Source organism: Mercenaria mercenaria, unplaced genomic scaffold, assembly GCF_021730395.1.
Source record: "Mercenaria mercenaria strain notata unplaced genomic scaffold, MADL_Memer_1 contig_1260, whole genome shotgun sequence".
Lineage (NCBI taxonomy): Eukaryota > Metazoa > Mollusca > Bivalvia > Venerida > Veneridae > Mercenaria > Mercenaria mercenaria.
The window spans coordinates 1-63,750 of record NW_026459239.1 but is presented as its reverse complement, the minus strand read 5'-3'; the positions used below and the strand labels follow the sequence as shown (position 1 = coordinate 63,750).

The window sequence follows — 63,750 nt, the reverse complement described above, 5'->3', positions numbered from 1 at the left end:
CCCTATCTATGGCTCTACTGTATTTGAAAAATTGAAAATTGATTTGTTAAAAGGGACGTGGGGGATGTTACCCTATCTATGGCTCTATTGTATTTGAATAATGAAAAGTAATTTTCTGAAAAGGGACGTGGGGCGATGTTACCCTATCTATGGCTCTACTGTATTTGAAAAATTGAAAATCGATTTTGTTAAAAGAGATGTGGGGGGATGTTACCCTATCTATGGCTCTATTGTATTTGAATAATGAAAAGTGATTTTGTGAAAAGGGACGTGGGGGGATGTTACCCTATCTATGGCTCTACTGTATTTGAAAAATTGAAAATTCATTTTGATTTTGTTAAAAGGGACGTGGGGGGATGTTACCCTATCTATGGCTCTACTGTATGTGTTATATATCTGTATAATCATTTTTCAATATCACCCCAAAAAAAGGACAAATGGAATTTCCTTTTTTATTCTGGAAAGCCTTTACCTTTATTGCGGACCTTATGTTGTTTTATACTACTTCTGGTATACAGTAGAATCAATGTCTGCTATGAATGTCGAAAAAGGGTATTTTTAGATTTCAAGCAAATACGTTTAAGCGACGTTTAGTATTCTCAACCTTTGTCAAAAAGAATGTCAGTGTGCTGTCTGCCAGACATTTTTTGCAGACTCTTATTATTTATCTTTAAGTACATGTATGTACATGTACATGACAATGCTCAGGTACTATTCCTAACACTTAATAAACATCTTGGTTGAGCTTTTTTACGGTTAGTAGGTATATTGATTTTATTGTTCCTTATTATTAGTGCGATATAAAATTATATGTGTTACTGAGGCAAGTTAAATTGGACAGGCCTCTGCATTTTCCTATATAAAATATTGTTTTATAATTATGTTTTCCATTTGTTAAAAATGGAAAAAATGCAGCTCCCCCGAACAGAAAACCCTACAACGGTTTATGTTTGGATGCTTACGTCATTAATTCATGCACAAAATCACATACACAAAGTAAAACATACAGACAACTTTGACAAATCCAATAGACAAAGGAACACAATTGGGCACCACTTTGGAACGGTCAATAAATACGGTAACCACTGGGTTTTTTAAACCAGTTAATTCTGCACAAAGTGTAAATACCCACTTTATTCCAATGTTATCATATGATTATCCACTGCTTTTCACGTTATGGATGTCACACCCTATATGGTTGCCTTCGAAAAATGAACGTCAGTTGTAGTATTCGGAGATTACTTTGTTGAAAGTGGATCAATATACGAAACACGCAAACCTCTGATTTGAATACAGCTCCTCAATGACGGTGTGCAAACATGCAATAAGCATTTCTACAAGGCGACGTAAGATATAAAGTTGATATAGATATGATAGAGTAATCAATAATGACAGGAAAATGTCAAGTTTATACACATATTAAATGAACACTTGTATCAAACGGACACCCAACGACCTGTATAAAACCTGTGTCAAGCGGACACCCAACAACCTAGAATTGTAGCAGAGGTTCGAACCTTGCACTTCAGCTAGCGGGTATATATTGGCTCGAAAACCTGACGCTCCAAGAACTTACGTTGCTGACTAATGAATAGCACGCTACTTAATAAAGATAAATAATAACCGAAGACTTGATGATATTTATTTGTACCTAGGAATACAGTATGTGGAGTTTATAACTGGCTGCAGAAATGTCTTAAATTAAAATATTTGTTGAAGCTCCGGGGAGACCCAGAATACCGTAACTAATGAAAATGGCAAACTATGTTGAAACATAGTGACGTGACCAAGATGTTCGCACCAATGCGCAACTGTGGACAGCAGCCCGAGTCTGGCCCGTTTACCCAATCCTCAAAAAACCAGTCCCGGGCGTTAACCACGCCCCTGGCCTCTCCTTCATACATGAAGGTGGAGGGGGGTTTCAACGTTACCCAGAAGTGAACCCCGTGATAAAACCATTTGCCACCACAGGTAAAACCATGAACTAAACTGCAGACCATAACTCGAAGCAAAACCATTTTGGCATAAGCATTAACTGCCAAAGCAGTACCTGTGGTAGACAAGCCCTGCATGTATTGAAACTATGTCAGGGTGGAAGAAAGAGCCAGGCCATTTCCCCTCAAGCTGCATTTTAGTCTCCCCTGGCCGCCACAGATAATCCTTGACCTTCTTAAGGATTATTCTTCCATAAACTATTTTTTGCGTTTTATATCTTTTGTATGCACGTTTTTTTTTTTTTAAACAAAGCAGCCAGTCATGCCTAACTTTAGAATAAAGCAGAAACAGTGATCGTAGTACTTGAAAAGCAAGCCATAATTGAGTATGAAAACAGTATAAATCATTACGGGCAGCCATAACCACGAACCATAAAGTTCTACTTAGTTAAACATAACTACATAAAACATATATACATCATATCAGCTCATCCAAGCTTGTCTTAAGGTTGTGATAGCGGAAACATGTTTGTATCCCCGTTAAGAAAACTATCAATGGCCGCTTTCCAGTTATTTAACAATACTTGATTACCTAAATCGGATAAATGTGTCCCATCTTATTTAAAAAGTGACACTGCTTTAGCTTTAATATCACTGTCATTTGATATAAATTTGGCATTGTTCTGCAGTGCGAATGCTTTCATAAGAACATTCACGCGTTTTTTTCCTATTAATGGACCTGCGCCGATAGGGGCAAAATGCCAGTATCTGCGAGGCAACATGGCTGACCATATTACTGTAGTGTCTCTGTACAAAGCCTGATATCTGAGCATAGAACACTGCATTTTTTCCGATAAAGTTTTACCACCAAGACCTTCTTCAGTTAGGTCGTTTGAGCCACAGTGGATGAATAACATATCTGGCTTGGGTGTCCTATGCCGGAGGTCATCAAGGAGTGTGTCCATCTGATCCATTGTAAGGCCCCTTCTACCAAACCAATGAAGTGTGCATCTGTCCGAACCAAAGCCCAGATGAGTGCCAACTGTCTGCCCTGCTGCCATTCCAGCCCAGTGAATGATGGAGGACCCCACCATTCAAATGTGTTTATGGTGACCTACAAAGTCTTTAGACTCATTAGAATTGAAAAAAAACCTTGACATGTAAATGAATGAACAAATACTAAATCTTATCTTAAAAACAATACCCGCCAGGCTTATGTTGACAGGCGGATGTATTTGGTGTAAACCCCAGATTTCCATCTTTCCATGGTCATGATTTTACTGTCGGGAACCCCTTTTTGGGATAAATGAGTTGCCCCTCCGATGCGAAAGCTATGGGACCTGATATGACCTTTTACGCCTACAAAATGCAAGGACTTTTTAAGAAATGAATTGAACTGAAACCGTGTGAGTGGCTTCAAGTTGATATGAATGAAAAGGTGGTTAACCTTGGCCTTAGGCCTTTGTTGAAGGTATCTTTGCATGTTGCGAACTGGGCAGTAACTGGCCGCATGAGCAAGACTGAGGTACCCCTCTGATCGGTTTTTGACCAACGAATCGTCACTTCCATAAATGTTGGTTTAAAAGTGATATATTTAAGCTGTAGGGCTTTGTAGCTGACAAGGTTAGAGCTAGGACTTGTGAACTCTGAAATGCGCAAAAGACCACAAAATGCTAGGATGAAAGCAGCTGTAAATAAAAACTGCTCATAATTGTTAGTGCAGACATACTGCAAGCTACTTATAAGCTGTGTTAGAAGTTGTAACGAAATTGGGGCTCTGACATCAGGTAACTGACCGCCTTGAATGCGGGTTAGCCCTTTTTGGCTTTTATTACTAGAAAGGAGGTTGTGGGGTCGCCCATACCCTTAAGCTTATGAGTATAACCTAGACTGGCATCACAGGTAGAGACAGTAGATGCCTTAAAACCTTGCCAAGATAAGTAGGCAATATATCTTAACAGATCAGCTACTGGCACTGGCCATATATCAGGCAATTTATAGGTCGCCCTGAAATTTAAACACTTATCCAAACCACATTTATAGGTACTCTTAGTGTTTATAGAGGCCGATTTGCTTATCAGGCCTTCTGCCATGTAATTCACATGTGCCAGACTTGGGGAGGGATTTTGGTAGGACACAGATCGGCCTCTGGTGCTGTTGTTCTGAACTTGCTCCACTGCGAACGAGAAAGAGAATCAGCTATTGTGTTAGACTTTGATGGAATGTATTGCGTTTTTATCGACATGTTATGCTTCAGAGCAGTTAAAACCATATGGCGGACTGGATTCATTACTTTTTCAGACCTACAAGTCTGTGTATTGATAACCTGAACAACAGCTTGATTATCAACACTGAACAAAACTCTTCTGTTTTGCAAATGAACAGCCCAAGTCATAATTGCAGCAACAACAGGGAATAACTCAAGAAAAGTCATGTCCCGAGTTAAACCGGAAGTAAAGAAACTTTCTGGCCAGTTGCCTTGGGCCCAGTGTCCAGCGAAATAAATACCAAAACCAGCCTTAGGACCTCCCGCGCTGTCAGTGTATAAGTGTAAGCTTTTGGTCGATACCCATAGACTGTCAGAGATGACTGTTACCCCATTGTACTGGTCTAAGAATTGCAGCCAAAGAGAAAGATCAGCTTTCATGTATTGAGTAACCCGTGTTTTGTGGTATGTTTTTTTTAAACCGATGGTAGAATTGATAAGCCGTCTGCAGAATGCCCTGCCAGGTGCGATCACTCTGCATGCGAAATTTAAGAGACCAAGTAATGATTGCATTTCTCTTAAGGTAACCTTTTTCCTTTGACTAAGCTTAATAATCTCGTTTTTTAACCTAGCAAGTTTGTCTTGTGGCAGCCTCATAATCATTTGGATAGTGTCAAACTCTACCCCAAGGAAAACGAGACAGGTTGTAGGAAAAACTGTTTTTTTTTCTGCAGAAAGTGGTACACCAAAAATCTTGCAAATGTCTTGAAAGAGTTGGAGTCCGGGGGTTTGACCCATGCTGGACTCCCCAAAAAGGAAATCATCAAGGTAATGTAGTATAGATTTATTCTTGGACTTTTTGTGTACTGACCAATGCAAGAAACATGCAAACTTCTCCCATGTTGCGCAACTAATTGAAGAGCCAAAGGGAAGCACTTTATCATAAAAGTACAGAAATTGGTCTGAATCTTGGCTTTCTGGGAACTTGAAACCTAATAATTCAAAATCTGCTGGTGACACTGGAAATAATCTAAAAGCAGACTGAATATCTGTTTTGCTTAGAAAGGAACCTTGACCTAAATTAAAGATCATTTGCGCTGCTTCATCTATGGTAGAGTATGACACGGTGCATAAATTTCCATCTATAAAGGTATTAATTGACTTATTCTCTGGATAGGAGAGATGATGTATCATCCTATAGTCCCCATCTTTTTTTGGGACTAAACCTGTTGGAGAAGTTTGAAGGTTGGGAAAAGGTTTTACCCTGAAAGGACCCCCTATCCGGCCCTTATCAATTTCTTTTTGAATTTTTTCGTAAACCATGGCAGGGTCTTTCTTAGAACTAGCTAAATTGGGCGAATCCCTTGGCTGTCGTGGGCCAGAATGATGGAGAGGAAAACCCTTGGTTAAACCTTCTATTAATTCTGCTGCAGTTGACTGAGGGTAGGTGTTAAGTGCTTGGATGATGGTAACTGTATTTAGAGGAGTGTAACCCATTTTAAATAGAATTGTGCGTTTAATGCTGGCTGGTTCAGCAGGAAAACTTCTTATGGTTGCCCCCGCAGGATTGACAAGTGCGGCTGAACCCTGACCATCCGAAACAGACATATTTGATGTCTGTGGTGTTATTTTCTGAGGTTCCACGGCCCTCGCACGTTTTGCACCCTTGCCACTTGCCGACATCCTTCGCTTCGGTGGCATCCTTTTTACTGGCAAAACGTTAATGCAAGAAGATTATTCGTAACAAACCAGCTTGGTGAGATTATGTCAATTTCGGAAAGGAAACGGAAGTGCAGGTGTCCGAGAGCTACGGCTAAAAACACGTATCCGGAACAGGATATACCGGATGACTAGATCCGCCGATTCATTTAAATGGGATTATCTCATATTAAAAATGTCATAATCCTTATTATATCCTATTACCAGCGCCTAAAACTGTGCGTTAAATAATTATAGTGTTTGTCGTAATAACTCCATCCACACCATGTTTCCGGGCAGACTCCTACCTGTGTTCGTAAATACCCGCCCCCCGACACCGTATATAGCTCCGCATGAAGCTATAAACAAACAAAAAGTCTCCACGGTGAGCTATATTGGTACTTTTTCTAAGAGAGTTATACACAGCGGGACATAACATATAGTAACTAGAGGCACAACATGTAAAGCACAGGCATGCTCGTGTAAAACCAAGTGAACATCAAAACTAAAGAAGCATATACGTATGTACTCAATGCCTTTGCTGAGAGAAAAAAAAAGGGCTCCGACGAATAGGATGAAAGCAATCTTGAAAGCATTTAAAGTTTATGATCTGCTTGTCCTGTTACACAGAATCAAGTGGAAAACGTATCATCCAAGTGTAAACATGTGCATCTCAAAGTCATAAATAAGAAAAAAAAAACGTTCATAGGAGATTCGTAAAAAAAATGTATTCACAATCTTATTGCAGATGGGTGGGGTATTTGATAATATCAGTATTTGCTCCAAATTCATAAACAGTTACAGCAATTATTTATGAAATGCTTCTTGATCTGCTTTATTAAGTAATACATGCATGTAAATAAAAAATGATATTGATATTTCGTTTAATTGATCTTATTTTAGATAAATTTGCAATATTTTATTTTATTAAAATCTAGAAAATAATTTACTATTCAATATCCCCACATTTTCAGAGTTTGACTTGGATTTATTATGAGGAAATTTTTCTAAAGATAATAAAACAGAGATAAAAATTTATGTTGGAATTAGTTTAATGTACGGACATTGCTTCTGGTTGTATAACTGACCTATTAGTCCTCAACACTGAAATACACACGTGGATGTTTAAATACTTTAATACAAAGCTCAGCCACACCCACATATGGAGATTCTCACCCCTAACGCATAGACTGATGCTTAGAATGTCTTCAATACAATATCCGTCAAATTTAAATAGCATTTCACAGAATAAATATCAAGGTGACCGTCTACTGAAATATCTAAGGTTATCAGGTTTGTCAAAAAGAAACCTAATTGTTATTTTTAGCAGATTGCTCATGTTATTTACTATTTAATAAAAAGGTGTTTAAGTAATGAATTAACAGTTTCTTTGCTTATATATCTATGTAAATAACTCAAAATGCATAACCTGTTTGGCCAATATATGTCTAACTACATTGGAAGGAGGCATTTAATCATGAACACTGTTCAAGTAGGTTGTTTCTATCACGAAACATTTTTAAAAAGGTTTTGAACGTACACAGCAAAATGTGCATGCCGGTACAGCAATACATATTTAACACATATAGTGCGAAAATTAACAATTATGTATTTATATGCAATAACTATGTACTAATCGTTATACAAATTATTTCAAAATGACCGCTATTACAAACAAATTATGATAAATTATGGTGTCTTTGAAGTACTGCATCAACATTATTCCTGTACATTATTTTCCGAACAGTTTCATAAGGTATTACGGAAATGCTCACTTTGGACAAGGTTTTGGCCGTATAGCATTAGACGATTTACACTGTAACGGTTATGAACACGATATTGACGACTGCAGATCTCAGCCATGGTTTGTACATAATTGTGGTCATAGTGAAGATGCTGGAGTAGACTGTTATGGTAAATATGTTTAAATATATGTATTTTCACTGTTTACTAAAAAGTTAAAGCTTTTAATTATCCGAAACGTTTACGGTTGTTAAAACTCTCTCCTTTGTTATCATTTTGTACATGGAATTGTAACTGTTGTATGACACATATTTACACTTGCTTAATTGAAAATGCTCCCCTACATGTAAATATATTTACAAGAAATTCACATGTTTTGTTACGGACAGCATACGAGCCGACGACCTCGTCGTGGTGGCACAACCAAGCAGCAGAAACAACTGAAGGTAGGTGTCTACTGTAGTCACGTTTAAGCTGAAAGAAAAGTCAAAAAGTCATTTTCGACATAAACATATTTCAACGAACGGTATAAGATACTGGCATGCAAGCAGTCCCCGGACAGCAGTAGTCACCGGACACACTCCCGCAACGCTCTAATTTCGCGATTCGTCTACATATTTTTGTGCCTAATCATACAGACGTTTGTTTTGGAGAAGTTTATCAAGTTTATTTTTTCACAGGTAATCATATGAATATAATAATCGTGGAAATCCTTCCGCATGGTTACTTGTTTACATTTTCACTGGCGGGGCTTCCGTTTTTATTGCGCATGCGCAAGAAAGGCCCGTCTAGAGGGATTTAAAATTAAGGCTACATGTCTTTACTTCACGACTAGCAGACGATACATACACGTTCAACAAAAAAACCTTATTTTCTTTGTGACAACAATACTTATATGCCAAAATATTTCATAATTTGTTCGATTAGTCAGTTATTGCAAGTGATTTAAGCATGATTATTCTATTTTTGTTGTCGCAATTTTCCGTGTGGCTGGGACAAATAAATTTGACTCAAACGTTCGATCTTTTTACAGTTATATAAAATATCATTTGTCTTTTTCATAATTCCAGCTCATATGGGCAGTTCCCAATAAATATATTCAAGACAAAATGGTGTCCGGGCATTACTATCGAGCATGTTAAACTCTGACGTTCTACAGACCCCTTTTCGGGCCTCGCTTACTCCCCGCGAACGTGACGTCATTTCACAGGAAAACCCCTAAACTGGTAATACCGGAGCTAAGGTATTTATATATGTTAATCGTTTTTATTTTTGATATTGTTTAAGCGTTTGAGGACGAAATATATGCGATTTCTGTCCGGGGACTACTTGCATGCCAGTAAATGTATTAAATTACAGACTTGCCCAGTGACGCTCAGACAGCTTTCGAGAATAATGTTTTTTAATTTCTTACTACTGTATATTTTGAATTAACAATAAACCATCCATTATAAACGGAAAAATCTTTGTTTATTGTTTAGTGTGACTTTTGATAGGGCCGGCCATTTGACTTATGAGAAAAATATGTCTTGCAAGCATCTACCTCCAGAACAGAACAGTTTCTTGTAAAACAAAACACAAAAGGTTGAGAAACAACCAGTAATTATTCTTTAACTAGTTAGCTATTCACTAACTGGTCACATCAGAACAAATACCAATTGGACTCGAACCATCGACCTCCCATTTCTGATATGGATCCTAAAACCACAAAACCACCGTGTAAGGACTCACAAAATGTTATTTTCGTTCCAAGGTCAAACTCCAATACGACTTGTAAATGGATCGACGCCATATTCCGGACGTGTTGAGGTCTACCATAATGGTGCATGGGGTACTGTGTGTGACGATGATATAGACACAAATGCAGTAAGGGTCATCTGCAAAATGCTGGGGATGTATTTTGGCTATAGGCAGGTTTTAAATTCATGTTTACTACTTTCAATTTTGCATGGCATCCATTATGCTGAAAACAAATATATACAAATTATTTCAGCAGATTTCGTTCCTTCGTCCTGGCGTATTGTTACCTCGCCACAACAAGAGAAAAACATATTTTGCTACTTTGTCGTTATGGTTATGTCGTTGTGTCGTTCTGTCTTCCTCACCACAGCATTTTTTGCTATTTCCCGTTGTTTTGCCGTCTCGTCTTGTCTCACACACTAAAATTTGAAATACAAAGCAACAAAAAGAAAGAAAACAGAACAAAAGAAAGAAGGAAAAAACAAAGCTTGTGTAGTTTCTGATGCGGCATTCTTAAACTGTTGTAAAAGCTTTTCTTTTCTGTCTCTGTAGTGAGACGAAAAACAACGAAAATACAACTGATCATTTTGCTTTCACCCCCACTAAACCGACTTTTCGTATTCGTCGTAGTATCAATCTTTCGCGCCAGCCACGACAGAATGATGATTTAAAAAGATTGTGTCCTGTTGCTTTCTAGTAAGTACGCACAGTATTAGTACACACAAAGAACGATTCTCGGGTACATTTGTCTTTCTGTACCCGTAGCCTATAAAACATTGGTCTTTCTCTCAATTTCGTTTAACTGCACCAGGAAGCAACAGGTAGACAAACCGATATTTTGTAAATTATCGTCCTGTCGTTGAGCTGGGACCGGAAACAGTTAGAAACTATCATTTGGCGTGGGCAACACGACGATATTTTTCTGATCTTTCGATGTTCTATTGTCTCTTACTGTCGCCCCTGGCAACATCGACAGAACGAAAGGGCGAAAGCTTTTGGACGTCGTATCGGCATTTGCTCAAATTAGTTCGTCCTGTCGCATTTTATTTTCGTTTTGTCTTTTTGTTTGGCGACAAAACGAGGTTACGAAACAAACAAGCATGTTATGACGGAGATATCAGCAATCTTATACGAGACACCATCAAATAGCAATTGTTCTTTTTTTCTTTTTAATAATTCACAATTCATGTGTAAGGGCTTGTCTAAATCACAAAGAAAAGTGTAAGTGTGTAAGATACGATTGATGCTTTGAGGAATATAACTGATGTCAACCAATAAAGTGTGGAATTTTTGTAGATTTCTCTGGAAATCCCATAAGGTGAGAAAATAAATTTCCAATTAAAAAAACAACAACAACAGAATTTAGCAGCAATTTCGATGATTTTACCATTCTCATCCATCAGAGGTTCATCAAAATCTCAAGACGTGTTGTTTAACCAGGGAACCATAGTAGACATCTGGCATGCGAAATGTGCTTTTACTTGAGAGAATTAAATTTAGTTGATAAAGTCTTCATCAAAATGTAAGATTTGATTTTAAACGCAGCGAGCAAATTCGTAAATAAAATGAAATCATCTTCATGTTTAGCTACGGTGTGCCATACGGAAGTGCATATTTTGGCGAAGGAAGCGGACGAATAGCACTAGATGATTTGCATTGCTATGGTCATGAGTCCGATATTACTCAATGTATGCGCAGTAACTGGTATTCTAATGACTGTAACCATGGTGAAGATGCAGGGGTTGATTGTTATGGTAACAGATAATTTAGATTGTTTTTATTAGAGGAATATATCAAAGAGTCAAACAGTTTAGAAAACATAAATCCTGTCATCGTATCCGAAAATCCCTTTAGTTTAGATATGTAGGTTTCGAAATGGAATTTGTAAAGCCCTGAATTGTAAAACATTGTTATATTTCATAGGCGTTTACTACCAATATATAAGTATAATCTTTATAAACAATAAAATACTTTTAACTTCGCGATGCAGCACTAGTAATATGTCAACATTTTAGACATTTCAGAAATGGTGGTAGAATTTCTTCCTCCGCTCGCCTGTTATTTTAGATTTAATACATGTACAATTTGATTATAAAAAAATCTTAAGTCTTAAACCTTATTTGCATTCGTTTTATCAAAATGTTGGATATACTACTAATATACTGTAAAACAAAAACATTTTCTACACCTTTTTATTTCTAGAGTATGAAATGACTACACTCTCGATTGAAACAACAGAAGGTAAACGTTCCAGGATGGTTTACAATATATTCAAAATTCGCCAATTACAAAAACTGTAAAACTAATTCATATTCCACAGCAATTCTTTCTAATATTAGGCATCATTTAAATAGTGTCTGGAAAATCTTTCTTTACATGTTAAACTATATATTTAATATGCCTTTGACAGAATACTTAAGCTGTCATTTAACAATGAAATATTTATATAAATATGCTCAGTCCTATTTAAGTACTCCAGTTTTCGAATATTCTGTTTGAGATTCATTTTTACTTTAGAGTTAGATCTCTATTAGATATGTAAAATGATACAAAAGTTATTATATTCATTTCATTTCTTAGGCAAATTATGTTTATTAAATCTTAACTCGTGCTAATAAATAACTCTATCCTATTAGTTACACAACCAGGATAGAAACATCAAAGTTTGAAAATACCTCATGTGAAAATCTAGCACTTGGTGAACAAAAATAAATGTAATTGCTCATATGTTAAAGTTTCGAACATTCCCGTTACTTCACTAAAATCTGATGAACGACCTTTAACGATTCCTTTTCAAGTTCAAACTCCAATACGACTTGTAAACGGACCGACATATTATTCCGGTCGTGTTGAAGTCTATCACAACGGAGCATGGGGTACCGTGTGTGATGACAGTACAAACAATCGCACTGTCAAGGTCATCTGTAAAATGTTAGGAATGTACATCGGTGATAGGTAAAACACATTTATTTGTTCCTGTTCCAATTTCAATGAAATTTCTTACAAAGTTGAAACCAATGATTTACTCCTGCGTTATAAATTTGAATTGAAAGATACAGAGACTGTTAAATTTAATAAATTGTATTAACAAAAGCTCATGCCACGAGATTTTGATGTTTTTCAATTAAACACCTACTGTTAGTTTGTGCAATGCACTTATAAAACTAACATAAAATTGTTATTTTTTATGTGACTTATAATGCACAGTCTTACTTTTAGTTTATATAGCCGCCACGAAATGTTCCGTAAATAAATTATTTAAGTTTTTGAATGGGACTCGCTTTAACAAAACTACATGTCGTTCTATTGAGAAAGAAGTTTATTCATTTTAGCTATGGCAGACCATATTCAAGTGCATATTTTGGTCAGGGAAGTGGAAACATACTTCTAGATAACTTAAACTGTAATGGTTACGAATCTGACATTGCACAATGTATGACATCTAGCTGGTATACAAATGACTGTAGTCACTCGGAAGACTTTGGAGTTGATTGTCATGGTAATTATTCAAAGTGACAAGAATATTTCTAAATCATAAGGGTGCTACTATATACATAAATTTTTTTGTGCATGAGAAATTTATACTATTCGTAAGGTTCGTAACGCATCTATTATTCGGTATCGTAGCCATATTTTGACTTCTGCGGCGAAAATAAATTTGAGAAGATGAATTTATACAAACAAGTTTGAACTTTTTAAGTTAGATTATTATTTACTTGATTTATTCGAGGCCAAAAAGTGTGTACTTAGAAGATTTGAGAAATATATATAGTTCATAGAATAATAAGTAAATTCAATAATTATTTCAGGCTACATATACGGAGGAACAATTCTACCATACACCACAAGAAATTACTTAACAACTACTTCATACAGACCATGGTACACGTCTACTGCAGGTAAAAATTAAACAAGGACCAAAAAGTCCAACAAGAACAACCACATTAAAAAACCCCCATAAAACATACTTTTGTAACCTTTTTCATGTATAGACTGTTCCATGCGAAAAACCGTAATGGAATTTCCAGTTGTGTCTTCCTCAGATCCCCTTTCAAAATTCCAATTTGTTTAGTTCTGACCATTGTTTTCTCGTTTAGGGCGAACCCATTATTTCAAGTGGGGACCATACACCGCTTTTCATGGAATTACACGCTAGTGTAGCATTGAAGGTTCCATGTGCATGAATACATCTGCGGATGTCTCTAAATTGTTTTTGTACTTGTAGCATGTGTAAATGTTGAGTTCTGCTCAACCCGGGGCTAGAGGGCATGGACGGTAGCATGCATTTTTACTACCGTCCATGAAAAGGCACACTCAAACCGAGCCTGCAACATTTTCGTTTTTGTCGTGTTGAGCGAACTGTGGAGTTTCCACTTTTTCTATTCGAATATATATTTTTTATCAAATACATACACTTTCATATACATAGAACAATGTAGAATAACGTTATGATACTGGAATTCTAAATGATAACTGCTGTATAACTATGTTTAGACTTTGAAACTATGGAAATTTCTATGCTATAGGGTACAGACTTGCTGATACAATATATGTGAGTTGTGACGAAAATGGTTGGAACATCAGAGTCAATCTCGCACTTTTAAGACATATACATCCCGGAGCCGTTGCCTCAGACATTTACCTTGGTGAAAATACATGTACCGGCATTGAAAGCTGGAATACCGTGACATTCCATCAAGGATTGCATGAATGTCTCACCAGTCAAATGGTAACATTCACATATGTATGGTTTTATTAGATTACCAGAAAGCAATTAAAACATTTTGGGGGTAAATGGTGTAAGGTTAAAGTTTCAAGTAACATGTAACTCATGAGACACAAAATACATCTTATGTCGAAGGGTCAGAGTGAAATGGTTTCAAGTGCCTTTTAAAAAAAACTTTTAGGAGACATAATTTTTTTCTTAAGATGATGCTTTTAACTATCAAATCTAAAAGTACAGTTAGAAAATTATACTACTGTATGAATATTAAGTTAAATTCTATAAAAAGATAAAAGTTTATAGACTTAAAATGTTTCACCTGAATTGGTCTAATTTGTGATATACATATAGTGTCAGACTGTTCTAAGTGAAATCTTACGTACCTTTCCATGACTTTAATTTAGTTGAACTATTAATTTATGAAAATATCTCATCATCAAAACCATGAATAAAATGCTAAGCATTTTTTTCTGAAAAAGCCTATTAAATTAGCACTGTTTCTCACTCAGAAATGTCAGCAGAACATCTTTATTAATACGTAAAAAGCCGTTTTCAAAATATGTACTCGTGACATGATATAATTATTGGAAAGTCATTGTTTCTTTCATGTTCTTGCAGAAAGCAGAAACAAGTCAGTTATCCAAACCAAATTATACCATATTTTACAAATGAATATTATTTGTGTTGTCATGGTAACCCACATTACTTAAAAGCATTTTAAGTATTGAATTAGTCAAGATAACATTTCAAATATTCAGATTTGAAAGGTAAAGCATTTTTCGTCATTAAAATTTTGTAATCTCAATTTTGATTTTTGTCACTAATACAAGTTTTGTTATGAAACAACCTAAATAATTTTATTAAAAACTGATCTAAAAAAGTCATTTAGAACAGCTTCGCTGTTGTCCCTCGACGTAGAGATCAATAAAGAAAATCATGCTAATGTTGATACTGTTGTGTCGGGGGTTTCTTGTAAAAAGGTAGACATTCGTAGTCGTTTTCCTGTGAAATTTCCATTTGGTATGATAAAAAGTAAAGAAATGATTTTATTTTATCACATGTGCAGATACGGAATAATGTTCTAGTATATAGAAATCAACTGGTGTACGCTCAACGAGACCCAGCCCATCCATTCATCATCAGACACTACAACTGGACTATTGGTGTAGAGTGTGATGTCGACAGAAACGAAACAAGTTCAGGTACATTTGAACATATTATGAATAATACAATTTAACTGTACACTGAAGACTTGCATAAGCTGCACTAACGCATTAGAGATTTAAACCAACTATAAATACTGTCACAACACGACCTATTTAATTCGCATAAATAAAAGGTTTATTTTTTTTATTAACATAATGAAAGCGCATTAAGTGATGTGTTACCTTTCACAACAACTGAGCTAACTAGCTGTGGCATAAGGCAAAGAAATCATCTGGTGAGGTAACCTACATTTAAACTGTCCGGTAACTTTGAAACATGGTTAGGATAAAGAGTGAGAGTTTGCGCGCGCAGTTAATCATTGACCTGGAATGGACTGGTCTGTCATTCAATCCCTTCATGTGTTTCATCCTTGTTGCCTGTTTGTGTTGCAACAATTTGTACAGACGTCGATCATCTACACATTCATACATACACTGACAGAGGGCTTTGTTATGGTGATCCTGTGTTCTTGGAACGAAGCTATTCGTACTGTATCTTTATCGTGCTTATATTGTGCTAATTGATTATTGTTTCTTTTATGTTTTACTCCACAAATAAATTGCCATTCGTTCGAGTACTTTCTTTCAAATATACATAGATAAAGTATAGGTTTTAGGTCTACTGATAAAAGTCTATAATTGATCAAACATAGAACACTTTGGAGTATAGGTCAGGTATGCTTTTACTACTGTCTCACTTTAGATGTATCACTATTTCAACTTCATAATACTATATATTTCAGGGCATATTCACCACGACACCGGCAGTAATCCTGTTGATTCCGTACTTGGATCGAGTCATTATTTTGTCAACATGAGCTTCTTCTCTGACCCCAATTTCATGTACCCTATCCAAGGCAATCCTATACACGTTGCAGTAGGTACTAAAGTATATGTAAAGGTATATAGTACCACATCTGATTGGACGATCAAAATGAAAGTGCACACATGCTACACAAAACCAACGGCAAACGCATCTGATCAGTTGAAATATGAGATTATAAAGAATGGGTAAGACAAACATAATATTTGATACATTTGAGATCGAAAATTTCCGACGGAAATATTTTCTTGATTTTGAAAAAAAAGTAAATAAAACAACTACTTAATCAGAAGCATACGTACAGAGATAAAATGATTCCTTGAGTTGTAGATAGTTTGTTTGTTTGTTTTGGGTTTAACGCCGTTTTTCAACAGTATTTCAGTCATCTAACGGCGGACAGTTAACCTAACCAGTGTTCCTGGATTCTGTACCAGTACAAACCTGTTCTCCGCAGGTAACTGCCAACTTCCCCACATGAATCAGAGGATGAATCCTTGAGTTGTAGATAGAGAATAAGATATCGTAAACTAAGGATGCAATGAAACTGGCGTGACAGAATTATTTTCTTATTGTTTTGACCACTTTGTTTAATAATCGTTATTAGAAACAAATACCAGACCGATACAGTGACGTCACTTAAATATAATTTTCAAATAACAATGACACGGATGATCTCTTTCATCTTGCACTGTGCATAATACGGCTTTGGTATTGATAAAGCGAATATAATGTAACCAAAAATATAGACATCTTGTAAAATTAAGAAACTGGTGGCCAGTGTTAGTAAAGCGATGTGAGACAACATAATTTCACACCGGTTGTTTATCTGGAATACTCTGTCTCATACTTTTAGGTAAAATAAAAACGTATACTTTCAGTTAAAGCTGTATATACATTTTTCTTTAAATTAACGAATGCATTTTGCATCATTGAGCAGGTAAGGAGCTATGCACGACATCAATGTTTATACCATTTTGTAATATTTACATTCATATTCTCTTACATTTAGGTGTGAAATGGATTCAAACACTCATATCATATCGCAGTCTTCCCATGAAACCCGTTTTGTGTTTGAAGATTTTGAATATACCAGCAATCACGAGGGACTTTATGTCTTCTGTGATGCCATCTTCTGTCGTTCCTCTGATTATTCCAGGCAGTGTATGCAGACATGTAATCCATGAAAGCAATAACAACAAGCCTAAAACATCACAATTGTGTTTCTGTGCTAACAGTTTAGGAAATGAGAAATCCTGTTTTTACTAGAGTAATTTGTGTTCATTTTAAGAACGGATTAATCATTGACTCAACAATTTCATGAAAGGCTTTTATGGACTTTGTTTATAACATGTCTGCACAATGAACATATTCTCTATCATTTTCTTTCTGTCTTCTGTTTTCGGTAATTGTTATCTTGATTAGAAAGTTGTATTAACATTGTTGAAGTTATTACTGTATCAATTGTTTTTTATATTGTTTTTCTTAATTGTATTAAACTGATATGCAACATTGAAGGCGTTTCTAATCATGTGATTATGTATAATGTCTTTTTGGGCAGTTGCAGTTGAATAAAATAAAATTAAAAGCCTTAAAAATTGAATTTTATTCGCAAAGTGATTCTACATTTGATAAATCTACTGTATTCTTGTTTTATCATTTAGATTTACTACATTCGCCCTATGTATGAAAGGAATTGATGTGAAATATCTGTAGTCTATCATTTTGCTTGCTAGCATCGACATCTAAATAAACTTAATTTACATCGCAATAGGTATTATTATTTTTCAATAGGGTCAGCGGAATTGTATGCGTATTGTTGTCACTTAGATACATTTTCAATAAACCGTAATGCTCGCCCGGTTAACCCACTGAAAGGACCTTTGACATCTACTTCCGAAGGCACAAATTTAAAACTCGAATGCCACAAATAATATGTCTGATAGCAAAGATATTCACTACAACAAAAGTTATTCGTATATTTCATTTTTAAAATATGATAGAACTGAAGACCCATACATTATTCAGCTTTAAATGAGCTTCACCACGAGAAAACCAACAGAGTGGCTTTGCGACCAGCATGGAGCCAGACCTGCCTGCGCAGTACTGGTTATGTTTACCCTTGTGTTCAGTCATTAATGCAGTTTAAAATGAACGCTTATCTAGAGTATTTTGGTCAACATTTTACAGTACAGGTTGTTAAACAGTTGGTATTTGTATGGAAATTCAGTTGCAGAGTACATCAGCACCAACTTCTTTACGCATTTTGCAATATAATCACAGTTACGGTATATGTGTAGATATGTTAACCCTTAGCCTGCTGACGGCAAGTGATTCTGCCTTTGTGACCAGTGCAGACCAAGATCAGCATGCACATCCGTGCAGGCTGATCATGGTCTGCACTGTTTGCTATTCAGTCAGTCAATTTTCAGTGAACACCCCTTTAAATAATAAGTTGTACTGCCCAAATTGAATGATGGACCAGTCCATTTTAGACATTTAGCATGGTAAGGGTTAATATTTCTAGTGCAACAAACCTTTCTGAAATAATGTCTTGACATGTTAAGCTACTAAGAACAGATGTTACTTCCAAGTACATTATTATAATTAATTTCTATATATCGATCAACTAGTCATGACTACTGTAACATATTGTTTACAACTAAAATGTGACCTTCTCAGTAGAAAGATGTTTTTTTAATAATTAATCTTAATAAGGAACGTATTGAATGGTTTTATAGTTGATTTACATGAAAGGTATGCATATTTTGGATTTAATATGTCTAAACGTAAATACTGTTTTGTTATATTGTGTTTTATTTGGTATAGCTTTACATTTACATTTACATAAATTAACTGAAAATGCATGATTTGTAAACTATGGAAGAAACACTAACTGTTAAATACAAAACACAAATTAATTCAAAACATTATATAAAGATGAATAATCGCTTTATTGCATTTTCAAACAGTTTTAATAATGTTTTTAGATAAATACCAAAATTGTGATATAATTAAGCACATATGATTTTTTTTTCAAATATAGATGTTTAGACAACGTTCAAACCGCATTTTGTATGCTCATCGATGGCGGCGATGCACTGACTTGCGGAGCATATTGGCTCTATGTATTTGTCTAGCAACATTAACACTGTATATGAACTTACCTGTACAGAATTGTATTAAGAAAATGAGCCCGAAAATGAAATCAATGTTATCTAATACCGTATCCGGCCACCAAAAAGGACCACAAAAGCAAGTTAAAAATCCTCAACAGTGTTTGCCAGTTGAAACAAATTTCCTGAGACGAGACGTGGATCTTAGAATTATAATTATCACATTTAACAGACCAAAGTCCGTTTTGCGCTTGTTGCAGTCTTTGAACAGGGCAGAATATAACGGAAGCAAAGTAGTAGTTGAGATCTGGCTGGACAGGGACCATCAGCGAGAATACTCAACAGAGACCGTGAAGATAGCACTAAATTTTGTGTTCGATTATGGTGCATGTGATATACACATTCAAAATCACCATATGGGTATAAATGGACAATGGCTAAACGTGAGTCTTTATTTTCATAGTTTACATAAAACATTTTCACAACAGTATATGGACAGCCTGGTGCAAAAATGTACACTTACGACGGCCATTCTAAAATAATGACAATCGTGCTAGAATATGGTATATAATCGTTGTGCAGATTTAAATTTCAGTTTATCCCTTCAAAGTGTTCGCCCTTGACTTCACGCACTTCCGCAGTCGGGAAATGCAAGAGGTGAACGCCACAGAGGTGTCCCCCTTTTGTATGGTCTTAAGTAACTAAAATACCACTAAAGAATGCTTTGTTCGATAAATATTTGCATCCAGACAACATCCTTTCTGCCTTAGAAAGAGAAAAAAAGTCACAGCAATACTCATTGAGTTAAAGAAGATGGAATATAAAAACTTTTAACACTTCTAGTTCTTTTTGCAAGTTCTGGTCTACGGCCACATTTTCGCAGCCACTGTCTATTGTCAATTCAGCGCTGTGACTCATAAGATTATATTTAGGTCTCATCGCCTGTTTGAGTTGTGACGGTTGGCGATCACCTAAATTTGAGAACCCTTTCAGCGTTTTATAGCACATTTGACCCTGTTGACATTTAGCTCCTCTGTTAACCTGCGAGGCACCTATCCGGCAAAAACCTGTCTTTAACCCGAGTGTTTGGTGAGAATCTCGTGATTTCTTACCGTTGACATGCGAAGAAAATACACTGTCTCGGACACTGTGTATCTGGCGTCTTTATCAATCAGACGTCTTACAGCAGCATTTTTTTGACGTCACTGCTGTTGGCCTGCAAGGAAGAGCCCTGTGTTTAAGGACTACCTGACCATTTTTAAATTTACGTACCCACCTGTAAATAGTTTCTCTGACATTATTGCAGGTTCCCATATGTAGTAGGCAGTTCATAGTATCTGTCTTTTAGGTATTTCCGAAGAACAACGTACTTTGATGTACGCTCTAGTTTGAGATGTTTGTTTGCTTTAAAATTTTACAGTTACACGCACGCGCTTAGCGTATATCACACCTGCTGCAAACCCTAATATCTCCGAAACGGTACGATAGTTTGCAATAAAACTTTGCAGAATAATAAAGAAGTCAATCATTGTACTATTCATGTAAAACTCTTACACGGGTTTCTTACATGCCAAACTTCTACGGAAGCACGATTGTCATAATTTCTAGAATATCCTTCATATACAAACTTAAATGAAATAATTTCATGATGCAGTTAAAACCTTTACCTTGGTTAGCAGCTGGATAAAGAAATTTCTTGTTTGTTTTTATTTAGATACATAATGTATTCTGGAGCTATAAATTTTCCATTATAGGAAAAACATGTATGTTAAAATACAAATGAAATTACATCTATCTAGCTTCGCAGACATTTGTTTATCAATTTCTCATTCAAAGCTTCTTTTGGAAAACACAATGAAATAGTATTATCCAGTATTCTGTTCAATCCGTCATTATCAGACTTAAAACACTTGAACCAGGGGAATCGTCCTCAATTTTATTACATTTATAACAACAATTTATCGTATACTGAAATTAGAAGAAGATAGAAATATTTAGTATATTGCAGAGCTGTTCCTGAAGGATGTGCCCTGTTAAAAACTTTGTTCATAATTGCGCATTACATCTCGTCCAATTCTAATTTCAGACTTGGAGATCATATGACAACGACAATGAAATCGCTGTGATACTTGAAGACGATTTAACGGTTTCTCCTTATTTCTATATCTGGCTAAAGCTCGTCCACACAGTGTATGGTAACAGAAGTGACGTAAGCGGCTTTGCATTGCAAGGATTTCAAATCCGAGATAGTGATTCAGTCTATTATTTGAATATTTCGACAGAAAACAAAGTAATTCTTTATACCACATTCGGAACATCAGGTTTTTCACCAAGTAACAAGCAGTGGACGGAATATATGACATGGTCTGCTGAAATTAAAGATAAAACAGCCGTCAAGCCGAAAGTCCCGGAGCACGAGACCAGGAACATTTATCAAAAGATGAAATTATCTGCATGGGAAATGCAATATATACACTACACATGGACACACAAACAGTTTACCTTGTATTCAAACTTCAAAAGCAAGTTATTTCTTTTTTCATATCTTAAATACTTAACCCAAAGTTGACAAATTATATTTAGTAAAGCTTGACTGTTGAGCAAGTGAGTGAGCTGGAACAATGATAAAAAGATATGCTGCAAAATTTAGTATAACTTTAATGATTTGTTGTAACTGGAAACTACAAATCCCACATATAGTGCAGGTATTTAGTAATCTGTAAAGACCACAAGGTATTACATATACCTGTAATTACATTAAGTACAAGAAACAGAGACCATAATATTCTAAAGATCTTTTATAAATATATGTAAATTTACATTTATTTAATAATCAGTGTTTGTGATAATATGCTACAGTGGTAAGATATCTTATATGTTACAGATCACAGAGGCTTTACATTTAATTGGAATGACGATCGATCAATTAAAAAAGGGATGATGAAGAATGAGACAGATGAGAGAGACGGTCTAATTCTCGAATGGAAACACGAGTATGAAGATCTTCCAGCTGTACCAGTCTATGTAAACAGTACAGGAGTTTTAGAAAGAAAGTCTGCGACCTTCACGTTATAACTGGAAACGATGACAGATACACCATTTGCATTTATATAGTACAACAACAACAACAACAACAACAACAAAAACAAGGAAGAATATCCAACAGAGAAAGCCGCGTTCTAAAAACGAAGCCTCCCCAAACGCGCACACGATCAACACACGCACACCTCACACACAAAGCAAACGCACAAGGACAAAACAAAGGAACATAGTGGGGCACCGTCTTGGAACAGTCAGTGGCAAAACCATAACTGGGGAGCTTAAACCGGTTAATGGTGCACCTAACCTCACTCTTACCCCCACCATGTTCCAAAGTCACAGGACAATGTAAATAAAAGTTATCCCCGCCAGGTGAAAGAAGTCATTCATTCCATGTCGTACCAGACTAATACCAAATCCTGTTTAAGATTTCTGTCTAAAATGCCTTAGCCTTGCTCAAGATGTTTCTAAAACATCCATAATGTTGATACTAGTAACGAGACATGGTTCTATCATTTCTAACAAGATCAAGAAATGAAAAACACTATATGGCTATTAAATATGGTAGAACACGTAGTTTTAAAAAAGCAAGTCACTGATTAAATTGATATTCTTTTTCGTACAACTTAGTGCGAAAGAACAAAAGCGTTACAAATCTGCATTATATATTATTAGTTTCGCCGCAAAGTGACACGGTTCAATCATTTCCGCTGACAACATGGTATTTTACCAGCATATAGACATAAATAATAGAATATTGCAAGCCGGAAGGATTACCACAATACCATATAGCTCCAGTTTTCTCCGGACCTGCGTCCCTTTGGTTTATTTCTTTTCTGGAATCCGTACTTCTCTGTCAGTGTTTCATGCAAATGCACATGTTTTGAAAAGATTTATGATACATTTGATATGTGTTCCTTGCTGGATCATGGACAATATACATTAAGCATTCAACGTTAGATATATATTACAATTATAGACCTATGTAATAGTTTGTAGTACAGACACTACAGGATTATTACTGCAAATCCAGTTAATGTACATTATTTCTTACAAATTAACAGAACTTCATTTATTTTGCTAATGAGAATGGATTATTGATGTTGATGACAAACAGCTGTTTCTATCAAGGATAGCAAGTATACGTACCACAAAAACTTCATACACACCACTAGTAACTATAATGTGTATGTCATATCAAGGTTTTTCAAGCCCTGAAATGGACAACGTACATGTTAATTTTAGATGTAATTGATGAGCAAATATGATCTGTAGTTTCAAAACTAATCTCCGGAATGGAATTACCCGAAAGGCATTTCGTAATAACCTCCTGCTGCCTTTCATTGTTTTGTCTGGCATTACGTAACATTGACATGACATGTGGCAACCTTTCAGCTTTTGGTGGTAGAGGAAGACACGAGGAATGATCTTTAAGACATGGCGGGGCAACAGTGTAGAGCCACTGTCGCTCTGTAAGCGAACTGAATTGCTTCCTTGCATAAAAGAATTTAACATCATAAGCGAGTTTTTCAGCTCACAAAGACAGCGGCCTAACCCATTCGGGAAGAAAGGCTCTGTCTAACACTTCAAACCCTTATCATCGACAAGGCTTTCCCAATTCAGATTTTTGGCTGTATGCATTTGTTTGTTTTCATACTTTGAAGTATAAAGTTTATAGATTCAAAGATAGGCGCATGTGTGCGTAACAATTGTGGTAAGTATAAACATTCTTTCTCATAAATAAATTGTGTTTACTTATTACAATATATAAGTAATAGCGCTTTGTTACCAGTTATTTGTATATTCTGCTTTAGTGCGTTGTGGAAAATTCACAGAAACACATCGTAAAGCATGAGGCTGTGGTTAGTATTTCTGGGTTTCACTGTTGTTCATGGTGGAGTAATAGGGTCTGAGCCTCAGTGTTCGAAGTTTCACTATGAAGAACAACTTCTGGAGAAAATGGTAAGAATGGAAGTTAAAGTTGAAGGTGTGGAGAAACGAATTATGGAAACCAATCAACGTGTGCTGGACGTTCTTGGAAATTTGCAAACAGAGAGAAAAGACATGAAGAATGAATTCAATGAATTGCAAATACAATATTCTAAAGAAATGGAGGAACGTATTGCTGATATTGAAAAATTAAAAGGTATGGTTTTGTAAATGTCAAATATCAAATGAATATTGAATGAATACTTTTCTACTCAATCTTTTCTATTCAATTTTCACTAACTTTAAGCACTCTTTAGAGATGGTACCTAAAAAGTTCATTTTCTATTGCACCAGTTGTTTAAGGTGTTGGACCCCTAATAGTAATATTTAAAAAATGGCATTTGTTTGGTATTTTCTTAAAGTTGACCATGTTTTGCACTGTGTTGCAAATTTTAAACAACTTTTACCGTGCCGTTTTTTGTAAATTTTTATAATATATGGTATTTCCTCAAGCTCAAATAGACACAAATTTCAATGTGATGGCCACTATCTAAACCGTTTGCAGAGAAGTCATTACAGCATTAAGTTTGATAAAAGAAACATCAAACTATTGTTGAACAATTATAAAACACAAAATAAAACTGTAAATATAATTTTTTCTAGGATGTCTCAAGTAAACAGATTTAATGCGACATAATTCTAACTCCACCATTGAAAAGTTAAGGTCGAATCCTGTGGGTCTGTTTTGAATTTTGCTCACTTCATTCAAAAATAACCTTAGGGCAGAAGTAAACTCTACCTGCATTTCTTCCACAATATGCAATCTAAAGAACGAAGGCAGAATAGAGAACTTTTACCGCATGTAACTTAGTATTTTTATAGATGTCTAACTCTACCCCTCCTGATTCAGAGGTAAATTCACTTTGAACAGCAAGAAATCGCTTAAAAAATGAAAATTTTCCACTTCTGTACAATACATCCATAATCAAATAGAGAAAAGTGGAAACTTCACAGGTCACTCAACACGACAAAAAACGAAAATGTTGCAGGCTCGGTTTGATTGAGCCTGTTCATGGACGGTAGTGAAAATGCATGCTACCGTCCACGCTCTGTAGCCCCGGGTTGAGCAGAACTCAACATTTACACATGCTAAAAGTACAAAACGCAATTTAGAGACATCCGCAGATGTATTCAAACGGCGGTGAACATGGAACCTTCAACGATACACGTGTTGAGGCGTGTAATTCCATAAAGAGCGGCATTTGGTCCCCAAATAAAGTAAAGGGTTTGTCCCAAACGAGAAAACATGGGCAGAACTAAACAAACTGGAATTTAGGAAGGGGATCTGAGGTTATGGAGCCTGCGTATCACAGGAACTGTCAAAAGACAAAATTAAAAAGCAGGCAACATATCCAAGGGGTGATTAAACAATACCCAAGGCTATGAAAGCGGGAGTATTGGAACCACCCAGGCCGAAATGGTCATGTTGAGAAACTAAACAGTACCAATAACACGACATAAAAGTCGTGCTGAACGATCTGAGAAGATCGAAATATAACAGCCCTGATTGAATGTACGGGGGGATATTTTACGGCCGCCACAGGGCACAAACAACGCTGCTGTGAAAATAAAATAGAGAAAAGTGGAAACTTCACAGGTCGCTCAACACGACAAAAGCGAAAATGTTGCAGGCTCGGTTTGATTGAGCCTGTTCATGGACGGTAGTGAAAATGCATGCTACCGTCCACGCTCTCTAGCCCCGGGTTGAGCAGAACTCAACATTTACACATGCTTAAAGTACAAAAAGCAATTTAGAGACGTCCGCAGATGTATTCAAACGGCGGTGAACATGGAACCTTCAATGATACACGTGTTGAGGCGTGTAATTTCATGAAGAGCGGCGTAAGGTTTTTTGAAAGAAGTAAAAACTTACTAAAAAAAGGAAAGTATGAAAAAAAAAATATTTTCGTCCCAGTGGGGCTTGAACCTACGCCTCCCTGAAAATTGCAGTAAAAGTATGTTTATGATAAGAATTGAATACTCTTCAAAAAGGAGGTACTCTATTACGGGTACAATTCCTTAATTATGCTTATATTCCCCCCCACCCACTTATAAAAGATAGTTTGAAAAATGACTGTCTAAAATATCTAGTAAAATAGACAACCGCATTTTAATTTAACAGTTTTTCATACATTTTAGGATTTCATCAATTATAAAATTGTAAAAAGTATCCAAAGGTAAATGAATTTGAAAGAGTTTGATGTAAGTTTAGTCTGCTTTCAAAACTTTGAAAGAGCCTATACTGAGCTTTCTTTTGCCTTTTATCAAAACATTCAAAAAATAAATCAAGTCTCAAAACACTTCAGTGTGAAATATGCTCTTTATTATAGCCTAACCTAACAATTTGTTTAAGGGCTAGGATCCGTAGTAAATCCGGCAAATTACGTATTCTCCGTATGTCTATAGGACCCTAAGATGCAAAAATAGTTACAAATGTGAAAATTGTTATGAATATGTTTGATATGTAAAAACGTTTTACAAAAGTGATAGCTAGTGTTATTCTAAATGTAAAAATGACGCTGGTCACACATGTCATAAAAGCGTCACAAATATAAAAACAGCGTTTTGGTCACAAATGTAGAAAACATTCCTACAAAATGTATAACCGATTTTGAAATTCGTACTTTGATGGTAAAAACACAATACTCACCTCGAAAAGTTGCTTCAAAAACAGGTCTGCACATATACATATACCATGATGTCTTCAACACGGACGTGAATAGAAAATTTGAAAGGATGTGAAGCCTATCCGTAGAAACGCGAAGTTACATGAGTATTCGGCAAAGCATCTGAAACTCTTTTAAAATGATGAAAATAACAAAATTCTACATAGGGTGTTGCTAATATTTGATACCAGTTTTAACTTTTTTGTATAAGGTTTTGTGTAAACAAAGTTATTCTCACGGAGGGCAAAATTACCTTAAGTTAAAAAGCCAAAAGTCGAAAATTTTCTTGAATGTATTTCTGCATTTTTATTTTTGATGCACGATTTATTAAATAACTTTTAAGAGTTAGCTATGAGAAAATTGTGCATTTCCTACTGTTAGCACGAACTTTAAACAAATGTAGGCCATATCTTGTCTGCCTGACCAGTTGTTGGGAGAACTATTGAGTTTCTCTTTATCTTCTGACCACTGTAATTATGTTGGCTAATTCAGAGGGGTTTTCCTTAGTTTTTGTTTGGTAGGTACCATCTCTACACTCTTGTTAAAGTTATTACTAAGTTGTTTAACTCGATAAGCAATGGGACATATAAACAAATTTCATGAAAAAATATTAATATTCGTTTCAGTTTAGACTTCAGTTTCCAATGCCTGTCACAAAAGAGATATTAAGCACATACTGAGCGGTTAAAATCTACACCTTTTTGTTACTATTTGTGTAAAACTTTCACTCTCTCCATATTTTTACAGAATCTGATTAATGTGACTGATACGAAAATTGATTTTAAGAATACATCTCTTTTGTCACAGCAAATATTGTCTTCTCTGCTGAAGTTTATAAATATTATCAGTTGTGCAACAATTCGTCTCTTTTCATTTGATATGACATCTAAAAAAAGTTATTACTATCAAAGGGTACGTTTATCTCTAATATTATATTGGACAGGGTTTCTTCTATACATATGTTTTGCAATAATTACAGATACCCTGCTTACAGAAACAGTAGCGTTTAAAGCACATGGACCCTCAGATAAAATTCTTGGCACCGGCAAAACTATAGTATTTGCAGAGACAATGTTAAACAAAGGTGGAGCATACGATAATGTCACGGGAATGTTTACGGTTCCTGTGAGCGGGACATACCTTTTTACTGTTCATCTTTGCATACATAATGGGAAGTCCATGTTTTACGGTATCATGGTTGACAACTCTGTTCAAACGTCAGGACGATTTTACGATAGCGACGCAACCTCTTGCTACACGGCGGATGCAATAACTGTTCTGGAAGGTGGAGAAAGAGTCTACGTCAAATGTCTATATTCATCGTCGTCTGGAGACATTCTGTTTGAGTATAGCAGTTCAACACACAACTACTGGAGTAGTTTTTCCGGCTTGCTGATTCACTGATAAATAAGCTTAATTATACCAATGATATCCGTAATCGTGACTTTCACAGAGCATTTACGTTAAACACGTAAACTTTATATTATTTCAAAGTTTTTTACACAAAATCTTATCTAGTTTTGTTTCATGTTATTGGCCCTATATTAATCACAGTCACCTCGCTCATGTTGGTTAAGAAAAACTTGTTTTCTTGTCGGATTCATTACATAATCATTTAATCGTATTTTCTGCATACTGTTCTGGTTATAAATACGTAATAGTTATTGTTCGAGGAATAGGTCTGCATTGTGTTTATAGACCTGTGAGGGATTGGTGAACCGAGCGAGCGTAGCGAGCGAGGTTTTCAAATCACCTCACAGGTCTATAAACACTATGCAGACCTATTCCGAGAATGATAACTGACTTACCTACATGCTTCTTTGTTTTATATAGTCCAGAATGGTTTCGAATTTGAAGAACGTTTGTAATGTGTATGTATGATTACAAACAAATAGTTAGAAGAAGGAACAAGACAATATATGCTACAATTTATCGGATACTATTAATATAACAAAAGGCCTAACTTGCTACGCACGTGTAAATATATTTGTCAGCAACTAGGACATGACATTTTGTTTTGCATGAAAAATCCGTGCAAATTTGGGTAATATTCGGAAGATTATAGTCTCTTTCTGAGATCATCATTATGTGTCTGGTCAATTAGTCAGAATTTGACGCGAATGGTATTTTATAAGTTTTTTATGCCCGCAAGATATTAAAATCGCACTGTCCATCCGTCCATGCGTGCGTCCGTCCGTGTGTACGTCCGGTAAATTCTTGCCCGAGATGTATGTCTTCCATTCATAAAGGGATTTTGAATAACTTGGCATAAATGTTTATTATAATGAGACGACGTGTCATGCGCAAGACCCGGACCCCTAGCTCCAAGGTCAGGATCACACTTAGAGGTAAAAGGTTTACATGGTCTGTTTCATGTCCGGTCCATAACTCTGCCATTCATGAAGGGATGTTGAAACAACTTGGCATAAATGTTTATCATAATGAGACGATGTGTCGTGCTCAAGACCCAGAACCCTAGCTCCCAAGGTCAAGGTCATAATTATAGGTCAAAGGTTAACATGGTTTGTTTCTTGTCCGGTTCATAACTCTTCCATTCATTAAGGGATTTTGAAATTACTTGGCATAAATGTTTCTCATATTGAGACGACGTGTCATGAGCAAGACTCAGACCCCTAGCTCCAAGGTCAAGGTCATAGTTATAGGTCAAAAGTTAACATGGTTTGTTTCTTGTCCGGTCCATAACTCTGTCATTGGTGAAAAAGGATTTTGAAATTACTTGGCATAAATGTTCCATATAATAAGATGAGAAGTCATGCGCGGGACCCAGACCCCTAGCTCCAAGGTCAAGGTCACACTTAGAAGTCAAATGTGTTTCTTGTCTGGTCCATAACTCTGTCATTTATCAAGGGATTTGAAAAAAATTTGACACAATGTTGAGGAGATGAGTCACGTTTATGACCAAGGCCTCTTAGGGCAGGGTCAAGATCACAAAATGATATGTGATTTTTTTGCGCATACAACTGTGGTATTCTGGGGCCTACTTCGGGGGCATTTGGCACCAATAATGACAGCTCTTGGTTTTCATTATTATTATAAAAATATTTAAGTTTATTTAGTTCTTTAATTTGCTACCTAAATATGCATTTCCGTATAAAAAATGAATTGATATAGATTTATCATTACATTATCACAAGATATGCTATCATAATATACCGTGATCAGGCACACGCCAAAAAGACACAACGAAATGTGCTAAAATCTGCGCGCACACCATCGGGAAGATATTAAAACCTTCAGTCTTCTTGACAATGAAACTAATGAGTACAACTAATTAAGAGGCCTGAGGTTCAAGGCCTCTGTTTTTATTGACATGGCAACGATTTGAATAAATATTATATAGTTTAAAGTCGTTCTGGACCGCCACATCTGATTCACGTGAAGAAGTTGTCAGATACTTGTGGATGTAAATACAAGTATAGAATCCAGAAAACTGACAGTTTTACACGAATGAAAGACTGTCAGGCCGACAAAACTTTGTGCAGTGCAAAATATCTTATGATATTTAAAGGCATAAAATGTCAATTGTTCATTTGATATGAATTAACGACATTTAGCAAAATAAGAACATTTTTCAGAAAACAAAAAATGTACTTTGACCAGTTACCCACCAATTACCACTACCTAAAAACTGCCTTTAAATATGTTTAAACTGTCAATCTTATTTCAGACACGTTTGGAATGTATCACGGTCATTAAACTCGGCTAATTTCTAAATTTATGTTCCATGCTGATTGTACAGAAAATTGTCACAATTTACAATAGCAGATTAATAATTAACCTGGAGGAAATTTGCGTTGTTTGTATTTTTTTGCAATTATATCATTGTCATTATTTTTCATTGTAAAATAAAATGTCCTGTTTTATGAAGCATTCTCCTCCTAGACGGACGAGTTTGCCCGTATTAACTTTCAGACATATATCAAGACCTTTCTAGAGTTGAATGTTGAAACTTTACAGTAAAGTCATGGTTAGATCAATTTTCAAGATATGTAAAACTGGTCGGAAATTTCTCACTTAAAACATACTATTTTTAAACAAGTGATACTATATTTACGGAGTCAGTCACGCGTTCACCTTAAATGTCAGGCACAGATTTTTCATGATTCTACTGCATTGTTTCGGTCGCTTACGCATAACTTTAAATTTAATCTCTGCCAAGTGCGTGTGTCGACAATTTGGCTCAGTGGTTAGAGCACTGGACTATCATCCGAGCGACTCGGGTTCGATTCCCGCCACAGGCACTTGAGATTTTTCGTCATTTTCGTGTAAACAGTAGAGGTAAGACAGGTCTGGAAAATGTTATAGACCTCTTAAGTGGTCTATAAGGTATTTATAGACCTCATCGGAACAAAGAAGCCGGTAGGTAATTGACGTTATAGAACATGCATTTACCGTATCATACATAAATTAATACCCTTTTGAAACTAGCCTTATCATTAGGATTAAGTTTGATACAACATCAAAAACGTCATTGTGGAAGAAAAACAGTGAAGTTCTCTAACTGTTTTTATACAATGACAGTTATATTCAGTACCACATGTACCACGCCATCTATACCACCCACCATAATTGTAACAAGTGACACAAGATTGATATGGTTTATTGATTGGAATAAAAGAACATCAGAATTACAGTTTTGGCGAGTCCTCCACAAGGATGTTAGTTATACTAATTTGTGAATGGTATAAGATCGAGCAATACGCGTGGTTATGATCCTAGAGAATGTTTATTATTTGATTTTGGCTGCTGGTCTCTAATCCCACGTTTTACCACTGTATCCGCTTTAGATGGATAACTTGTCTGTTGATGTAAACCGTGTTGAAGCCATGCCCGTTTTCACTTTAGGAAAATTAGGATATCTTCAATGGACTGTCGCTTTTTCAAGGTCAAGTAAAGGTTTCCAAACACCTTGGCATAAAAACGTCAAACTGCATATAATGAATTTCTGTTATCAGTAAATAACTGGGTTTTATAAGAAAGTTCAATATCACAGTGATATTGTGACCGAAAACGATTTCCGCTCAACGCTTTGGTCTGCAGTCGTTAAACTTCGAAGGAAGATGGCTTGTGGTCAGTTAATGAATTCTATAGTTTTGGAGGTCAGCAGGTCACAGAGGTATGAAGACTGAAAACGGTTTCCGCTCAATAGCTTAAAAATCTTCGGCACAGTTGACAAACTTATCTTTTCATTAATACGGTTTCCTGGCAACAGCGAAAAGACGCTTTGGTTTACATTCTTCAAACTTGATAGGATTACCTGTGATGAGCAGATGACCCGTATTGTTTTGGTTGGTGATTAGTCGAACTTAATGTCAAGGTGGTGTGGATACTGAAAATGGTTTCCGCTCAATAACTAAAGAACGCTTTGGCGTGCAGTCAGACTTCGTCTTTTGTTATATCAACGCCATGAGTTCAGTAAATTCATGATACACTCACACTGAATACGTTTAGCTGCCATTGTTATAATGCTCTTATTTGTTTAACACATTTTTGAAAAAGTAACACATTTTTGTTTGAATTATTTGCATGAGTAATCGAAAGTAATCGATAACAATACATCTTTGAATTTATTTACCAATCCAATAAAAAAAAGATATTTCGCCGAATCATATTACAAAACCCCAAAGACGGGAACTAACTAGCAGGGAAGTAACTAGACATTGGACGTAAGCAGGAAGTAACTGATATTTTCTTATTATGACCAGTCAGCTATGTCAAGCGAGACGGTATGAGTTTTCTGATATTGAATGTTAACTGTGTTGTAAATGACAATTTGATGAACAAAACATTGTTAAGAACAATAGCAAAGAAGCGGATAATGGCAAAAAGAAAAAAATTCTATTTTTTCCCCACTTGAATTGACATTTTCATGTTTTATGTAAGCTTTTTCCTTGGTTTATTTCATTGTGCACCTATACTTGACATTTTGGTAGCATTTTCAAGGAGATATTTTGCATAAATAGAAATGCAAATAAACCTTATTACTCATGTGTTCATACCCACATTTAAGCTGTCTGTTTGGAAGAATTCGATAGCGTTGACCTATCTGTTAGAAGATACATGACCCCTACTTTTCTTGGCATTTTTGGTGGTTTATAAGTCATTTAAGAACATAAGGCTAGTAATTCTTACTTGAAATGGCCCTGGCTATGTGTTACAGCTCCCGAATAATTGTTAATTTTATAACACATAGCAGATTTATTTACTACTGTACATCAGTGAAACTATTGATTTAGTTGTTTGTCGACAAGGAAGGACAGTTCCGTGTAAATTTTAGTTGCGTTTAGATAAGTTCATCACCCGATCACACTTGCACTGATGTTATTTGAAATTTTCTTCATTTGGTAGGTGGGGTGTGAATGCGTTTCATTCCTGGTGTGTTTTACATATAGAGGGGGTGTGGTCTTATGTTGGCTAATGGATAGAATTTCAGGTTCCTGTGCACCGACATAGTAAAAGGTCATATGGCGACAGCTTTTCATGGTGGAAGAAGAACCCTGGTGCCTCTCAGAGCATTATTTTTTATGACGGGCGGGCACCTGGGTAGAACCAGCGACATTCCGTTAGCCAGCTGGATAGCTTCCACACAGAAAGAATTTTATGCCCCAAGTAAAGCTCGAACCCACATCGATGAGAGGCAAGTGACTCAAAGTCAGCGACCTTAGACACTAGACAACGGAGGCCCTCTAAAAACTAAAAAAAGCTTTAATTTTATTTAAATTGCTTCACCCATGATGGAAATAACCAACATCTGTCTCAGATCGGTCACATCGTGTGTTTTAGCTATTGCTTTAGCAACTGGCTATAGATCTAACTATGTTACCGCATAACAGAAATATTCTTGACGTGTAAAACAGTCTCATATTTTTTTTTATAATCTTGGTATTGTGTGAGTGTGTGAGCAACTACAAAACTAGTAGCAACGGATTCTAGAATAATTATGAACTTTATATTTACATTCGAAATATAGGGAAAATCTTTAAACGTCTTCTTGTCCTGAACCACAATGCACAGAGCTTAGATATTTGGCATGTAGAATACCTCTAAAACATTGTTCAAATCATGACCGGTCTACGCAAAATGAAATATTGATTCTTCAGATGTATAGGTTGAAATATCTTTCAATAAGCACTGGCTATCAGGGCTTTGATTATTTATTGTAACAATAATCGGTTCAACTTTGAAGCGTAACAATCAATAAAGGGAGATAACTGACAAAATAAGTCTGGTAGAGTTTTAGTCTTTTGAAAGGGATGTTTTTTTCTTCTTAAAAATGGCATTTTTAATGAGGTGGTCCCGAAGACAAACAAATCAATTTGGCATGGCTTAAGATGTTATTCTACATGATTTTCTGAAACATTTGCCATGCGATATCACGTTCAATTCCTAGAAATCAAGGATAGCATTTAACTTCCTTCTAATTAAATACGTTACTGATTGGTCCAAAGAAGGGAGCGCAATGTAGCTATTTGTTATATACTGATACGTTATCTGTACACTAGTCATACTTTGTGCGATCGTAGGCAAAGACACTTTTACATAGTGTCGTGATTTAATAAATTTATTGATAGTTAGTATAACAATAGGTGCTATTCAAAATTCGGAAATATTCATTTTCAAAGTAGTTAAATTCTCTAGTTTTGATAAATGTTCAATGTTTTTTTTTATACCCAACGCATTCATAATGGAGTGCAAACATTGTTTGAAAATTCTTGTGCTTGGAACAGTCTTACTGTCAACGGTGACTGAAGCCTCGCATTTCAGAGGGGCTATTATATCATGGAAACCAGGATCTAGACAGGTAGATGACATTTTCTTAATTGAAAGTGTACAATACACCGGTCTAAATACCGGTAGTATGGCTCTCTATAATATTTTCTTGGAATAGGGCTTTGAACTATTTTAGTGTTTAACCAAATTTGTTTCGAATTTATATAAAATTTAAAAAGTACCACTTCTAAATGTTAATTTTGGGAGTTACAAACCAGGATCTCGTAGTAGGAACTTTGGAAAAGATAAATTAAGTCGCGTTTTTAGCTCACCTAAGTCACAGTCTCAATGTGAGTTTTTGTGACCACTTATGTCCGTCGTCCGCCGTGCGTCGTGCGACGTGCGTCTGTCAACAATTTCTTGTCTGCACTATAGTGGTTTAATTTATGATTTGATTTTAACCAATCTTGAACCAGCCATATCTCACCAAGGGTTCCAGAATTGCAGTCCTGAAATGCCGAAAACATGGGCTTTTTGGTCTTGTCTGCACACAGCTTGAAACACCATGAGATCTCGGCTCCTTTATTAAACCAGCCATATTCCACCATGCGTTTCAGAGTTACGGTCCCTAAATCATTTTGGTCTTTTCTGCACGATAGTGGTTTTAATTGTGATTTGCTTTTAACCGAACTTGAACACAATTCGTATCACCATAAGATATCGGTTCCTTTCTTGAACCAGCCATATTTCACAATGGGTTCCAGAGTTAGGGCCCCTGAAAGGGCCAGAAATTTGCAATTTTAGTCTTTCCTGCACAAAAGCGAATTCATTTATGATTAGATTTTAAGCAAACTTGCACTCAACTTGTATCACTATATCATGTCGGCTCCATTCTTGAACCAGCCATATTCCACCATGGGTTCTAGGGTTAATGGCCCCTGAAAGGGGAAAAATTCATATTTTTGGTGTACTCCATATTCAAAGACAGCACAGCTTTCTATAGAATGGAAGTGTCTGAACATCACACAAAATGCATGTCCATACTTGTAAATTAGCAGTGCTCAGTCTGAAGTATTTAAAGAGGAAATAAGATACCACTATGAAGTACAGACCATTTGACTTTAACAGCAGTAATTTAATACATAGAAGAAAATAAATCAAAATTTTAACTACTGGTCCAATTTGTCACAAATGTTCCTTAAGAGACCCTTTACTAAATTACACAATATGGCCCTTAGCGGACAGCGCTGGTTTCGTAATAAAGCGTATTTACATCTGATGGCTCTTTCACGCTTCAGTAAAATCAACATTTATGACACGAAATTAATATTTTGACATATTTAGGTCTGCAGCTCTCAAACACAGAAACATCTGACATCCAAGACATATACTGACGCTTTTAGACAACATCAAAACGGACCTTTTGAACGATTTGACGAAGTTCCAAAAATCTCAATATACCCTTGCTCCGTTACGGACCCCTGTGGAATTTGTGTTTATTCTGAGTGCAAATATTTTTCTTCATGGACGAATAGCTGCCATGTCGTGCTAATGCCCAGGCATTTTAAAATCGTCTTTACTTCCAGGAAAAGCTGAAGGTCATCTGACGTGATTTCTGTGTTTTCTAAAACATATGTATGCCTGGCGAGATTGTATAAAAATGTGCTGGCCGTTCTTAGGATATCTGTATAGAAAACTTTGATACTCTTACAAACCCTTGGCCTGATTTCAAAATAAATTTATACAATTATTATTGTGACACTTAAGCAATCGTACTCAGGTAAGCGATTAAGAGCCATCATGGTCAACAATTTCTAAGAAAATATTCTTCTTCAAAATCACTGGGCAGATTTACACCAAACTTCACAGGAATGATCCTCGGACAACCCCTTTCAAATTTGCCTAAAGAATTGAAATCTATGCCGAAAGGAAAATCTTTAAAAATCTTCTCCTCAAAGAAACTATCAGGCGGATTTCAAAAATACTTTGTAGAAAATTAATGATCTCTACCTCACCCTCTACCAAGACTGTTTAAGCCTCTCCGTTTAGCTAAAAAACATGGCTCCTAGAGGGCAGGGCTTGTTTTCCCTATATGGCTATAATGTAAAATAATGTGTAATCTTCTCGAAAACCCTGAAGGTCCATGGTTATAGATATTTGGTGTGTAACATTTTCGATGACTTGTAGGCAATATTACACAGGTGAGCGACCCAGGGTCATCATGGTCCTCTTGTTTTTTATTTTAATTTTATGACGTGAGTCCTTAAAACGTGTCTCAATTTTATATATACAAGCAAGTGAAATGAAAATGCCTAATAACACTAGTGTTTTGGTAAAGGAGTTTGGTTTTTTACCTCAAGTTTATTTTGGAATTTTACACTTCATTGCTTATTGAGAAGCACAATATATTTAGTAAAAGATAAGAGCTAGATAAGTCCCCGGCGCGCAGATTTCTTTTAAAGTCCGCGCTTCCCTGCGATTGGGACCCAGCGAGGACATTTTTTTTTAGTTTTTCGCGGTGACTGCTGGTGATTCACCGCAATCCATCGCAGTTCAGCATGGCCCGGTGAAATGTTTCATTACGTGGACTTTTTATCTATAGTAGATCGCGGGGTCTTACAAAATCATGGTGAAATATCACACTCTTCAGTAGTGGTTCAATTTGAAAAAATCGTCGCGATTATCCATCCAGGGTAAATATTTGTGTCGGTGGTAACGCGGAAAAAGCTAAATCCGCGAGCGAGGGACTGCATTTTCCTTGTGTAACATACCACTTCAATTATACATAACCTTGAGCATGTTATACATCAAACTTTGTTTTCATTTTTTTTTATGTTTATATTTATGTGTATCTTACCAGGTGTTCATAATTATGAAAACAAAGTACAATGTAGTAACAAAAAGTTTCAACCTAAAAGTAGAAGCGTCAAAAGAACAAAATCCTGTTATATTTCGAAAACGATAAATGTATACTATTTCTTGTTACTCGAACTACCTAGATAGTATTATGTTAAACACAGAATTAAAACTTCGGATATATGACTTTGTTTGAAAAAGAAGAAGCAAAAACGTGGTGTACTCTTCCAAAATACCCACGGTTAGTTGAAGTGTTTGTTATAAACGCAAAAACACAACAACTCTTACTTCATCTGAACAATTGTGATTTTATCGTTTGAAGATCTATTATCTATGAGTTACAACGATCAATTGTGCAGAGACGAAAGACCACGTTGCATGATCCTAAAACGTTATATTCAGTGTTATCCTATGAAAATGAATTTAAATGCACTGATTCGTTATTGAATTGTTGTAATGAAGAGATGGTACATGTACCGAAAATTAAATTGCACCTGACATTGCTTTCTGTTGAAAAACTGACACCGAGTACCTAAACTATATAACGTTTTAGCTTTTAGACTTCACTTTACATGCTTTAAGACAATAAATCGGAATATTTTATCCTACTTTGAAAAGTTAAGCCGGTGAAAGATAACTTTTCCGGGACATTTTACTTATCTGGACAAAGTATCCTAAGATTCGGTTGATTTTCCAAAACTATAGTCTACTCTAAGGTTAATATTCAAATATAAAAGCTAAACATCATCTTTAGTTTTCAAATAAATTAATTCAAGGGGAGAATACTGATAATTTTACGGTCACACAGAAACGACACCAAAAATTGCGCCGAGAAAAGTTCTTGCTCCTTTCATTGCATGCACCGTATTTTTTTTTACAAATGTATTTAATTTTCATAACGACCAAGGGGTAGTTGCGGAACTGCCGTTACAAAAAGATATGTTTATGTAATACAAACGTTCTCTAGTATAAATAAAATTTCAGTGTTAGTTAAGAAGAAAGGAAAATTTACGTAGAATAACATCCCACTCTTATTTTGTTTGAAGAACGAAATTGTCATCGACTACCGTATTTCTTGGCGGATGACATATAGTACTAACTTCAACTGTAATGATTCCGTTATACAAAGTGGCGCTCTTCTTCCGGGTGAAGGCAGTCTTGACTGTTTCGATAACTGTATAGGCTCTCTAGGAGATTTGTCATACCAGTGCACTGATTACAGTACTGTTGAAGACTGGTCATCTGGTAGAGGTCGAAAAACAGTATTGCTTAACTCAAACACCGCCAGTTTTGGGTATGTTCTTTCATTTTTATAAAAGAAAGCAGTAGCTTCTTTTAGTTATCCTTGCCGGTACCTCGTCCTCGGCCGTACCGCGGTATTGTACTTGTTCCGGTCTAGTTTTATTAGAGCGCCGCCTATTGATTGTTTACGCTGACAGAAGCCACATGGAAGTGTTTTCCTGTCTGTCAAAACAAAAACTGGCACCCATCCCCCCACTAAACGTCTAGCGTTCGGCTGATTTAAACCTATTTTTATCTAAAACATTCATACCTACCTACCTTTTACCTATGGTGGCTGATTTCTGCCATCTCGTTCTGGCGTGTTGGCGCGTTTGCAGGGCGCCAGAACGCCAGGACGCCAGGACGACAATTATACGCGCCAAGACGACAAACAAGGCATTTGTCGTTCTGGCGGGTGCGCCAACACGCTGAATTGGGAAGTTGTCGTCCTGGCGTTCTGGCGTCTTAGCGCGTTTGCAGGGCGCCAAGACGCCAACACGCCAGGACGACAATTATACGCGCCAAGACGATAAAATCCATATTTGTCGTTTTGGCGCGTTCATTTGGCGTGTTGGCGCGTCGGCGTTTGCAGGGCGCCAAGACGCCAACACGCCAGGACGACAATAATATGCGCCAAGACGACAAAATCCGTATTTGTCGTTTTGGCGCGTTCATTTGTCGTCTTGGCGTGTTGGCGCGTTGGCGGGGGCGGGGGCGCCAAGACGCCAACACGCCAAGACGACAAATGAACGCGCCAAAACGACAAATATGGATTTTGTCGTCTTGGCGCGTATAATTGTCGTCCTGGCGTGTTGGCGTCTTGGCGCTCTGCAAACGCGCCAACACGCCAGAACGAGATGGCAGAAATCAGCCACCATATTTACCTGACCGATACACCATACAGTATTTTTGCCTAGAAGCACCGGGTTCATTCTAGACTAGCCACTAGACTGATAATAAAGCTAGCTATTTCTACATGTTCTCCATTTTTGTCTAATTCCATTTCGTAGAGACAAAAGCCAGTCTATTTAAGATATTTTCACGGAGGAATGATGTTAAAATTATCATGATATTGGGCATAGACCGGCTCAGTTCACTACATTAAACCATAAAAATGTAAAAAGATATATCATAGTCTAGAAGCTAGTCTAGGTTCATTCCAGTTGTGTTTACCTGCGTTTGCAAAAGTCAAATGACGTCACAGCCATCATTCGGGGCAAGAAAAAGTTCATACTGTGAAAAAATACGGAAGATGAAATGGGCTTAAATTAAGGTTGTCTGTTAACATTCGTTTTAAAAATACCAGCTCATAAGAAATTTTCAATCGAGGGTAATGTAGTAGTAGATTGTCAATAACAGATATACAGCCTAAAGTCAGCCAGGTTTAAAAGTCAGTGGATCTAACATTAAATTAGATAATGATGATAATAAAATTAGAGAACATGAAAATATATTACTTTTTTATAAAACAAATCTTAAAAATGCAAAGTAAAATTGTTGGCGATGAAATATGAAGAAAAGTTTTAAAAATGGTTTTGTTGACAGCTTTGTTTATCCTTTGAAGTTCAGTGTTGGTTTTACTCCTAAAACTTCACCGTAGTTTACTTTATTATTTTTTCTCCAAACTAAAACACAATTATTTAAGATTTCAAGGACAAGCTTGGATCGACACGCTCAATATTGGCTCAGGAGGAAGGTGGAAACTCGTGGTGAAAGCAAATCTCAGCGTAAGGAGCGATACGGGAAGAATAAATTCCTCTCCCACTGCAGAAATAACACCTATAGTGAGGCTACAGTATGGTTGTAACCACACGATAACAATACCAGGTATCAGTTCTTGACCATTGAACTTAAATAAACAACTTATACTCCATTGACAAGAAATACAAGAAGAAACTTAAAGAAGGCAGATCTAACTGTAGTTAATGATCAGCACTTTTGTTCAGACATAATAATTATATCTTATTCCCGCCGGTTCGTCTCAAAAGGTGTAAGGACATTGATATAAGACCATTTGTAGAATAATTTTAACTTTGAGCATCATTTTAGAGATTCTCTGAAATGGATAGAATACCAACCAGTTTGAACCAATATGAATAGCCCCTCAGCTATTTGTGCCTATAATCCATCGGAAATCGTACGAAAGACAGATGCACTTCAGTAAGTTACAAATCTGCCTAGACGTTTCAAATTCAAAATGACAAGTACCGGTATGCGGCTTGCTCGCTATTTGGCGTAGGTCCGTCGTAAAAATACCAGCTTCAGCTTTGTTGTTTTTCTTGCCACTTTAAAACAGTCTTGTTACAAAAAGTAATCATTTAAAACTTTCCCGATCAAGAATAACTCTAACCCAATATCGTGATTTCAGTGAAGGACCCTGATCAAGACAGCGTTAAATGTCGTTGGGCTAGTAGTGCCAAAACTGAATGCGCAGCTGTTTGTAATGCTTTTCCTAATGCATACCTTGATTCTGTAAGTAAACGTTTCAGTTCCTATATTTAAAATTGCGTAAACAAAATACCCCGTATGTGGATTTTTCTCAGGTTTGAAATACTGAAAAGAAACAAAATTTAAAATTCTTTACATTTTATTTTCTATTTTATACAGGACATGTGCACGTTATCATATGATGCCCGTTATTCTCGTGGCTGGTACGCAGTTGCAATTCAAGTTGAGGACTATGCAAGACCGTATGACAGCTCACCCTTAAGTAGCATACCAGTACAGTTTCTTGTCCAGGTTTATCAGTCAAGTGATTCATGTACAGTAAGACCTGAACTGATTGACCCGTCGCCACAAGATGGTGACTGCATTGTTGTTCGCAAAAATGAAACATTTGAAACAACAATTACAGCTCACATAAGAGGATATAACAGAAGGTAAATAAATTTTTATATATCTTATACAATCTGTATATTTTCTTGTTTTTAAACCGGATCTTTCGGTATTATACATGCTATTCAATTACGAAATGACCGTGAGCGTAAGATATTCATATCAGATAACAATATCTTATGAAGTATGTTTATAACATGATGAAGGGTTCTTTGTGATTAAAAGATATGCAAATTATGATAGTCAAATGACATGTCAGACCCATTCCTTCCTGATATCATTTATACGACAACAATTGAGTGGTCCAAATTCCAGCCACCGATATGACAGTAACGTGTATAAACCTTTCAAGTGTTTAGTATTTCAGAGATAAAAACCGTATCGCCGCTTGGGATGGTTAAGTCACCATTGATGCAAATAAATTCAACCACTTGGCAGGTCAATGTCACATGGGCACCGACTGCTATCAATGATACGAGCAACGTGTTTTGTTTCACAGCGACGGACACATCCGGGTAAGGCGAACGGTTGTACCCGGTATTGGCGTTGTTTCTATAAATAATCATGATGCATGGTTCACAATTCTTTTTGGTTGTACCTGCTTGATTTGCAAACAGCTATGGTTAGAGAGTGAAATTACTTGTGCGTTATTCAGTGAATACTCTGGAAGGAATAAGCACCTGATGAAATATTGCCTCAGAAGTTTTAGAATTGGTCGACATCGTACAATGTGTTATGGTCTTTTTTTTAAAACTTTTGTGCACATTAGTGATATTGATTTATTGTTGCACTGTATGCTCTTACTGATCTTGCAATGCCATTCTCAATGTAAACATTTTTTATCTAATATGAGTAAATAAACATTTAGTGTCATAATATCTGCATTGTTTATTGTTTTCGAATAACATGTTCGTACTAAATTACGAACTGATTGATACGCCCGTATCAGAAAAATGTGTTTATCTTGATTTCTCAACTGACAGATTATCGTTAAGTGTTGGTTGTTTGTTTTGCCTATCAATTCTTTATGTTAAAATGTTAAAAAGAAACATTTCAATCCCTTTTTTATACAGTCTCATTATAATGCGAAATTGTATATACTGCTGAAAAAACAGCAGATATTCTAAACCATGACTCATTAAAATAATCTTTATTTCAAAGGCAACAGAGTGAGAAAAGATGCATCACATTGTTATCTGGAGGTATGCACTTACTTAGCAAGGCATCATAATTATTGACGTGTTATCCTATGTTAATACAGATCATGGCATAACGTTGACGTACTAACGCAAATATACAGCTTAAATATAACTTTTCAGTCACAATTTTATCCGGTGATGTGTTTATTTATGTTTAAACGGTATATCAGTGCATCATATTCTTATGCGTAAGAGCCCGCCCGCTTATCTCAATAGGGAGAGCGCAGATCTGCGGACCGCGGGGTCGCGAGTTCGGTCCCCTGGCGAGGCGTATGTTCGCTGTGACGACTTGATAAAAGAATTTGTGTCTGACATTATTCGTCCTCCACCTCTGATTCATGTGGGGAAGTTGGCAGCTACTTGCGGAGAACAGTTTTAAGATCAGAATTCAGGAACACCGGATAGGTTAATTACCCGCAGTTACATAAATATGAAAAAAAGAAATGCTGTTTAAAAAGGGTTAAAGCCAAAACAAACCAACAAAATTACGGTATTTAGTAATTATGTAGATATCAAGCTGTTCATTTTAACGTTTATGGCATAAGAACTTATAATCCAATTTGTATTATTAACTTTAAAATATCTAGTAGTTTACATAAGGGTATTTTACAGTTTCAAGACCGATGTTTCTCGATGGTTTTCAAGGGCCAACAGGCATGGTATCTCCAGACCAAAGACAATGGAGTGTTATGGTAGATAGACCGGTAAGTATTGCAAAATAGAGTCTGTATTTTTCTGCTCTTTCTTTTTTCCATGAATGATCACTTCGAAGAATAGAAAGCAACCAAGCAAAACAATAGAAGACCCAGCTTGACGTAGTCTGTTTACGAGTAATGAAATATACAACACCCCTCACGTCCCCTAGCACTGGCTTAAGTGGTTCACTGTCATCTAGGAGCATTGAATGGACGGATTCAATGATATGAAAATATAACAACGCAGACTCCAAGTACGGGGAGACATTTTCGGCCGTCACACAGAACACAAATGTACTCTACTCTCTCTATTTTCAGTTCATTCGTGGTTCACCACATTCCTATATCAGATTGTTCAGTGAAAGAGGTTCTTTACTTGAGAATATTGACGCTTCAAGCAGAAACCGAGTTACCGTGAATGCTTATAACAACTCTTTGGAATTTAGAACGTCCACAACTTTTTATGAGAATCAGACATACTATTTCCTTTTCGATTCTGGTGAGAATGGTTGAAATTTGTCTCATATCATATCGAAATTTACTACTGTCTATTTTATATTTGCTGCATTGTTTTATGTGGCATTGCTTGTTTTCTTATATAAATAATCTACAATTTTACGATGAAAATGAATATGAATATAGGAATATAATCTTTTAATGAAGAAATTTCTAGCAATTATGCTCTGTGCTCACATTTATTTCAGGCACATGATATTTAAAAAGTATGACACATTTTGCAAAACTGCGTATATTTAGAAATATGGAAAGGGTGACACAGGTTCGGAATTAAATATCAGCAGGAATTATGATCATTATGTAGAAAATAGATTGCTTTGATCTATTCGCAGGTGTGATAAGGAGTAATTCATATTGCGGAACCGAATCAGATTCTGAGGAAATACATGACCAATACTTCTGGAGATTTTATATAGGTAGTTTCTCATAAGGGTATTTTAATTAATTGTTATTTGTACAGTTAGTCACATCCATCAAAGTTTCGACACAGTCCCCAAAAATAGCAAACGATAGTAGACATCCGTTATACGCTGACAATGCCCAGTTGTAATGTGCAACAATACTGCCGGCTCGTCTCAGCCAGACAGTATTACGATAGGTTTTTCCTATAAAATTAGCTTAAACAAATCAGGAAATGCAGGGAGTTCCAACTTATTTGTATGAAGTCGATGGGGGAACAATGAAAAGTCAAAATCAAAAGGCGATTCGAGTATGAAAATTCACTGATAGGAACTAGGTTTCCTGCATATTATTTTTTTTTCTCCAAAAGTGACCGGTGACACAGAAAGGAACAAATGAACAGAAAGTGTTCATTAGTGGGGAAACTGAACGGAGCAAGTTTGTTTCCATTCATGTCTGTCATCTCATACTGAAGTCAAAGCTAGCCGCTTTCTAGGTTTTTGGAAAACCAACATTGTCCTTTTTGGAAGAATATTTTATTTAAAATTATATGACCAGCAGAAGGAAGTTTTGCCTAAGATAGTTAACAGGTTACATTTCATACAGTTTCTTGAAGTTTATGGACTTTAATTTAACTTTTATAAATGTTTGTAGCTTAACAAAATAATCAAGTTTTCATTCAAACAAAGTCACCGTAGGAGAAATTAAGTTCAGATTAAGAGACTTAAAATTACTTATGTCTGTATCAAGCAGGATATCAGCGCAGACACTCCAAATTGTTGTAAGTTCTTTGCGATTCAGTTAGTACTACCAAAGTGATGTTTGTTTTAGACAAAGTCCCTGTTCGCCTCGTAAACGGACCGAACCAGTATTCTGGGAGAGTAGAAGTGTACCACGGTGGAGCATGGGGTACAGTTTGTGATGACAGTTTCGATCGAAGTGATGCCGAAGTAATTTGCCGAATGTTAGGAATGCTCAGTAACGACAGGTAATTTTAAACCAACGAACGTATATTATGAAAAAAATATTGCAAATAAGTAGCAACAGCGTGCATTAGTTTCATATGTTTACATGATGAAAATAATTTGTGTGTCTGTACCTTACTGAATTTAGGAGATCGGTAATGAAAAAGTCGTTCCTTTATTTCAAATTAAAAAAAAGGAATGAATTCGTTAAAATATTTAATTGACAACTTAGTTAGATGACTTTTTAACATCTTGATCTCTGAATGAGTATTGTCTTGTTTAAAATGTATTTAAATATCTCTTAAGCTATATAGAAGCGTTTCAACAAGCACATTTCGGCCAAGGTAGTGGGAGAATAGTCTTAGATGACCTAAATTGCTATGGTGATGAAAACAGCGTTGACGAGTGCAGATCATCTGGTTGGATGAACGAAAACTGTGGTCACGGAGAAGATGCCGGTGTCTCATGCCATAGTAAATTATCTTGTCTCTTATGTTGAAGTTTTTGAAAATATAAAGAAGATCATAAAGTGTCATTGTATTTGGTTTGGTAAATGAAAAGTTTAAGATGTAGTTTAATTCAAATCGGTTGCAAAATTCCTTCTGCAAAAAATAATTATGCTAAAAAGAGAGGAAAGATATTGAATAAGTTGTGACAGGTACTTGAACTCACGGGTGCCCGTCCAGTCTTGGTGACCATGTGGATGCCCCCTACCCCCAAAAAGTTAAAAGCCACTGTTTTAATCCTAAAACGAAAAAAAAAAAAAATGGAAAAAAAATGTCCTATATATAGACTTCTCTTATGTGGAAAAGGTGCTTGTGTTGCCGTAACGCTATGGAGATTTACTAGGACAAACTGTGGAACAATCAGTGTCCAGTTCAGTAACAGCTGAGGCTACCTTGCTGCAATTTACACATCATGCATTTATAAAACAGTAATCAATCTTGATCTGCCTAGTAAACAGCCTTAAATGACTTACATTTAAATTCAAACAGGCCAAATTGTCTAGACACTTGCAAAATAACAGTGACGATCGGCCATTTTGTTTCAAAACGAAAGTAGAAAACCTATTCCGTTGTTGGCGTCTTAGAATTTACATGTAACTGTAAATTTTTAAAGGTTGTATACTAGGTAGAATAGGATTGATTACTGTTTTCTAAATGTCCGATGTGTAAATGGCAGCAGGGTAGCTTGCATTGGTACTGAACTTGACATTTTGGTTGTTCCACAGCGTGTCCTAGTAAACCTCCATAGCATTACGGCAACACAAGCACCTTTTCCATATAAGAGTATATATAGGGGAAAAAAAATTCAATTTTTTTTTTCGTTTTAGGCTTTTTTTGGGAGGGGGATGCACCCATATGGGCACCAAGACTGGACGGGCACCTGTGCTTGAACTAGATAGTTTAGAAACATCAAAATAAAATTGTAAGTGAATTGTGTTATACTTACTGAACAAATTTCGTAAACATCGTTTCCTGTTGGACGTGTAGAATATATTTAATAGGATCTGACAGTTAAATTTGCGCAATCGTTGCATTTGCTTTCCGTGTATCATAATAAAATAACGTCCTTTATCTACAGCCACCATACGTCTAGTAAATGGGTACAATACATATTCTGGTCGGGTAGAGGTATACCATGATGGTATATGGGGAACAGTATGCGATGATGGCTTTGGTCTTTATGAAGCAAGAGTTGTCTGCAGACAGCTAGGAATTTATTATGGAGATAGGTAATATAATGTACTTGTACAACTGGTTTTAGATAACCGATGACCTTCTTGTACATATTGCTTATACAAAAATGTGCAAACCTCATTCACCGCTTGTTTTGTAATTTACAACATACACTTGGCACGATATATCCAGTTCGACACATATTAACGCATCGAATAGATATTCTGCTGATAACATCTTTTTACCATAGTAACGTTACGATAGATGTGCACTAGTCCTTCGATGTATTATTTCTTGATGATTAATGTTTTGTTCAGAATAAAAGCTTAACATGTTCATGTTCGGGTTTCACATACCCTGGTGTTTACATAACAATGTCATCCGTTTATTAACTTGCCCTGTGCTATTGGGGGTGGGGGGGGGGGAACTTTAATTGCTGTGCCTTTTATATCCGGCCACAAACCATTCCAGTGCAATGCATATATGGTTTTTCTTTCATATTGCGATTAAATAAACACGCAACTTGATGTCTCAAACTCTTTGTTTGTGACCCATTCCAGTGCAATGCATATGTGGTTTTTCTTTCATATTGCGATTAAATAAACACGCAACTTGATGTCTCAAACTCTTTGTTTGTGACCCATTCCAGTGCAATGCATATGTGGTTTTTCTTTCATATTGCGATTAAATAAACATGCAACTTGATGTCTCAAACTCATGGTTGTATGCAGCTGCACTTTTCAGGATTTTGGATAAGTCTTTAGTATTTAGGTTAATAGTGAAGATGTATTTTCTATTTACTTTGTGTAAACTTTGTCTTGTTTTAATTTAACTTTTCATATTTCACATAATTCACATATATTATTTTTTATTAAAACATTTACGTTACTCTTTAAGGTTGCTGATCAGATATGATATCGTAGACTAAATTAGCTCACATTAACCAATCTCTATGAAATAGCACGTCTGACTTATGTCGTTTTTTTATTTGCTTGGTAGCTTTTGCTTTGTTTAATTGCTTTTGATGTATGCTTTGTTCTTCATGTTTAGCTACTTTAATTGTATATCTTTCTTTCCTTGTTTAGTTGACTTAGATGTATGCCTTGTTCTCCATGTTTAGCTGCTTTAGTTATATACCTTGCTTTCTTTGTTTAGTTGCTTTAGTTGCATACCTTGCTTTATATTATTTATTATGTAGTAACATGCTTGCATACTATACTTTGAATGTGCAATTGTCATTACTTCATCTTATTATTAATATGCTATGTTTTATGTGTTAGTGTGAAGGAGCTGCTCTGTTCACTTCAGATCTGATCTAAGGTGATATCGTTTAGCAAGTTTCTATTCAGCTTTTTGCGTTTGTTTTGCCCATCAGTTTTTCTTTTTATTCCTGATTATCTTGAGCGGTTTTTAGGCCTTTGGTCAAGAGCAGCAGATCTTTCACAGGTTTAACTTCAATTTTATGCTGCTACATGTAATGTGCTCTAACATTGTCTCTTAATTTACAGCTTTCTTACTACATGTTTTAACTGTTTATCCTTGTTATATATAGTCGGTTAAAAAAGCACTTGCCGCTTATGTTGTACTGCTTTTCTGTCTTGCCAACTTAGAATAAAATTTATCTTATCGTATTTCATTCTGTTCTGTCCATCAAGTGTTGTATCCTCTTAAAGATATGTTACTATCTTCAAATTGTATGTAATCACATCTACGAATATCGTAGTCTAATCTATTATTGTGTTACTATGTGAAGATTTTATGCTTCTTCTCCAAGTGCGGTGTGAACTTGTCTAAATATTGTCCAATAACTTTTAAGCTACGACATGATAATATGTAACATTTCTGAGACAAGTTTAAACAAAACTATTACAATTAAAAACATGAAACGACCAAGACCAAACACCTAAGTTAAACAAAACCACCCACTTGTTTGACAAAATAACAAGCCCATGGAAAAAATGACAAAATAAAAACTTATTATTGCATTTTTTTTTACAACACTTGACAAAACAGAACGTAGACAAGTTCACATTACTCACAGACAAAATCACATACATTTTGACATATTTCGTAGCTATTTGAGAAAATAAGACTATTTTAACAGCACAGTATCAAATTGTTCGACATATGATCTCAATTACAATGTTACCGGTATTGACTAACAAAAGACCAATACTAGTAGTCATTAAGACATTTTTCATTACCTTGGAGAAAAGCTTAGTACGTTTTTACATGTGCTTTTCAAACACATAAGAGAATCAAGCATGAGCATACGTAACTTATAACTACAGTTCACTTTGAAAAAGGTATTTAAACAATAGTTTACCAACTGCACAAAAGTGACCTTATTCTGTATTCGAGATCATTTTACATTTAATAGTACAGCGATAGTTTGTCTTTCAGTCGTACACGAGCTTATTCGACTGCACTCTTTGGAGAAGGTAATGGTAGAATAGCATTGGATGATCTAGGTTGCAGTGGTCAAGAACAATATATTGGGGATTGCAGAACAAAGGCTTGGTTTTCAAATGACTGCAGTCATAGTGAAGATGCCGGGGTAGATTGCAATGGTAAGGTAGATCAGTTTAGAATTATGATACTACCTCCCTTGTTCAGTATAAGCTGTTAGATAAATAGTATACAATATTAATTTTATTGTTGGTCAGATGACCATTTAGAACCATTCTTTAACTGTGCTTTGTTTCCTTTGCTGCAAACTTAAATCGGGGTTTATTAAAATGATATTGAGGAGCTCATTCATATTTCTGTATGCAGATAGTGTAATCGTATCTTTTTAATACTGTTGAATCACAGAAATGATTAAATCTGCCGCATAGGAGTCACAGATACAAAGACAAGCTGTTTAATCGAATAAAAAATAGAAAAAAAAAAGAAACGGTTATATGACATGTGGACATGATCGACATTTGAGGCAGCTTTTATGTATGCTGCTTCGAATGTCAGTCATGTCCACATATATTTTAAAGAAACATACTTATTGTATCTAATTGTGTTTGATTAAATGAAATGTATTATTAAAAAAATGGTTTCTTTCGTCAGCGGATGAAATAACTACCTCACCCTGGTGGTACAGCCACGGCGCAGAAACAACTGAAGGTAAACGTTTTCTAGTTTTATAATTACGTCTAAATGTTCTACTGTTATTCTGAAAACAATTACGTCTATAAATTGTAGGAAATCACATATTTCTTTTTACTTACGTATAATTCTTTAATAATGACCTGGTATTCTATCTTTTTCACCGAAGTACACGAAAAGTAATAAATCTTGCGTTGTCGTAGGGAGACTTTGGGTGGGGAATCATTTCTTCATGTAATCTTTTACTTTGCTTCATCTGCTTTAACCCTTACCCTGCTAAATTTCTATCATGAACTTGTCCATCTTTCAATTCGTACAGTACCATTAACTGTTAAAAGGATGTGCAGGCTGATCTTGGTCTGCACAGGTTTCAAAGGCAGAATCACTTGCCACCAGCAGACTAAGGGTAAAGGATACAGCAGGAAACATAATTGCCATATGATAAGTTTTTGTGTCATTCTAAAGATGGAATTTGTAGATGATTAAAATGGTTTCCTTTCGTTTTGAAAACAATCTGAATGTGTTACTATATCGATGTTATGTAAAACAGTGATAAGGTCAGTAATGTTACTGTCAAAAGAATTATTTCAAGATCGACTGGTATAGCTTATTTGTCGCATATTAAGTTTTATATACAACGGGTATTCATCTTTTAGGTATGTCCGCCTATATTCGGTTTCGCTTATTTACTTTTTAAGGTTTGTGATTACTGAGTTATCATATTTTAAGTTCAAACACCAATACGACTTGTAAATGGACCAACATACTATTCTGGACGTGTAGAGATCTACCACAATGGGGCATGGGGTACTGTGTGTGACGACAACGTTAATATCACAACAGTCAAGGTCATCTGCAAAATGCTCGGATATTACATGGGTGGCAGGTAAACAGTCTTTGTAAGTATGTCAATGATGAGCGGTGTGTGTCTTTGTAAGTATGTCAATGATGAGCGGTGTGTTTCTTTGTAAGTTTGTCAATGATGAGCGGTGTGTCTCTTTGTAAGTTTGTCAATGATGAGCGGTGTGCCTCTTTGTAAGTATGTCAATGATGAGCGGTGTGTTTCTTTGTAAGAATGTCAATGATGAGCGGTGTGTCTCTTTGTAAGAATGCCAATGATGAGCGGTGTGTTTCTTTGTAAGTATGTCAATGATGAGCGGTGTGTTTCTTTGTAAGTATGTCAATGATGGGCGGTGTGTTTCTTTGTAAGAATGTCAATGATGGGCGGTGTGTCTCTTTTAAAGTTTGTCAATGATGAGGGGTGTGTCTCTTTGTAAGTTTGTCAATAATGAGCGGTGTGTCTCTGTGTAAGTTTGTCAATGATGAGCGGTGTGTCTCTTTGTAAGTTTGTCAATGATGAGCGGTGTGTTTCTTTTTAAGTATGTCAATGATGAGCGGTGTGTTTCTTTGTAAGAATGTCAGTGATGAGCGGTGTGTTTCTTTGTAAGTTTGTCAATGATAAGCGGTGTGTTTCTTTGTAAGAATGTCAATGATGAGCGGTGTGTCTCTTTGTAAGTTTATCAATAATGAGCGGTGTGTTTCTTTGTAAGATTGTCATTGATGAGCGGTATGTTTCTTTGTAAGTTTGTCAATGATGAGCGGTGTGTTTCTTTGTAATTTTGTCAATGATGAGCGGTGTGTTAATCAGTTTTGAAATTTTCTAAAATATCTATATTTTTGCAAGGAGCGGATAAAGTCGCTGACTTGAAATCACTTATCCCTAACCGTCGTGAGTTTGAACCCTCGCTTGGGACGTACAATTCTTCATTAGACGAAGCATACAGCTTGCTTTCGGTAAGTTGGTGGTTCTCCTGGGCGCCCACCCATGGCTGAAACTTTGCTAGGCGGGTGACGCAATGTTGGTGTGACGTTTAACCCCCACACATTATTTTTTCACGTTTTATAAAACAAGCATATATTATTATTGTTACTTGAGTTTAATAATTATCTAGCTGTGCCTATTTATTTAAACGTTTGGATCAACGTGACCTAGTAGTTAATTGGCGATGTAGTGCTGACAGATCGCTGTCAAAAGACCGTTGAAATTGGCGCATCATTTGAAAATCGAGGTTCCCGAAGTGCGCGTATGTTTTTAATGAGCAGCTGGGCTCCTTAACAAAACTGATTTTGGGACTTCCACTTCCGTTGGTTGAAAACATGGCGTGAGAGCTACCTTGTCATTTTCTATTATAATCGGCGAACTAAGAATATTTTTAAAAACCATTTAAATCGAAAATTTTGGTTTATTTTGTGACAACATGTATAAACAATTTCAATAAGATAAATAATGGTCAAATCACGGCGGACAGTCAACACGGCGGCCATTTGTCCTGCCGCAGGGTACATGTGCTTAAGGCCGCTGACTTTCGAATATTTTACCCATTATCTCTTCATGTTCGAACTTGACTTGGTGTCAAAAAGGTTTATGCTGGCTTGCTAGTGTTTGTACGCTTGTATATCTGTCCTTGCTTAAAACAAATTTCGTAGAGTCATCACGGGTGATCCTCGACGATATGACATAGATACTGTTGTGACAAACAATGTTGTATAAGAAAAAGGCTGCACGTGGTTTATTGTCTTGATTATCATGACTAATAGTTTTCATGCGTAGGATTTACCCTAATGGTTAAGAACAGCGAAGTGTGGCAGTTGAGATGACAATCCATAAAAAGGCCTATCTAAATAAATTCTAATATGCTGATTGAAATATTGTGGTAATAAAAACCTGATGGACTTAGCTTATCGGAGTAGTAACGAACCTGAGATTTGACGTCCGCTCGTCAATAAGTATTTATTTAAGGACACACTGAGGAGTGAACTGGCATCGTTTTTTATTTCATATATCTCACCATATAGTCCTCTATCAGATGCCAAAAATGAATTCAAAATTTCATATATAAAACCTTCAAATGATGACTGCGGGATAAACAGGAAACACCTGACATGTGTTTTCATTAACACCTTTCTGATAAAACAGCAAAACTACAGATTTTATCTTGGCCCTGTTCCAACCATTGGCTTAGCATGGAATCTGAATAATGATAATGTGGCCATCCATGGCTCTAGAAGGAGCGTTAATGGGAGTTTTGATGTAAGCCACATCATACGAGTAACCAGGCATATGTAATGGATGTTGGAAGGCTGTATTGGTCATGAGACCTTATTGTTTTGTAAGTAGGTCTGAAAATGTTCGAGCTGCCAACCAATCAATACTTGGGTTTGTAGAATGAAGCAGTCCGGTTTGAGAGCAGAATATTAAAGGATGGTCAGTCTTTGTCGAAGGAGGAAACTAAGGATACAGTTCATAAGGATATTGCATAAAAATAGCAGACTGCTTTTAAGATGATATATAAAAGTGTTTTACAGTTTTCTAATAAATTAACCCAGTATTGAATATATCAATTTTAATTCATTGGAGAAGGAAACGGATAATAAAAAATAATTGATTTGTCTGTAACTATTTTCTGACAATCTTGAAATCACTTTGATAGTGTATAGGACTTCCACATGCATACAAAAGTCTGGCTTATTTGAAATATATATGAGAGAGTTAAATCTGTTTGAAATTTGCAATAGTCTTTTACACATTTTGTTATCTTAACAGGACTTTCTTAATAAAATCTTATTTAAAAAGTACCATGGCATAGATTAATCTTTCCCCGTCAATTTTGGCATGATTTTTATTTCTTTTTAAAGTGGAACAAAGAAGATGTTAAGCATGACACCAATCACTCCTTAGCGTGTCCTTAAGAGATAAGTTGTGTCACGTAGCACAACACAAACACGAGTCTGAACGTTTTTGATATTTATTTGCACAGTGGAATATTTCGTACATAACTTTCATAATTCATTTTGTAACTTCTTAAGTCTTAACAAGTGTCATATTTAAAACCTAACTTAATATCTACGAGACCCATTCCTAGGTCTAAGTCCAGCCGGACTTCTAAGCCCTTCTGACTCGAGATATCTAAACATCAATATATAGTAATTCTCTAAGATCAGTTGACAATTTGACGTATAAAACGTGTGGGTTTGATATAATAAACAATTACATAAATGCACCAACAATATATCAACTTGACAGGTGTGTAGCTGGTGTACTGTCTAACCTAACTGATTATTTTACACTCGTTACCCACCGAAAGAAAAAATTTGAATTACAAATTTAAATTTTTTTAGACTTGAAGTACTATCTCTCGCCTTACAATATGACATGTAGAATAATATTTAATATGATCAAGAACATTAGAATACTATCTGAAGGAATGATATTAAAGAACAGTGTTAAAGAAAAAATCTTAAGTCATTTATAAAATTAATGATAAACAAGAACAAAGGAGAATAGTATTTAAAACTAAACAATTTTCACATTTCATAAAAAGTCTGTTTTATTTTATATCGGCCTTTGTAGTGGCACTTCTCCTTTCTTCCTCCAAGACTTTTTCTTTAACCCGTGTTACATCCATATTTCACAAAACCAATATCTGTAAAATAAAGCAAAACACAGGTGAGCATCTTTTAGAATATATGCTATATAAGAGTTAGGAAAAAGATAACAATTTCGTTTAATAACATTGCTAAATTGCCTGTAATTATTGTGGCGTGTATAGAAATTTGTCATGATACTTAAATTTCACTTATTTATACAAAGATTTTAATCAGCACATTCATCTTACTTTCGAATATTTTGATATTTGCTACAGATCTTAAATAAATAGTAAAATCGATATGTAATGACCAAAATGTATTAATTATGTATTGATAAGTAGAAAGAAAGGAAAGATAATTAGTTGGGTTTTTTTTTTAGTGTTCTGTAATTTTCCAGCTGGACCATTTTCTTCGCCAAACTCCACAGGCTTCCCAGCATTTTCAATCCACTTCGCCATTGTCGCTTGGTTTCGCCATCGATCCTTCTACACATTTGTCTTTTGGTTTCGGCATCCTTCTACAGCGTAACGCATCACCAACAATCTCTGTAGCTAAGAATCTTCCGTTATAGGCCATAACGTTGTACCGCACTCTCCAAGTTTTTGATGTTCATCCATCTAATTTCATTTGCTAACTTCTGAAATTATCTAGAGTTCTCCAAGTTATAATATTATTGTTTCATTAAGTAATGTCCAATATTTCAGATGACCACCGAAAATACACTTCATGTTATTATATTGTTCCCAAAAACTGCATGTTTACAAATTGTCATAATACACAAATGCAAATGTCATCATTTTGCTTTGACAGGTACTTCCTAATATGTAACCGTTACACGTAATTAGTCTCCCTTTGGCTATTATATAATGACAGTCCACAATATGACAAGACTTATAATGTTGACTTGGAATACACTTTTTCCCATGTTAATTTGACAGTTTGTCGGTATTTTATTTCGGACAGTTCGTATTTTATTCAAGACAGTTCATTCGTACTTTCTTTTCATAAGTGGTATCTGTACTTCGAATAAACCGTTATGTTACCGAAAACCTTACTTCTTTGTACTTTTTACAAGCTGTGTCCTACGTTTTACATTATTCGAAAAATAAAGATATCAGCCAAAATATGTTCATAACAAAAAGCAAAATATGTTCTCAACATAAAAAATGTAAAGATATGATATTTAAGAATGCTTATGAAAGCTTAAAAAAATCTACAAAATTAAGCATTTAGTCATTTCCAAATACAAACAGACATACATACAAAACCAACACCAATATATAACAGAATAACTGTAAATGATTTCTTCCATGATTATATTTACACAATGTAACCTTTCTAGATGATTCAACAGAAATATGATGTCGTCCGCGAGAAAATATAAATTTTCCGACAGAATACCCTGCTTAAAACCCATGAAAGGTAACCTAAAAGTAACAGCACGTTCGACTGTTTTTGCAGCTCTGACAAAAATACTACATCAGGTCTCATAAAACAAAAGTTGTTGAATTTAAAATATCCGGTACACACACGTACCTCATAATGCAATACATGCATCGATTTCATGCTATGATAGTAAGACTCCGATTTAAGATTTCGGAAGACAGTATCTGTGTCTGTATAATAGTATACATCTTACAAAACAACTGGGATCTCAACTTCCAGTCTCACAAAGACAATATTAAGTAACTCTTACTAATAGTATCTCACAATATATATAAATTCAACCTTACTGGAAACCACATGTTCCAGCGACAATATCAAGTCATTTTTGCATAATAAACATATTCTTGTGCCATATCAGGCTTCAAAATATTTCCAGCACAACAGACCAGACCAACCTTTTAATTTACTATGACCTGAAGTAACCATATGGTTAGAAAGATAACCATGTATACATTTATTCAGCAATGACAATTTAACCCAGCAACGCATTTTCATGCATAAAACATCTTAAACACGAATTTCGCATATCTAACTAGTTTTCAGCCGTTCCTTGTATTTTCACATATATTCGTGATGAAATATTACCCATAACCTCAACAGAAACTATTTACAACTCATTTTGCGCATATCTATGACTATACACAAGTTTCATAGGACAATCCATCTTCCTTCATTTAAACAATTTGTCAATGCAGGAATGCTCAAAACTGTTTAAATGTGGCCATAAGGGAAACAAATATCATATGGAACAAGTAAAATAAACATAATATGACAAGTAAAAGTTTCGTAAAACAAATATTTTCACATTTGCATTTCTTAATTCAGTCTCTTGAGTATTTTCGTCAATGCATTGTTTCTTATTGTTTTACATTTTTTTTTAACTATTATTTTACTTTTTTTTTTTAGAATTTTGTATATAATGAGTTAGGTTTTATCATTTTATAAATTTAAATTTCTTTTCGTGTCCAACAATTAATCTAAAAATGAATTTATCTTGAAATTTTGTTCAAAAATAGAAACAAAAATTTGATAAAAGAAAAGACTAGCTTGCAAAATTATACAAGAAGATAGGTAAGATGGTAACTTACAGTTTCTCTTCTTTTGTCTTGGCAGCGTGTCGTCGTTGGCAGTAGTACTTCGCTTCGTAATGTCGCAACAACCCATCTTGAAATTCGACATCCTGTCTGCGGCTCCAAAAATTTAAAGAGGTTGTGTCACGTAGCACAACACAAACACGAGTCTGAACGTTTTTGATATTTATTTGCACAGTGGAATATTTCGTACATAACTTTCATAATTCATTTTGTAACTTCTTAAGTCTTAACAAGTGTCATATTTAAAACCTAACTTAATATCTACGAGACCCATTCCTAGGTCTAAGTCCAGCCGGACTTCTAAGCCCTTCTGACTCGAGATATCTAAACATCAATATATAGTAATTCTCTAAGATCAGTTGACAATTTGACGTATAAAACGTGTGGGTTTGATATAATAAACAATTACATAAATGCACCAACAATATATCAACTTGACAGGTGTGTAGCTGGTGTACTGTCTAACCTAACTGATTATTTTACAGGTCATACAAATTGAACGACAGAATATAATCGGAAAATCTATGTATTGCTATAGCTACTCTATGCCAATCATATTTTGTTATTGACTTTGCATGAACCCCGATAAATAATTTCTTATTACTACATTAGATTTCCTTCCCTTTTGATAACAATTTAATATCACTAAGCGACGTTATGTTACTTTCAATGCCTTTCCTTTAACGATAAATACAAAATGTCCGTCATTAAGGGAGAATGTAAATAAATTTGTTATTAAACTCTTGACTGCCTTCTTTGTTTAACTGACAAACAATTTGAATCATGTTACAATATAAAAGAAGCAATTACATAACAGTATCGTTAGAAAACAGCGATAATTAATCACTGAAGCAGCTACGATTAGACTTTAAAGTATTTTATTATTTTACACAGTATAATATATTGATGTAGGAAATGTGTTTATTTCTCGTTTTTGCTTTAGTTATGGCAAGGCTTACACAGGCGCTTACTTTGGTCAAGGAATAGGTCGTATATTACTGGATAATCTGAATTGCCATGGTTACGAGTCTGATATTACACAGTGTATGACTACTAGTTGGTACACCAATGATTGTAGCCATTCTGAAGACGCGGGAGTCGATTGTCATGGTAACCGATGTATATATTATGTTGCAAATAAGTTTTGCGCAGTTGTAAATATGGTATCCTGCTTGAAACTGAATAATACCAATTGTGACTATTTACACGAGGATTAGTTGTCGCGAGATGTAGGGCCTTGCGAATATAGAGAAAATTAACCCTCGCAAACATTTCTGCTTTTACAGTATATTTTCATAACATGAATGTTATCTTAGAAAACCTTAGCGACGGCTACAAGTTTGCAAGTTCACTTGTGACATTGGGTCTACGTTCATGTTAAAGACGCGCCACAGAATAACTTACCTTTTTGTTTTTCCATGATCGTTATTATACATGCTTTGCATGAAGAAAATGAAAAGTAACAAGTATCAAGTTACAAGTTGACAGTGACATATATAAGGCCAAGGCAATGTATTTAATATCTAAATATATTATTAAATTAATGCAGTAGTATGCATAATATTTGATGTATTATGGTGAGATTAGACCACACTTTGTTTCTACAGTGTAAAATAGTTGCAAGGCTATAAAACTATACTGAAAAGAGGATGACTGAATAAGTTTGCAGATGAAGTTGTGCAAACACATTTATTCAGGAAGGGCCTAAATTGTCAATCAGTCATCTTGTAGAATATCTGTACCAGTATTATCAGAATGATTTGCACGAAGTTCATGTGGGAGGAAAAAGTAGGTCACTAGCTCGTAATGGGTCTTTAAGGTTCGACAGCAAATATATAGATAAACAGACATGTTTTAGTTTATACTTAGTTATAACCTCAGCAGGAGTTTACGTTGTAAACGTGATAACATAAATATGAATTTAACCTGAAAAAATATTTTCAGGTTACATTTATGGAACGGCATTACCAAGATATACAGGATATTACACAAATGTATCTTACGTTACAACTGCTACACGCCGACCATGGTACCTATCTACTGCAGGTATACTAGCTAAATAATTGCTTTTATTTGACAATACCTGTACAAACAATAGCATTTTATCATGGTTAGACGGTAGGTATACAGTGTATAAATGACTTTTGGTTATATAGAAGAATGATATCGCATTTAGTTCGACTGTATTTACTCTTTGCTCACAATCTGTTCTTTTTTATATTGTTTGCTTGTGCAGTGAGGTGCAGTTCTAATCGGATTTGATATTATTTTTTACATGCTAGCAGATTTCTATTTTGATGGATCGTACATTACTATATTCGCGTAATTGTATCCTGATCAAAGTTTTGTTGATGTTTTTAATGAAGGGTATAGTCTGGCTGATGCAATACAAGTGAGTTGTAACGAAAATGGCTGGAACATTAGGGTAAACCTTGCACTTCTTCGAAACATTTATCCAGGATCCGTTGCCTCTGACATATATCTCGGTGAAAATACTTGTACTGGCGTTGAGAGCTGGAATACTGTGACATTCCATCAGGGATTGCATGAATGTCTCACCAGTCAAATGGTAAAATACACATACATGTAGAGTTCTTAGAAATATTTATTACATTATTAGAAAGTCAATTTATATTGAAGTATTTGCATCTGTTAAAAGATCACTTGACAAAGAATGTGATAAAATGATGTTCAGATTGAGAACATAACACATATTTTCTAAGCAGCTTCTTATGTACAGATCAGATCAATATCAAAACAACAGTACTGTTTACAGCGTGACAAGCGTTAAATTAATGAAATAAAGATGCAAAGGTAGACATTCTTTCTCGTGCACAAATGAAACATAAATGGGTTCTTTTTTGTTACGATATCCAATACATGTACATACAGTTGTTTTAAAATCAAATCTGCAGATAAGAAATAACGTTCTAGTGTATAGAAATCAACTGGTTTATGCCCAGCGCGACCCAGCTCATCCATTCATTATCAGACACTACAACTGGACAATTGGTGTTGAGTGTGATGTAGACAGAAACGAAACAAGTTCAGGTACATTGTAACCCTTTAATTGTAAATTGTGGAATATCAGCTGACCAAATACACAAACTACATCAACGCATTGAAAGTATAATATCAAATTGTTAGACAAGTGTAAAATGCTCTTCTAGTATGAAACATTTCTTTCGTATAATGATGATTAAGTTTTTATTGATTCAGAGGCAGCTTGGCATAGAGCAAAGAAACCTTTACTTAAACCTTTTTTATTTTCAAAAGTATTGTGTTTCATTGATGGCTTTGTCCCCAATTTAAAATGTCATTTTCGTGAGCTCTCACCTGCAAAGATAAATTGATAAAGGAAAAACGAGAGCTACCATATCTTTATTATGAACGAAGCATTATATGATCAAGTTGGGAGGCAGAGCGATGTAGAGCCTTGCGCTTGTTCTGTTCAATTTTGCCTTAGATATATCCATTCCTTTTTCCAGTAATGAATGAAAGCTGTTATTTAAATATCTTTTCAGGTCATATTCATCATGACACTGGCAGTACTCCTGTTGAATCCGTTCTTGGATCGAGTCATTATTTTGTCAACATGAGCTTCTTCTCTGACCCCAATTTCATGTATCGTATCCAGGGCAATCCTATTCACGTTGCAGTAGGTACCAAAGTATATGTAAAGGTGTATAGTACCACCTCTGATTGGACGATCAAAATGAAAGTGCACACATGTTACACAAAACCAACGGCAACCGCATCTGATCATTTGAAATATGAGATTATAAAGAATGGGTAAGACGAAACATAATATTTGATACATTTGAGAAGTATTATTTCCGACGGAAATATTTTCTTAATTTTGAAAAAAGTAAATTTAAAGCTACTCAGTCAGAAGCATACTTACAAGGATAAAGTTAGTCAATGAGTTGTAGATAGGAAGTTAGTCATTGAGTTGTAGATAGGAAGTTAGCCATTGAGTTGTAGATTCTTACTGTGATGAGATATCGTAAACTGAGGATGCGATTGCTTTATAACTACAAGAAGCTGGCGTGACAGAATTATTTTGTTATTGTCTGGACCACTTTAAAGCGAATATAATTTAACCAAACTAAAGACAAATGCTACAATTAAGAAGCTGGTGACCAGTTTTAGAAAAGCGACGTGAGACAACATAATTTCACACCGGTTGTTTATTCGGAATACTCTGTCTCATACTTTTAGGTAAAATAAAAATGTATACTTTCATGTTTGCCTGTTAAAGGCGTATAAACATTTTTCTTTTAATTAACAAATGCATTTTGCATCATTGAGCTGGTAAGGAGCTATGCACGACATGAATGTTTATACCATTATGTAATATTTACATTCATATTCTCTTACATTTAGGTGTGAAATGGATTCAAACACACATATCATATCGCAGTCTTCCCATGAAACTCGTTTTGTATTTGAAGATTTTGAATATACCAGCAACCACGAGGGACTTTACGTCTTCTGTGATGCCATCTTCTGTCGTTCCTCCGATTATTCCAGACAGTGTATGCAGACATGTAATCCATGAAAACAACAACAACAACAAGCCTAAAACATCACAATTGTGTTTCTGTGTTAATAATGTAGGAAATGAGAAATCCTGTTTTTACTAGTGTGATTCGTGTTCATTTCAAGAACGGATTAATCATTGAAAAATTTCACTCAACAATTTCATGAAAGGCTTATATGGACTTTGTTTTTAACGTGTCTGTCACAATGAACATATTAATCTATATCATTTTCTTTCTTTTTCCCTATCTTCTGTTTCGGTAATTGTTATCTCGATTTGAAAGTTGTATTATCATTGTTGAAGTTATTACTGTATCCATTGTTATTGATTGTCTTTCTTAATTGTATATATTAAACTGATATGCAGCACCGAAAGTGTTTCTAATCATGTAATTGTGTATAATGTCTTTTTGGGCAGTTGCAGTTGCTTAATTTGACTAAAATAACATTTAAAGCCTTAAAAGTGGAATGTTAATGGTAAAATGATTCTACATTTTGTAAATCTACTGTAAACTTGTTTTATTATTTAGATTAACTACATTCGTCCTATGTATGAAAGGAATTGATGTGAAATATCTGTAGTCTTTCATTTTGCTTGCTTGCATCGGCATCTAAATAAGCTTAATTTACATCGCATTTTAATAGCGTCAGCGCAGTGGTATGTGTATTGCTGTCACTTAAATACATTTTCAATAAACCGTAATGCTCGCCTGGTTAACCCGCTGAAAGGACTTTTGACATCTACTTCCGGTGGCACAAGTTTAAAACCCGAATGCCACGAATAATATGTTTGATAGCCAGGATATTCACATTAACTAAAGTTATTCGTATTTTTCTTTTTTAAAATATGATAGAACTGAAGACCCAGACATCATTCAGCTTTAAATGAGCCTCGCCGCGAGAAAACCAATATAGTGGCTGTGCGACCAGCATGGATCCAGACCAGCCTGCGCATCCAAGCAGTCTTGTCAGGATCCATGCTGTTCGCTTTTAAAGCCTATTGCAAATTAGAGAAACTGTTAGCGAGCAGTATGGATCCTGACCAGACTGCGCGGATGCGCAGGCTGGTCTGGATCCATGCTGGTCGCAAAGCCACTATTTTGGTTTTCTCATGGCGCGGCTGAAATATATTTCTGAGATCCATCCTGAAACGGCTTTGTTCAGTACTGATTATGTTTACCTTTGTGTTCAGTCATTAATGCAGTTTAAAATGAACACATATCTAGAGCATTTTGGTCGACATTTTACAGTACAGGTTGTGACACAGTTGGTATTTGTATGGAAATTCATTTACGGAGTACCATAGCACCAACTTCTTTACGCATTTTGCAATATATTCACGGTTATGGTATATCTGTAGATATGTTAATATTTCTAGTGCAACAAACCTTTCTGAAATAATGTATTGACAAGTTAAGTAACTAAGAACAGATGTTACTTCCAAGTACATTATTATAATTAATTTCTATATATCGATCAACTAGTCATGACTACTGTAACATATTGTTTACAACTAAAATGTGACTTTATCAGTAGAAAGATGTTTTTTTATAATTTTAATAAGGAACGTATTGAGTGGTTTTATAGTTGATTTACATGGAAGGTATACATATTTTGGATTTAAAATGTTTAAACGTAAATACTTTTTTGTTATATTATGTTTTATTTGGTATTGCTTTATATTTACATTTAGTAATACATAAATAACTGAAAATTCATTATTTGTAAACAATGGAAGCAACACTAACTGTTAAATACAAAACACAAATTAATTTAAAACATTATAAAAAGATGAATAATCACTTTATTGCATTTTCACACAGTTTTAATAGTGTTTTCAGATAAATACCAAAATTGTGATATAACTAAGCACTTATGATTTTTTTGCAAATACAGATGTTCAGACAACGTTCAAACCGAATTTTGTATGCTCCTCGATGGTGGCGATGCACTGATTTGCGGAGCATATTCGCTCTTTGTATTTGTCTAGCAACATTAACACTGTATATGAACTTTCCTGTACAGACTTCTACTAAAAAAATGAGACTGAAAATGAAATCAGTATTATCTAATACCGCATCCGATTACCAGATAAGACCACAAAAG

At 35.4% G+C, this 63,750-nt stretch overlaps 2 protein-coding genes across 2 annotated transcripts; one reads left to right on the top strand and one right to left on the bottom strand.

Annotated features, from left to right (window-relative positions):
• Positions 1–4,032: 4,032 nt before the first annotated feature.
• Positions 4,033–5,841, bottom strand: LOC128551553 (uncharacterized). Its single transcript, XM_053532455.1, has one exon. It carries the CDS (start codon positions 5,839–5,841, stop codon positions 4,033–4,035), a length of 1,809 nt encoding a protein of 602 aa, XP_053388430.1.
• Positions 5,842–7,389: 1,548 nt separating this feature from the next.
• Positions 7,390–62,019, top strand: LOC128551552 (uncharacterized). The gene is made up of 39 exons (XM_053532454.1): positions 7,390–7,752; positions 7,971–8,027; positions 9,335–9,491; positions 10,909–11,075; positions 11,524–11,562; positions 12,120–12,276; positions 12,654–12,820; positions 13,131–13,220; positions 13,848–14,050; positions 15,111–15,246; positions 15,993–16,260; positions 17,082–17,247; positions 19,245–19,628; positions 21,272–21,380; positions 22,070–22,216; positions 24,131–24,370; positions 27,859–28,004; positions 34,444–34,701; positions 38,513–38,760; positions 40,393–40,574; positions 41,116–41,219; positions 41,355–41,626; positions 41,942–42,097; positions 42,744–42,784; positions 43,394–43,485; positions 43,795–43,975; positions 44,325–44,408; positions 45,223–45,379; positions 45,663–45,829; positions 46,941–47,091; positions 49,439–49,605; positions 50,096–50,152; positions 50,864–51,020; positions 58,046–58,212; positions 59,047–59,148; positions 59,469–59,671; positions 60,018–60,153; positions 60,627–60,894; positions 61,489–62,019. Exons 1-39 carry the CDS (start codon positions 7,530–7,532, stop codon positions 61,661–61,663), a joined length of 6,381 nt encoding a protein of 2,126 aa, XP_053388429.1. The 5' UTR covers positions 7,390–7,529; the 3' UTR covers positions 61,664–62,019.
• The last annotated feature ends 1,731 nt before the right edge of the window (positions 62,020–63,750 follow it).

Bases quoted from the DNA above. Each gene is read 5' to 3' on its own strand.
- LOC128551553 (XM_053532455.1), bottom strand. From the start codon at position 5,841: ATGCCACCGAAGCGAAGGATGTCGGCAAGTGGCAAGGGTGCAAAACGT.
- LOC128551552 (XM_053532454.1), top strand. From the start codon at position 7,530: ATGGTGTCTTTGAAGTACTGCATCAACATTATTCCTGTACATTATTTT. The intron at 12,277-12,653 runs GTAAAACACATT...TATTCATTTTAG, and splicing joins GGAATGTACATCGGTGATAG to CTATGGCAGACCATATTCAA. The intron at 24,371-27,858 runs GTATGGTTTTGT...CAATAATTACAG, and splicing joins TGATATTGAAAAATTAAAAG to ATACCCTGCTTACAGAAACA.